This window comes from Ceratotherium simum, chromosome 9 (genome assembly GCF_057802395.1).
Source record: "Ceratotherium simum simum isolate JZ-2026a chromosome 9, ASM5780239v1, whole genome shotgun sequence".
NCBI classification, from domain to species: Eukaryota; Metazoa; Chordata; class Mammalia; order Perissodactyla; family Rhinocerotidae; genus Ceratotherium; species Ceratotherium simum.
Window position 1 is genome coordinate 38,636,328 of NC_141908.1, and position 72,089 is coordinate 38,708,416.

Below are 72,089 nucleotides of genomic sequence, written 5' to 3' on the forward strand. Positions count from 1 at the left end.
CTTACATGCTATGTGGCTGTCAGCATATTTCCTCACCTGTAAAATAGATGATCATACCTAGCTCACAGTATTCTCGGTGGTTGTTTGAGTTACCTACCCCTGCATAACAAAGCAACAATTTAAATTTCTAACTTAGTGGCTTAGAAATTTGATATTTATTTTGCCCATAATTCTGTAATTTGATCAAAGTCTGGTGGGAATATCTCATCTCTGCTCTACTCAGTGTCAGCTGGGGCAGCTTGAAAGCTGGGGGTAGAATCATGCAAGGGCTCGGTTACTCAAAAGTCTGGTAATTGATTCTGGGTGTTGACTGATACCTTAGCTGGTGCTGTCAGCCAGAACATATACATGTAGCCTCTCTCTGTAGCTTGGGCTTCCTCACAACATGGAGTTCCAAGGGTAAGCATTCCAAGAGAAAGAGCTTTTAGGTGGAAGCTCTAGGTCTTTCTGCTTTAGCCTCAGAAACCATATAGCATCATTTTTACAGCATTCTATTCTTTGCGGTAGTCACTAAGGTCTACTTAGGTTTTAGGAGATGGGACATATATTCCTTTAATGGGGGAGTGGCAACATTTTGGAAGAGCATTTGGGACCAAAAGTATTGTGGAAGTTATTCTTGGAAACTAAATCTGCCACGATCCACTTTCAGGCCACACCAATTCACATCTCTTCCACATGCAAAATACACTCACTTTCTTCCCCATGACCCCTCTCCAAGCTCATCAGGCTTAGGCTTGAGGTCCAGGATCTTGTCATCTAAATCAGATGAGGTTCTTTAGGTGAGGTTCCTTGGTTTTAGCACCTTGAATACCATTCCTTTTTATCTGCAGATCTGTGAACTAAAGAGATAATTCATCTACTCCACATACACCTGACAGACAATGATATGAAAAATGGAGGAAAACCGTTAAATGTACTAACATTCAAAAAGGGGAAAATAGATGAAACACAGCAGTCACTGGTTCACAACAATTGTGAAATACAGCCAGGTACATGTTACCAGTTCCTTGGTTAGGGTTCAGTCCTACTACCTGGGAATTCTCCATGGCTCTTTGCTCTGCGTTTTGACCTCTTTCAACCCACTAACTTATCTTTTCCATTCCATAAAATGTAAGTCATCTTTGCAGTTGAGTGGTTTTCTTAGTCTGCTTTCTGCCCATAGATTTTTGGGAGTACAAAGCCCTCTTCTAATTTTGTACTGTCTCTATCCTTTTCTGTACAAGGTAATAAAATTCCTTTAAACACTTTGTGGGTTTCTTATGAATCAATTCATAATCCACCCCATGAGACGAAAGCAACAGGTCCAAATCTCATTGAGATAAGCCTTTTTCTAACTTGGGCTCTTTTTAATGACACCTACCTTAAGATTATTAGAAATTCTACCATTTTATGGAAGGAATCTGTGAGGCACCCCTTAGTTCCTCAGAGGGCTCTTTGTCTGTTTGAGATAATCTATAAGGCACTATCTTAAAACTTTATCAGGTCTTAACAAAAGGTTTTATATTTAAACCATGTTTTCCTGACAGCGCCCTGGATTTGATCTCTGCTCAGAAGCCACATCTTAATTTTAGTGTCATTTGCCATCTGGAGAGGCTGGGAATGAGAAACAGTTTTCTTTTCCAACCCAGCAAGTCCTGGAGTCTTTATATATAACAGTTCTTTCTTTAGCTCATCTCTGTTTCTTACATTTTACTACAGGCAGCTATAAACAGACAAGAGGCAAAGCACTTTCAACCCTCTTTCTGCAAATCTCCTTAGCTAGAAAATAGGTATATTTCTTATTTTCTACCTTACCGCAGGAGACATTGTTGCTAAACTTTCTGTCACTAGGTAACAAGAGTCCCCATTCCTCTAGCTTCTAATACCATTTTCCTGTCTTTCCTTTAAGTCCCCATCAACAGTCTTTTCAAGGTCCATGAGGCTTCCTCTAAGTCTCCTTGACCCCTTTAGGATTTCACTAACACTCTCCTAAAGATGTTTTCGATTTCCGACTACCTCCTGGTCCTAAAGCTGCTACCACATATATTAGGTTTAGTTCTGGCCGCGCTTTACTTTCTGAAATCAAAATGTGTTCCAGCTATCTACTGCTGCCTATAAAACTACCGTAAAACTTAATGGTCTAAAAGAACAATATTTATTTTACTCAGAAATCTGCAATTTCAGGACGACTCTGTGGGGTTGCTCATCTGCTCAACTCAGTCTTAGCAGGGCAGCCCAAAGGCTAAGGACTAAATTCACATTTTTGTTTCTGTCCTGTGATGTGTTTTGGATCTCAGTTGATAGACTTAAAACCTATGGATGACTCTCAGGTTGGAGCCTGGAATCCCCTGAGGTCTTATTAACTCACATGTCTGATGGTTAATACTGGCTGTTGGCTGAGATCTTTACTGGGGCTGTTAGCCAGAACACCTACACGTGATCTTTCCATGTGTCCTGAGCTTCCGTCGTGTGGCTGAATTCCAAGAATAACATTTTGAGGGAAATAGTGAGCCAGGAAGAAGATGTATTGCCTTTCATGACTTAGCATAAGAAGTCACGAATGTCACTTCTGCTGCATTCTTTTCATTGAGACAGTCACACAGGTCCCATAAATTCAAGCGAGGGGGAAATAGATTCCACAGACAGGACAGCGGCAAGTTTCTGGAATAAAAAAATATATATTATTGCCACCATTTTTGAAAAATACAATCTGCCTCAAAAGAGTTAAATGAAATAATTTACATTAAAAAATAGATGTTCAACACATGTCAGTTTCCTGTCTCGAGCAAAACATACATTTCTTTCCTACCTTCATCTAAAATACTGCCTTAACATGGGGTATATTCATGGTCTTTAAAGATACCTTGGATTGAATGTAAAATCTTGCAAGTGTATATGTGTGTAAAACTATTTTTTTGATGTGGAGAAAACTCATCAGATTCTTAAAATATCAGTGACCAGGAAAAATATGATTAAGAACTCTTGCTATGCTCTGTATCATAGGGTACAATATTTTTTAAATATATTTTTGGAAAAGGGACCTATTTCCTATAAGACTAAAGGTCAGTTTTGCAGATATTTCCTTTAGAGAAAGCAGCAAAAGGAAAAAGGAATATTGATATAAAAATTAAAATTTATATCTTTTTTATAATCCAATTGATATGCATTGTATATTCTTAAGCAAACACATATTATCTCTTTGCTGCATCTTGCCCTTAAATAAGTTCTCTCAACTGAAACCGAAATCAATTTATGGTAATTCAGCATTCCTATTTCATTAGAGTGGGCATCAAAGAAGGCACATTACGATAGTACTGAAAGCCAACGGGGACTGTGTCAACCTGCCCCTAGAGTTGTTCTTTCTCAAATTTCAATAAACAAGCTCTGGTTTCATGACTCTATCCTCAAAAGACTTTAAGCTAGATTTATGTGGGTCGTGATTCAGAGGTGACCAAGCCATGTGAAAAAGGAATTAGTGAAGCAAAACTCTTTTCCCTTTCTAAACCACTGTAAACCTCACCACTGTAATTCTCATTATCTACTGCTTCCTGAGTAACAAAGAGTGAAAAATGGAAGAATACACACAATTAGAAAGGAAAAGAAGAAAAAGTGGTATAAAAAAGGGGAGCATGTGACACATTAGGAAGCACGTCAGGCACCTGCCACTCCAACCCCTACCATTCCAGAGGAGAAAAAAATTGTAACTGTCAGGAATAAGACAGAAGCATCGAAAGTATACATAATTACCTACATTCATTTAGAATAATAGTCAATGGTTTTGCCTTAGAGTTTTGTAAAAATTGGAAGTTTCACAGAGAATTAACACTAAAGATCCAAGTAATGTAGGTATCATACAAAGTATTATGTTTAAGCTATGCCTACAATGAAATTGAACATTGCAGGGACAATTTTGGAGATATTTGCACCTCTTACTAGTAGTCTGTCCCTCAAAAGTTATTATCATTTACCATCTCCCACCATCTGTCTATACCAAGCTCTCAACATGAACAAATGATTGTGAAGCTCTTGTAATATATCTCTTATTCCCTGTCCCCCAGTGACTCTTTATATTATAAATACATTTTATTGAATTGAACATGTCCAAAATTTTATTTTAGGTACTTATTCTGTTGCACTTGACTTGATTCAGTCTTAAAAGACCTAGTCCATAGAATAGACAAGCTTTTTGATAAATAACTGGAAAAACAAATACAATACATTAAAAACTTTAAAAATAAAAACAGAGACTTCTGCTTCCATCCATGATAGAGTATCTGGTACTATAATTACCCTCCCACCATAAACAGCTAAAAATATGAAATGAATGAAATATATATGCAATATAAGTGAAATATACATGAAATATTATATAGTTTATATTATATATAACATATTTTATATTATATATATATATATATATATTTCAGACATTGAAAAATAGAAAACACACGATCGTAATCCCTGAAACAAGGGAAACATGAAACAATCCCCACCATTGCTCAGGATCTTTTCCCAGAGGCACTTCCTGGAGGATTATGAGGAGAAAGGCAGAACCAGGAACCAAGCTAAGCATGGCAGCTTTGCTGAGCTGAGGAGACAGAGATTAGAGTTTGAGAAGGCTAAGATAGCTCGTATTTGCAGACCAGGAGTGAGTTTCACAGAGAAATAGCTTCAAAAGTCTGCATTGAGGTATCCTCAAGTCTTTTGCTAAATGCTAAGTAGTGCTACTTAGGTGAATCTTCTTGAAACAAGGCAAAGAACAATTACTAAGAAGCTGTAAACTGAACAATTCCCAGAGCTCACTCAGGGCTGGGAGACCTTTGAGTACTGGCCAGCCAGAGTGTAGAGAGCTTATTGCAACCTAGGGCATTCAGTTGTAATTTGGTTAAACTAGCCCTAGAGTTAGGCTACTCTAGACCTACCCTAACAAAGGTTAAAAAAAGAGACATGAAAGGATAAAACTATTCTTCAAGCCCCTTGAATGCCTTCTAAATCAAACTTCAACTCTCCAGAAAGGATGACAATAAAATCCAGACATTCAACATTGTGACCTTTACAATGTCCAGCATCTAATAAAAATTACTAGACATGAAAATAAGAAGGAAAATATGATCCATAAACAAGATAAAAAGCAATTAAAAGAAACAGACCCAGAGGACATCATAGACTTTTAAAAGGTTATTATAAATACGCTCAAGGACTAAAAGTACACATGAAAATAATGAGAAAAGAAACGATATGAAAAAGATCCAAATGATACTTCCAGAGCTGAAAAATACAACATCTGAAATGAAAATTTCACTAGAAGGGTATAGCAGGAGATTGGAAAATGCAAAAGAAAGAAGTAATGAACTTGAAGTCACAAGCAATTGAAATGAATCAAATTGAACCACAGAGAGAAAAGAAGCAGCATAAAAAATGAATAGAACCTCAGTTATCAATGGAACAATATCAAGTTGTCTAATATATATGTATTTGAAGCCCCCTATAAAAGAGAAGATAGTGCATGGGGTAGAAAAAAATCTGAAGAACTTGTAGGGGCCAGAAATTTTCCAGATTTAATGAAAACTATTTCACACACACATCCAAGAAGTTCAATCAAACAAAAATAGGATAAAAACAAAAAAAATCATACCTATGCTCATCATAATCAGATTGCTGAAAACCTGTCAAGAAAGAAAATTTTAGGACAGCAAAGAAAGGACACAACACAGAGGAGGATAAGAATTACCGCTGACCTTCTTATCAGAAACAATGCAAACTAGAAGCTAATGAAACGACAACTTGAAAGTGCTTACCAAAAAAACCACCAAACAAACACAAAACGTAACTTAGAATTCTATGTCCAGTGAAAATATTTTTCAAAAGTGAAATGTGTTTTCAGATTTTCAAAAGCTGTGTTAGGAACGTTAAAGGAAACTCTTCTGACTGAAGAAAACAATATCAGACTAAAACTCAAATCTACACCAAGAAATGCAGAGCATCAGATATAGTATACATAATGAAAAAAAATAGTCCTCATTTAAAAATTAATTTAATTTAATTATTTAAAATATAATTGACAGTTTAAAGCAAAAATTAAATCAATATATTGTGAAATTATAACATATATAGAAGTAAATTGTATGACAACAAAAGCACAAAGGACAGGAGGGAGAAAATGAAAATACATTTTGTAAAATTCTTACATTATATGTAACATATTTGTAAGTGATATGACAGTATTTGAAGATAAATTATGATAAATTAAAGATGCGTGTTGTAAACCCTACAACAACCCCTACAAAAGAGACATCACTAGCGGCTGGCCTGGTGGCATGGCAGTTAAGTGCGCGCGCTCCACTTCGGCAGCCGGGGGTTTGCAGGTTCAGATCCCAGTGTGCACTGACACACCACTTGTCAAGCCATGCTGTGGTGGTGTCCCATATAAAGTAGAGGAAGATGGGCCTGGATGTTAGCTCAGGGCCAGTCTTCCTCAGCAAAAAGAAGAGGATTGGCATTGGATGTTAGCGCAGGGCTTATCTTTCTCACACACACACACACAAAAAAAACGAGAGACATCACTAATAAGTTATAGAGGAAATAAATTAGAATACTAAAATACTGAACTAATCCAAATAAGATAAGAAGAAAAATAGGAAAAAAAAAAAAAAAGAACAGATGAGACAAATAGAAAAAAGTAGCAAGGTAATAAATTAAAAACAAACATATTGTTAATTATATTCAATATAAATGATCTATCCACTCCAATTTCTAAGTAAGAAGTTGTCAGACTGGATAAAAATGTAAGACCTAACTATATACTATCTACAAGAAATCCACTTTAAATATAAAGACACAGATGTGTTAAAGTAAAAGGATGCAAAAATATACACCATGCAAATACTAATCATAAGAAAGCTGCAGTGGCTATATTAATATCATACAAAGTGGACTTCAGATTAAGAATGTTATGAGGGCCGGCCCCGTGGCTTGGTGGTTAAGTGAGCGCGCTCCAGTGCTGGCGACCCGGGTTCGGATCCCGGGCTCGCACCGACGTGCTGCTTCTCCGGCCATGCTGAGACCGCGTCCCACATACAGCAACTAGAAGGATGTGCAGCTATGACATACAACTATCTACTGGGGCTTTGGGGGAAAAAATAAATAAATAAAATCTTTAAAAAAAAAAAAAAGAATGTTATGAGACATAAAAAGAGATATCTGATAATAATAAAGGACCCATTATCAAGAAGACATAAAATCTAAATGTGAATGCACCTAAAAACAGAGCTTCAAAACACATAAACAAAAACTGAAGCAGTGAAAGGAGAAACCAGCAAATCCACAATTATAATTGGAGTTTTCAACACCTTTCTTTCAGTGAGTGATAGAATATAGAAATCTGATAGGATAAAAAGCCTTGAAAACTCGATCAAGTAACTTGACTTTATTTACATTTATAGAACACTAGACACAGAAACTACAGAATGCATATTCTTTTCAAGTGCGCACAGACTACTCACCAAGATAAATGATATTCTGGCCATAAAACAAACCTCAATAAATTGAAGAGGATAGAAACCATTTGGAGTATGGACAATTCAGGACGAAGCTATCAGTTAAGTAGAACTAGATTTGGGCTCAGAAGACTGATTCCAGTAGCCGGAACAATGTGTTATCTGCATAGGGGAAATACTGTCAAGTTCTGGGATGACGTTTTTTTTTCCAGGGGTCTATCACTCAAAGTATATAGAACTTGCTCATTCCTATTTAAGAAGTAGAAAGAAGGAGAATAGGATTTTGCTCCCACCCCTACCCTATTTTTTTTTATGATTTAGAACTATCATACTTATTATTTAGAATAATTGCTAATGTTATCTGAAAGGGAGGAAACATATAGGAGAGGAAATGAGCTAAAACAATAGTAACATAAAGATAGAGAGGAGGGATAGACATACTAAGTAAGCAGAAACAATAGGACTTGATTGTTGGGTAGAACAAGAGGGATTCATAGACAAGAGCATAGATTTGTCATGAAGTTAATGAGTTGATTTTGACAAAACATTTGTATCTAGAATATATATAAAACACTCACAAGTCAATGATAAGAAAACAAACAACCAATAAAAAAATGCACCAACCATTTTGACATACCTCACAGTATATGAGTCAATATTCACAGGAAAAGAGGCTAAATATTATTAGCTATCACAAAAGTGTAAGTTAAAATAACAATGAGATACTACTACATTCCCACTAGAAAGGCTAAAATGAAGTCTGGAGCAACTATTACTCTCAGACATTGATAGTGAGAGTGTAAATGGTACAAATACTTTGGATAAGAGTTTCCGCTTACCATTTGACCAAGAAACTGTGCTCCTAAGTATTCACTCAAAAGAAATGAACATATATATCCACAAAAATATTTATACATGAATGTTCATAGCAGATTTGTTCATAATAGCTCTAAACCGGAAAAATCCAAATGTCCAACAGGTAAATGGATAAACGAATTGTGATATGTTACTGTGACATGCAATTGAATTGTAGCCAGCAATACAAAAGAATGAGCTGTGGATACATCTAACAACATGAATGAATCTCAAAAACATTATGCTAAGCAAAAGAAGTCAGACACAAAAAACTACATTTTGACATTTGAGTCTGAAATAACTATGGCACATCCACATGGACACATCAAGCAGCAACTGGAAATTAGGACTGGATCTTATAAAAGAAGTCTGGAACAAAGGTGTCAGTTTGCTAAAGACAAAAGAGTAAATGAGATCACCAAGAAGAAATGTTTAGGATGAAGAGAGCCAAAGCCAGAATGCTGGGTAAATATTAGCATTTTAGGGACACACAGAGACAGGTAAATGTATGCAGAACACTGAGAAAGAGAAGAAGGTAGGAGGAGGAGAACCAGAAGAAAGGGATATTTCAGAAAATAAGAAAACTAATTCCGGGACAGGACGTTCTGTGTCCAAGATCCTAGAGGGACGAAGAAAGAAAAGGGTAAAATGTTCAAGGTTGTGTAAGGTCATTTGTGCTCATGGAGGAGGCAGTTTTAGAGGAGGCAATGAGAACAAAAGGTCTATCAAGGTGGGTGGATGGGTGAACGGGCAGAGCGGAGATGCGGACAGAGAATGTACCCTACTTCTCCAAAACTTCATTTCAGAAAGGAAAGAAGAAATAAAGAAATAGCCAAGTCTAAGTATTTCTGAATGTCATCTTCCTACCTGATTGCAAATTTGAGATATTTAATAATAAGTACTTCGCAACAAATGGATTCTCAGTAAGAGGTTCATGATATCACCTAAGTATTTCTGGCAAAGGAAAAGCTGACTCAGAGGAAAAGTGCATTTCATGAACTAGTTCATGTATTATATAAAAGCAAAGATCCAGATTGTGGTATAGAATTGAAATGTGTTTTGCAGAGTCTTGCTTTTGCTCTGTGCAGAAAACTAGGCTGTATTTCCCTGTTCTGGTTCACTTAATCTCATGCGATTGTGTCACCTTGTGTTTCTCCATTTAAAAATAAAAAGCCAACTCAGCAGTTCCTTTTTCTTAAACTGCTTCAATAACCAGCAGTTGCTTACATTAAAAGCTTTAGCTGGAGGATTATAAAAATAGTCTAATGCTTCCTAGCAGGTAACTACTTTTGAACCAATTTTCCTTTCAGGGATGTAGTGAGGTCAAATCAAAAGGCCGAGGAAGACAGGCTATGAGAGAGAAGAGAAAGCTGATTGACATTCAAAGGGCAAAAGTGCAATGTGTTTGGAATGTTTTGTGTAAATGTTAAACAGCACCCACATTTAACCACCTGCTTCCTGTTAAGAAGAGTTCAAACGAACAATTTCAAGCACAATTGAGTGACACTCAAAAGAAAATCAAGTGTAATTTCCTAAGTTGCTGAAGCAAGGGTTCTTCTACAAAATCACCATTAGTATTTCTAAACCCAATTTGATTATATTTGAAATTTACTGCACACAGTTCAGTGGCACCTGGAAATTTCTCGATGTGGAGATAGAACTATGAGGTAGACCTTTTTAAATGATTGTTGCTGTGTGTGTGTGTGTGTGTGTGTTAAAATTCCCTGGGTCACATGTGTGATAAAACTAAATTATTAAATAAGATGAAATCTTTAATAATCTTTCATTTCTTTTTTCTCTTCCTCATGAATATATTTTGCTTTGCTTTTAAGACACATTAAAAACTAGAAAAAAGCACCATATATAGACACCTACATCACACCAACTGTACAGATCATCTTGAAATTCTTCACCTGTCTCCTATCTCTAAATATTTACCAATTAGGGAAGAGAGGTAATGGTGGAATCTTCAGATTTCTCTGATAAATCTCCTAAGAAGGTAACCCTTTTATTGCCTTTATTAATATCAACTTCACATTATTTTTGCTGCTTTAAAACCTTCAATCTCCCTCAAAGGCAGGATCAAGTTTAAATGCTGTAACCTGAACCTTATGCAAACCCTCCATTCTAGTTCTGTAGGTTACTCACTGTCATAAGCATTCCTGCTTTTGTTTCAGACATTTTTCCTAACCAGGGACTTCTCTGTCTATTCTACTTATACAAATCTTCCCCATTCTACAGCATCAACTCATTAATTTTCTTGAATGTTCCAACTTAACTCATATCTCATTTCTATGTCTTGTTATCGTTTAATATCTGTACCCACACTCAGCGTTAACTGTTTTCTGCCTTTGACATATCTTATATTACTACCTTTAAGGTTAGATACCTGTTCATGTGCATGCCTTGTCTTCCTAAACAGATTAACTTCTTAAATGTAGGAGCTTATTGTTTTCTTAGCACAACCTACAACAACTGCTATGATACTATGCACTTAGCAGCAATATTTGCTAAAGGTTTGTTGACTAATATTTGAAGGAAAAAGAATTTTAACCCACTCTAATTATAGAAGTGATTATAATTACAATTTTGTTAGATATGGCATTAACAAAAAAAAACTCTCTATGGAAAAATGTTTCTCATTAAATAGATTTTAAAGAAACTATTCACAGCAAAGTTGTAACAACTCTCCTTAACCACAACATATATATATTTCTTCTAAAAGTCATAGAGCATTTCTTTAAAATCTCACTTCTAGAACACCCTATAAAACAGCCTGGATTTAGTGATTCCCCCAATCTCCAGGAATCTATCCCAAGGGAAAAAAGTAACTATCCAATTTTAAGTTCACTCATTAGGTAAATTTTATCACCAGTGTGAATATTCACCAACTTTTGCAAACATTAGTGTTAAAAAATCAAAATGCTGAGGTTATTACAAAATTACAACAGAAGAAAAACACTCACTACAACTAGTGCTGCTGAAACTAAAGCATTTTTTTAAATTTCATGCATAGGTTTCACAATTTAGATTGACATAAAATAAATATTTTGCCTTTCTCTACAACTCCATGAAGACGTTAATGAAGCCAGAAGAGAACCTGACTTAATGATTATAGAGCAACAATATTTGGCTTGTGAATCTGGTTAGTACCCACCTAATGCAAGATAATCAGGGCGCATTAACAAAACTGCCCCAAAAATGGAAAAGAATGAAGGAGAACTTAAGAACCCATAACAAAAGTAAAATCAATGCAGTGTTCTGCCTCTCTTATGCTAAGTCCTAGAAAATATCAACTTTGTAGAGTTGGAAATATAAACCAAACGACCTAATTTTCTCGTAATGTCATTCTGGAACAACCACTATGAATTTTGCTAACTCTTCTTCATTGGGTTTATAACTATCCCTTAACGTTTATTACAGACATTTAGGGGGCGGAGGGAGAGGCTAATGAGTTCCATAGAGTATTTCTCACTGTGCGAAACAATATACTACTCTTAATGTTTTAAAACTACATCTTCAAAGTTAAGTGAAATGACCCCTAATTCTAGTGCTGAAGGATTTAGTCATTGTGATACTATATACTATAAGTTATGTGATATAATATAATGCCAGTTAATGCAAAGTGCTATAAAGAAAAATAAAACAGGCTAAGTGGATAGTGAATGACAAAGGATGCTACTCTAGAAAGAGTGGGAAGGAAGGCCCATTTGGTGATGGTATTTTAACAGAAACCTAAACCACAAAAATATCTGGAGGAAAAACATTCCAGGCAGAGGGAATACAGCAAACCCCCTGGGACAAGCAAGTGTATGGCAAGTTCAAGGAACAGCAAGAAGAAGGAGCCTGGAGAACAGTTGTAGCTGGAGGTAGGAGGATACCGGAAATGAAGGCAGAGAGGTTGTCAGATTCCATATCCCGAAGGCGCTTGTAGATCACGTGAGTGTTTAGGACTTTAAGTGTGAAAGAAGCTATTTTGGGCTTGAGAGCAGGCCAACTCAGTAGTCTTTCAATAAATGCTTAAATAAGTGCAAAGAATGTTTAAAAATAAAACAAAGACTATAGTCCTAAGTGTCATATAGAGAAATGGCCACTGAAGAAGCAAGTGTCTCTTCCAGGAAGGAAGGAAGCGAAATTCCAGTGCCCACTGGAGCCAGCATTGACATTTCCAAAACCCCTCCGTATACTGCACACAAATATAAATATAATTTAAAAATAATAGGACATAATTGTATAGAAACGAAAATATGACACATTTTCTTTTTATTTAAAATAGAGCTCTATATGCTTCACAGAAACAAGTGCAAGGAGTGCTTAATTTATTATATTTGCCACTTTACAAAACAATACATTTTCAGAAAATGCATACATAAAAATATAACATTTAGGCAGACAAGTATCTACATCTAGAGGCAGCTGAAAGTTATGCAATAATAGTAAAAAGCTTTAAAATAAATACTTTTATGACTTGCTGTTGGTAAAGTTAAACATTTTTGTATGAAGGCTATCACTGAGTTATTACTAAATTCTAAAATACTATTATTTCTAAATAAAATAAGTATATATGTATATATATATTACTATAAAATGCATATTTCCACAGACTAGAAATTAATGAAACATCTGAATATCATTCATTTCTCTTTGGATTTTGGAATTCTCTTCAGCTTCAACAATTAAATTGCAACTACTAAAATTGCCATCTGCATACTTTTTGATATAATTTATTGCCCAATTCTCATGTTAAAACCTGATTTATTTCTTTATATTTCTTATATACATTCATTTGGGCCTATCTGTTGAAAGGTAATACCTTTTTACATACGTAAGAATATCAGCTAGCTCACAATAAGTCTTTACAACAGTGATTCTTTCACAGTAGTTCAAGAGTTCAAGGCATGTTTTGCAACGTCAAAATGCAATGGTTTTGACATTTGTAATATGTTCTTAGGTATAAGAAAAGTCACACTACCAAAAGAAAAGTATAATTAGTATTAGTACTTTGAAAGTCAATCCAAAATTCCTTTTTTTGAGATCTGAATCTAATTTTCTGTTTTTAGGACATTTTTAAACCTGAAACACAGATTAAGTTTGAATAATTTTCTTCCGTCTAGGATCAGAAGAGTACAAAAGCTTGACAGTAGTCATTGTGAAAATGAACTAGAATTTAATATTTTGGCTCAGATACCCTTATTTTATATAAAGAGAAAAAAAGAGTTGGATTTTTAAAAATATTTAATTACTTGTATTTAGCCTATTGGAAGAAATAGAGATATTGGTAAATCTCATTCTATGCCTGCATTAGTTAGACAGAACATAGGCATGTAATTGCCTCTCTGCAGGCAAAATCAATGAATAGGTTTGCACATGAAATGAAAGCTCAATGGAGATAACAAAATTAAGGTCTGTGTATCTTGCTGTAGATTGTCTGGGTTGAAAACTTAAGTCAATTGGATAAACATACAATTTCTTTCAATACTCTGGGAATGCGAGGATGAAAAGCTAAAGTTCTCTATGCAATTTGCAGATGTCAAGAGCCATTTTGAAATTTTAATTCTCATTTTTCTGGAGATATAGAAGCTGGGCCCTTTTCTAAGATATATAAGCACATAAGGTGCGTTTTTGCAAAATATAAAAGTATTTCTGATTTGAGGAGCCAATTGCAGGTTGGATTTCAGCCCCTACCTGCCCCTCAGCTGAGAGTATTTGTGCAAAGCACGACATGCCAGCTGGATCTGGTGACACTCAGTATAAAGCTAATTTCCTAATACATTCAGAGTCTTAGTGGCTATATTAACATTGAGGTTCATGTAGCCCAGGGTAAAAATCTTGCAGTTAAAACTGTTATATCTGGAAAGAAAAACTTCTTGTAGGAAAACATGAACCAATGATAAGAAAATATAGTCCTATCTGAAAATATTAAAATCTAGGATGAGATAGAGCTCATGTTCTCTCAAATGTTGTTTTAATCTACAACTGAATTAAGAAGTATCCTGGCAGTTCTTAATAGAAGGATTTTAAAATGGGGATTATTACCTGATTTCAATATATATATTTATATTCCAAACCATATGGCATAATGGCTTAATTTAAAAAGATGGCCAAAGCACAACAAAGCAATAGGATGAAACAGCAGAAATAAATTTAGCGATCACATTATGGGACATATATTTTATATTTTTTTGTCCAAGTCACCATCTCTTAAGTGGAATTTAGCATTAAGGCAAAAGTAGAGATTTCTTACATGTTAGCTAAAAGCTAGAATATAACTAGACTGATAGTCTTTTTAAAAGTTAAGAGAAAGTCTTCTCTGCCATTAACAAATATCCTCTTCATTATGCCAAATGAGAAATTACTGGAGAAGGCATAAGATAAAATCTCTCATATGTGGGTATGGGCAATTAGAATCTTGTTAAGAAGTTCAGCGTGTAGCAAGATCGGGACGGGGCAAGAACACTACATGAACAGGAAGTATAGAGTGAGTATTGGAGTTGATGAAATCCAGCAAAGATACATTTTTAATGTACTGAAAAAAATGAATGCTGAAGATAAACTAATGAGAAACTAAGAAAAGAGAGAAGAAAGGCAATATGCTACCAGACATGGTCCCAAATTCAACTACCAAATCACCTTTCATTCCCATTCTTATGCATAAAGAGAGAGAACAATCCTTACAGCAAAGAGTGGGAAAGAGTCATGAAGAGTCTCTTACCATTACTTGCACTAAGAAATTCTATGATCTCACAATTCCTAAATTTTATTCAGCACTCCAGTGGTTGCCTACCTAGCTTGGCAACTATTTCACAACTCTTCCTTAGCCTATTTTAGTTTTTCTCACTGACCTCACCATGAGTGAGCAAATTACTTTAGCAGAAATAAAAACAGAAGTGGAATTTGATCATCACCATTAAACAGCACACTATGTTAGTGTACATTCAGGGTAGGTTAAGATGCATGCTAATTATTTTTTAATTAGTAAATGTTGGATATGGTAGGGCACTGTGGTGAGCATCACCACTGGGTTCTCATACCAGTTCTGTTAATAACTAGCAGCCATTTAATCTCTGATCCTTTATTTCTTCATCTATAAAATATGAGAATTGAATTATAAAATCTCTTACATTCTTTACAACTCCCAAATTCTGGTTTTTGTTTTTGTCTGAGACAAATCTGAAATAATCTAGACCACCAAGGCATTCTCTTTCATTAGAAGGCTAAATACTAGAATGATTAAGTTAAATAATTGCTAGTTAGTTTTTAAAATTAGAGACTAAAGATCTTTTTGAAAGACAGTTAGGAAATGTTTTAAAAGGAGGTAAGAGAAATAATGAAACATAAAAGAAAAGCTAGAGGAAAAAAAGAAAGTCAAAATCAGAAAATTTGCATTAAAACACTTTGAAAAAATGCCTATATTATAGAAATTCTATTTAATATTAACATTTTTATGAAATTTTTATATTCCAGCTGACTTTTTTTCTGTTTAGAACAAGCCCTCTGGAGCAAAGGGATTACCGTCTTCATTAAACAGTGCATAAAGTCCATGCAGGTAGAAGCTTTTGGAAGGAGCTAAATACAAAGCATTGTCAAACGTAGAAATAGTACATTTCCCAAAAGAAAAGATATTTAGAATATCTTCTAAAACCACAATGACACCATTTTAAGATACTACTTCTTAAACATTTCCAAGTAACTTGAAATGTTGTATTTGTAAATTTATTTAAAGGAATGATTATTGAAGACATCAACTGCCATCAACTTTACTCATTTGTTACTGTTACTTTAATTTCCTAATGGGAAATAAAATGTCCATACTTTCAATAAATTTATTTAAATAAAATACATTTCCATATTTATTTTAAATAATTAATCAAAAACTATTCCCTGCCAAGCAATTTTAAGTTGAATTTTGTATAACGGCAAACACGGGCTCCCTGCTTTCACGTGATTTGCTAAGTAGGTTCCTTGGTACTTTTGTGTAAACTCTTAAGATAGCCCTGAGTTTTCTCTGCCCCACGTGGTGGCAAAATTCCAGCATAGTACAAGTAGTTTTGTTTTGTTTAATAATTCTACTAAAGTAGAAGTATTAAAAATAATAAATTATTATGGAACTTCTAAACTAATGAACCTATTGTAGATTTTCATTTTAAAATAAAAGCTGATTTTGAAGTCTTCAGACACTGAACTTGGGTTACTATTTTCACACAGTCATGGAAATTTAAAATGCAAAGTTAATTGAAAGTATAAAGATGAAAAGCAAGTGCTACACCTAAAATAGCGCACGACACAGTCATGTTTCACTTAACTTTCAAGTCAGAACATAAATTAAGAATTCTAGATGTGACATGCCAAGTATTTTAGACATAGAAGAAAGCACACAACAGAATCTGTACTGATTACACCCTTAAACGCATAGCTTACAAGGCAATAGGTTCATGCTGAAATATTGACAACAAATAATGTTTCCCTTATTTTAAGGAAGTGATGCTGCATATAAACTCCATCACCATTTTTTACAGTACTGAAATTTCACAAACAGCATTTTCCCAAGCTTTATATTACACCCAAAGCCAAAATATGTGAAAGGAGCAAAGAACACTGACACTCTGAGCCTAAGAAGAATATCTTTTGCTTATAAAACAATTCAAAAGAAATAAATATTATACCATAAGACTCCATCAAAAACAAATAATATGAAGTTTGACAGCATAGGTATACATAGCAAATTTGCCTTACACTCTAAACTTTATCCTATTTTTGTAAGTGAGCCTTTTCTATTTATAATCATGTTGAGAGTCAAGGAAAAATTAGAACTTTTAAGTTTTCCTTATCATTTTTGTTAACCTACCCCCTTTCTTAAACAACACACTTGGTAATTGAAATATAAGACCATTCAGTTAGGAATTATAGTTAACCAACACAAAAACAAGAAAAAAATCTCAAAGTGTACAGATTTCTCTAGAATGAAAGTTGAACTAATAAAAATACAGAATTATATTCAGACACAAATAGATTATTAAATATAACGTCAAGGGAAATGTTAAAACATCCTCTCTTAAAAATTAAATAAGTATATTCACCCAACATAAGTGAATAAAACAGGAAATATTATTCTTGTTTATTTGAAACTATAGTACAACCATAGTAAATAAATAATTTCATTCTCATATATGCAGAAACAATCTATGAGAAATCAAAGTAACAAGCACAAGCAAGACTATCCCTTCATATAAGCTCTTTTTAAAATCCCTTCACATATGCACTTTTTAAAACTGATTATATACTTTAGATTGTCTGGAATAGCTAAATAAAGATATTTTCTAAATGTGTTGCAAACTGAAAGTTTTCAAAACCCACTAGCACATAGAACTCAAGACTAGTCATGGGGAGTGACTACCTTGTATCAAAGATACAAAGACATCCTACTTTGTATTATATCTATTTGCCAATTTACTTCCTTCCCCTACACATCCACATGCTTATTCCCATTCCCAAATTAGACTTTAAAATCCCTGAGGGCAGAACCTATCCATCTTTTAATTTCCCTATGGGAGCCAAAATTGTGGAAAGGAAGACATGGGGTGCCCATATTATTTAAAGAACGATAACTGCATGAATGGGAACAAAAGTAAATGCAAACCACAGCTGTCAGATTTTTGCCTTCAATATCTCATCCCAGTCAAGTGAAGACAGGTTCAGTGATATATTTTCATAGCAAACTGAAGTATAATCACTAGATTGTGCTCTACATGAAAATATATAGGTATACCCTTTAGAGCACTGTTACTCAAGTTGTGCTTTGTAGGACACTAAAATGTGTGACAGTAAAAGGTTTCCCTTGCTCTTAATAAAAGAGTTCTATGGTCAAATAATTTGGGAAATCCAGTTTAAAGAAATTCAAGTAAAATTTCTTTACCGCTAGACTCCTCAAAGTGTATCATACGCAAAAGTGCAGTATCACTTTCTAAGACTCTATCAAAGAATGCTTTTGGTCTTGCATCATCTCAGCAGAAGAGTGTTCTAAGGAATACAGTTTAGGAAACAATGTTTTAGAATAATAAAAGATACCATGTTAAATCTCCTTCACCAAAGCTTTGAAGGAAATATTTAATGTTCTATGTATTATTCAGAATTTATCACTGAATGTATCTGTCTCTACAGTAAGTGGAATAAAAGCAAATGATCATGAGCTTTCTTCTGCCCCCACTAGCTCATTTTGAAAGGGTAGGGGAATATCTCTTTGCAGTCAACTGATACCTCTGTAGGGTTTTGTTGTTGTGCTTCATTTAAGAGTTTTCTTAATTTTTCTCAAAATATCTCCTAGTTTCCTCTTCTTTCTGTTCTTTTCTTTCTAAAACTGGATGCGCAAAAGTAGAAGGGATCTCTGAAATGCATCTTAAAGACATCTGGCAATGGATCTTTATGCCTGATTAATCTCTGGAAGTATTCAGAAAACATGAACACTCATCTAACAAATAGGGTGACTGAAATTTCTATGAGGAAAATGTCAACGGATATTGTCTTGAGAGTTCGTGCAGGTCCATTATGATTCTACAAAAAAACTCAATTCGTCTTCTGTTTGACTAAATCACAAATATCATGATGAAAGATGTTGTTTCTGCATAAGGAGAAAAGTACTATGGAAATTTAGGAGAAAGTAGGAAGCTAGCTAACCCCACAGTGTGGATTATCACAGGACTTGGACCTACTGCCAGCTCTACCACTAGTTATGTGACTTTGGGACATTTCTCAATGTCTCAAGATGTCAGATGTCTCATTTGTAAATAACAGGAAGTAACAACTTCAGTGGCTTTCAAACTGTTTGCCTCAGGGGCTGCTGTAGTGGTGGATTATGAGAAGTAGGGGGACACAGGGAGGGGAGACCAAGTAAGTGAACCTCTGACCTCACTTCCATCTTCCAACCAAGCAGTTCCACTTTTACATGTTTTATATACTAAAGTTCAGAGCAATATTTAATTTTTTTAAAGATTCTAATCAAAAAAAAAATACAGAAAACCATAGATTGTATGATCTAAAGTTTTGTTTAGACATAACATGCTCTAGTTCACATTTTTAATGAATATGTTTTTATCTCAGGAAAAAAATGTTTTTACTTTTTTTTCCCCTATTCATTCATGTGCTCTTGATTCAAGTAAGATAGATAAAATCTTAATAACTTTTATTATTTTTATATAGCTTATTTGACACTTTTATAATATCTTTCTCATTAAATAAAAAGATGAGTTGATGTGTTACTTTTCAAAGTAAAATTAAAGACAACATGGAGAGTGGATGAAGTAAGCTTCTGCCCATGCTTTACTTGAGAGTTATTTTTTCATGCTGCCTTTGGGCACTTAAATACTATACTGCATTATCTTTGAGGTAGAACAACAACAAAAAAGGCAAAAACATTCACAGAAAGAGGGAAAATGAGAAAGAAAGCTGTGAGAGATTTCTTTTTAACATGATTATCATTATTAGGCCTTGCAATCTTCTTTGACACAAAGTTGAGAAATGGTCTTCTTAATACGAAGAGCGGTTAGGCGGGCTGCCCCATTGGCATACCAACACTCGCGCATTATTCTCCCCATGACTCGGAGTGCCTTTAAAAGAGAAAGATATCAAAGATTTTAGCTACTCACACAAAACAGAGTACAAGAGAAGCAAAACTGCAAACCCTTAAATTGATGCTAACCTGTGATGAAGAAATAGTAAACTTAAAACAATATGAGAAGGAAATTAGGGCCAAATCCCTTCAAAACTCCTGTCAAAACACATTTATTAACATTGTAGAGGCTAATTTATACTTGAAAATTCAATCCATTGATTTCTGGGAATATGGTAGAATGGCTATCTTTTAAAATCTTCTAAGAAGGGACATGAAAAGACAATAAGGGATATGAGATGGGTTGGAAATTCCCTGTATATTGCTCTTACTGCTAAGTACACATGTGTATACATTATATAAAAAATTCATCAGACTATATACTAAGATTTGTGCATTTTACCATATGAAAATTATGTCACAATAAAATAATGATCTAAGTATAAATATCAAAAATTCTGAATTAAAAAAAAAACAATGTAAGTGAACTGGTAAATAAAAAGATAAATACTCAGAGGGGAAAACTATGAGAATGCATGAGTCCAGGGAGACATGAGGAATCACTGAAGCAAGAAGCCACTTGGTGGCATCTGCTGATCTCACAGTCTAGAATTTCAGAAATGATGGACTACATGTGAAAGACAAGAAACACAGCCCAAAGCACACAGAAGGTGTTAGATCAAGATGTTCACAAAGTCCTGAGGATAAGGATGAATCAGTCTTAGAAGGAACTTTGTAAAGAAAATTGTCTAAATCTTGGCTCTTGGTAAAGAAAAAAATCAAACGTAGGCCCAAAAATGTTGCAGTATGAGCTCATAATGAAAATCCACAAGCACTTGCGGAAATAAAGTATCATAAGCAAGAGTCAACTGAAACAATAAACAGTAAAATCAGACCTATCAAAACACGATGCTAGAATTAAATGATATAAAATATAAAATCAATATATAAAATACATATTTAAAAAGCAAAGAGGAAATTCAAAATATAAGTAAAAAACAAGAGCACATTTTAAAAAAGAAAAAGGGCCAATAAAACTTCTTGACATGAAAAATAGAACCATTAAAATAAAAAACTAAATGGATGAGTTACATGGCAGATGAGACACATGTAAAGACAGAATTAATGAAATGGAAGATAAATAGGAGAGATGCTGCATAAAGACACAAATATGGAAAATATGGGAGAATAAGAGATAAGAAAAGTAAAATGAAAGGTCTAACATGCATCCAACGAGTTCTCTAAAAATGGGCAATAGAGACAACGAGAGGAAGAACTATTTGAAGAGATAATGGTTCAGAACTTTCCGATCTCAGGAAAGTAACAAATCCTCAGAATTAGGGAGTCTGACGATCCAAGCAAGATTAATCAAGAGACATCTACACCAACAATACCTCATAGAGAAACCGCAGAATACTAAAGACATAGAGAAGTTCTTAAAGTAGTCAGGAAGGAAAGATAAATTAATTAAAAAGAAACAAAAATTAGATGACTTCTCAACAGCAATAATGTAAGCCAGAAGACAGTGGAATAATATGTTTAGAGAAAATAACTGTGAACCTAAATTTGTATGCTGAGATAAACTATTTGTTCAAGACTGAGGACAAAATAGACACATTTCCAGATACCAACACACTGAAAGAACTTGATCCCCACTATAAAAAACAATTTAAATAAAATATATTTAAAGGATATACACCAGGAAGTCAGAAAATGATCTTAAAAGGAAGCTCTGAGAGCCAGGAAGGAATGCTGAACAAAGAAAATGATAAAGATTTTCATAAGTCTAAACACACAATGATGGTATAAAATCACACCAATATCTAATACACAGGACCAATATAAAACAATGAACTAAAATACTGGGCAAAAATTGCGTATATCAGCAATGTACAAAATTGACCTCATAGAATATTAGGTCTATTGTAGGAATGCATGATTCCACTGTGGTTTAACAGTAGAAAATCTATAAATGAAAGTCATCACCTTGAGAGACTACAGCAGAAATGTCACATCACCTCACAGATAGGGAAAAAGCTTTTATCAAACAGAAGTCTGCTTTTATTTAACGTAATTAAAGTTTTTACAAACAAAACCTACAGCAAACATCGTACTCAAATGTGAAACATATAAAGTTTTAAGAAGCAAAACAAAGATATCCAGTATCACCACTTTCAGGCAACCATATACTGGAAGTCCTAGAAAATAAGAAAGAAAGAAAAGGCATGAGGACTGCTCCCAGAACTCTCATTATCTGGAGATACCATCACCTGTATGGACATCCCAAAAGAATCTATAGTTTTATACCTCAAAGAAACTTTTCCATACACACACATACATAGTAGCATTGTTTAAAAAAACTAAAAATCACTCGTATGACAATCAACAGCAGAGTGGAAAAAGACATTGTGCTATATTCCTACAATGGAAGACTACACAGATATGAAAATGAACAGACTATAGCTATACATATATAAGGAAAAGTGAAAAAAATTTTAAGAATATCTACAGTAAGTTTCAATGATATAAGCTTCACAAATACATAAAAGTAAGCAATATATTTTTCAGTATACATATCTATCAGAGGGGCAAAGAATCCTCAAAGGTATTGGCTATGTTCTATTTTTTAAACTTGGTAGTGAAATCATTGGTTTTCAATTTATCATGCTTTAAACTTTACATATATGTCTCATATTTTTTCATATGCCTGAAATTATTAACATTAGAAGAAAATAATTTAATTTCAATTTGGTTGTAAATGCCTCAAATTCTGCTTCTAAAATAAGTATGTAGGTAAGATATCTACACGAAATAGAAATTCCAAGACATAAATCTTGCCTTAAATAGAAAAAGAGTTGAGTGAAACATGAAGAAGGGGAAAAGATGAGGGAAAAAAGCAACTATATAAAATAATCCCTATGACAAAGCCAAACTAAAAGATGCCACTTAAAAAAATACCTCAAGCGTTACACTTAAGTATGGCAGAAGATAAACAGTAATAACTAGGATGGGGGAGATTAAAGCATTAAAGTAGTTCTGAAATTAGACGATTTTTAGTCTTTCCTCCACCTTCCCTTCTTTCTCCTTGTGGGAGCTAGAAATGTCTCTCTCTTCATATAAGGCAGAACAAGCATTGTAATAACCATTTATAATGTGTCTACTATATGACGGTTACTACAGATGATATTGGGGATGAGGAAATAAACAACAGAACGCCCTGCCATCAGGAAACTTTTCTGATGAGGGAGAATAAGCTCAAACTTAGGCAAGTTAGAGAGTAGGACTAATTTATTGAATATAAGGATGATTGCAATTGTAATACTCTGTGTGGCATAGACATTGACTACCCACCGAATATGCCTGTGTCCCCTACAATTCTCAGCCCCCTTGCAGTTAGATGGGGTGGTGGGACTGATTCTGGTTTATGAACCATGAGTGGAAGTGACGTAAAATTGATAAGATGATAAAATTCTTCTGAAGACTCATACAAGGACATATACTACATACAGTCATGCATTGCTTAACAAGGGGATATATTCTAAGATATGTGTCATTAGGCGGTTTCATCATTGTGCAAACATCATAGAGTGTACTTACATAAATCTAGATGGTACAGCCTACTACACACCTAGGCTCAATGGTATTAATCTTACGGAACCACTGTCATATATGTGACCCATCATTGACCAAAACATCGTTATGTGGCTCATGACTGTATATGGAATGAATTGAATGCCTAGATTAAGAGAGAAGAACTAGAGGGTCTCTGAAAATTCTCCCTGATACGTACCTCAAAATCATAATAAAAAAAATATACAGAAGAATATAGCCTTACTTCACAGCTTTGCCACTGGTTTGGGATACTTGGTCGAAACTTCTGGTCACAAACAACCTTCCTCATTTCCTCTATTGAGGGATCTGAAGGCACCATGTCATAATAAGGCAACTGGTACTCCTCAACAATTCCTACAAGAAATTTGCATAATAAGTTTCCCAGTGTAAATAAAAACAAAGATGCTTATTTCAAAATAATACCAATTAAGTCTGCTAAGACACAAGTGGCACTCTGGGAAGCAGGAAAGTCAGGTTTATTAAAATTATGCATCACTATAAAACCAATGAAATAAGCTTAAAGCACTCAGTTGAATAGTTATTATATAAGTTTATGAAATTTTACATTATAAAAATTTATATAATTTTGGTAGTTGTATAAATTTTATATAAAACAAAATTATATGTAATTATTTTATATAATATATCATTTTATATAATTATTTTTATATAATTTATTTACTTATATTATTTGTACAATTATAAAAATATATTTTATATAATTATATATTACATATATATAATTTCACATATAAATATTATATTACAATTATATAATTTTTTTAAATTACACAAAATATAATTTTATACTATGAAAATTATGTAAATCTTGATTTACATCAAATGCCATTGTGTAATTCAGAAGTAATGCCTAATTATGAAATTTATAGCACAGCCTCATTGATCTGTGAATGAAGTATATTTCTCTACTAAATAACCTTTTCAAAACAAAATGGCTTTCTCTTTTTGAAAATTGTTAGGCAATCTTTTAAAAGCTGAGTTTCTTACAATTGGATTTTAGAACTACCACACCCAAGAATGTTCCAAAGAAGCAGCCAAAGGAATTTGAAGATGGACAGGTCAAAATGACGAGTAACATTTAAAGAGTCTCAAATACATAGACAAAGACTTGATCTTAATGATCGGAATACTACTTGAATTTGAGAATTTCCTTATCACATCATTTGAATTCACCACAGTCCTTTTAATTTAAAATATTTAAGATGTGCCATAACATTAAAAAATAAACTTTAAATCATGTTAACTAAATTACTATTTCAACAGTTGAAGAAAATTTAAGGACAAAAAGCTAAAAGCAAATTGAGACAAATATCAACATGAAATTTTAAAAAACAACAAACATATTTGAGTCTTATTATTTACCAATCACTATCCTAAGCCCTTTACACATTTTAACTAATTATTCCTGAAAACCACTGACTCAAGAAGGTACCGTATTACTCCTATTGTACAGAATGAGGAAACTGAGGCATAAACCGTGCTAGTAAGAGGCAGATCTGGAACTCAATCCATGTGTTACACCACATAATTCTATTGCTTCTATGAATAGTTTCATCTCCCTAATGTTTTACTATCTCACCTACGAATAAAAGGGAAAAACTATTTCTCAAATATAATTTTAACCTTGTAAGTTTTTTATTTTTTACAATAAGACTGATGTAAAGCAAAATGACATCAATACAAAATACAAAAACTGACAGTGGTTTAATAATGACAGCTCTTTTAATGAATGTTTACTATAAACATGTTCTTTACTAAAAGCATTACATAAATTAACTGAATTAATTTATTAAATCTTCAAAGCCCAAGGGGTCAGCTTTACTATTATCTTCATTTTACAGATGAGGAAAGTGAGACCAAGTATCTTGCCTGAAGTCAGACATTCAAGATGTTGCTAAACCAAGGCTTAGCCCTAAGTCTGTCTCACTTGAAAGTGAAAACTCTAAACAATTTTCTACTAGTACTTAACATTTCTCCACTGATGCAACAGTTTCAACATTTGTAGGGTTTCATCCTCTCAAATTCTTCCTCTCATTATTAATCTCTAAACTTGTGGGAGCAGTAGAGTCAGGAAGTTAGTCTTCACCTCTGCCCTCCACTTTATCCCCCACACATTCATCATCACAGGACAGAAAAGCCTGAGAACCAGCCTAAGAACCAGGACTTCAATTCAAGTCCAGTGGCCTTGGCAAGTCATTTAACTTCTTTGAGTTTCAGTTCTGGTATAAAGTAGGGATACAGCTAACTGCATTCAAACTCAAACAACAAAATTTTAAAGTGCTTCGGGAAGTATCATTATGAAAACCAGAATTATCAGGAGAACTGTCACCATACCCAAGCAGTAATCATAATATAAAATCTCCACTATGTGTAGGATGCCCCACTTTTGCCACTGGAAAGATAACACCGAAAAGTATTCTCCTACATATTAAGAAATGATTCATTATAGTGCTTAGAAGAAAAAAGATAGAAAATCTTACCTTAGATTCACAGCATCAAGGAAAGGCAGACACAAAGAATATTTCCAAATCTTACCTCCAACTGAACACCTTCGGGCTATTTCCCAGTAAACCAGACCAACAGAATAGACGTCAGCTCGTTTGAAGGATTCAAAGATATTCACATTCATCGTATCATCAAGCATTTCAGGAGCCATATACCTTCAAAAACATGCACATTTGAGATTTTGTGTATGATTAATAGCAGTCTAGTAAAACACTCAATAAATCCTGATACAAAATATAAATTAAGACAGCTTACATCAACTTTACAGGTAGATCTAAGCCACTATAATAGAATAAAATTAAATAATATAGTTATTGACTCAACAACCTTAATTTAGAAAACATTTTAAATAGAACTAGAAGTCATCCTACTTAGTGTTAAAGTACATGCGCCAGGAGCCAAATACTTGGAAAGTACAGGCTAGAGGGAAAATCCGGAAGAAAAGCACTCAATAGGAGAGATGGACCTCAATTTCCACCAGTAGTTTGTTGCCATGGAAAGCTCCTTGAGGGCAAAGAGTATGTATTATTCATCATGATGGGCCCAGTACTCCAACACAGTGCTCAGCAGCATTCCATAAATACCTTCTCTGAATGAGCAATTTTATTATACATTGGATCCAAGAAATACCTCCATATTAAATACTGGCTCCAAAAAAATGACAGCCTTGTTTGAATAGAGTAAATCAAAGAAATCTACAGTCCATGGGACCTGATTGAGTCTAGCTGTCCTAGGGAGATTTTAAGGATTTCCCAGAATATTGAGATGAGGATGCAACACTCTCCCAAAGTCTTACAAGGTTTAGATCCTCTGAAGGAATCTGGCATCCAAGGCTTCCCTGAGGGTCTCTAATGTGGGGATCATCAGATGGGCAAGTTAAGGCTTGCTTTTTATAGGGAAAAGAAGAGAGGTCCCTTACGGCCGCCCGGTTGGAACAAACCATCCTGAAGCATTCCTAGGGCCTCATTAAATCCTCCCAGGGAACCATGTGAAGGATTCAGAGGGACTGGCTTGGAATCTTAAATAGGGCTCAGAGGCCAACAATACAAGCTTAGAAATTCCCTACTCTCAAAGGCCTTTAACAACTCCAGGAAAATGTTTTGGTTGTTTCTGATTTCAAGGTCGAGAACCCTGGAATTATGCCCAAGTAGCACAGAGCTTGAAATTCAAATAAAAGGAAATGGAAGTATGCTGGCCATATGGCCACAGGCTGGCCATAACAAAAAAAACACCAGAAATCCCATTATTAATGGGTCTGTCCTGATACATGTGTGGTTTTCTCTGTTTATATCATAATTGTTCTTAACCTTCAGAGCTTCTGTTCCTTGAAAATGCGAATTGTGTCCAAACTCATATTATCTTAATACACATCAATTTGAGAAACTTAACGATACGTACAATTATACGTAAATACAAAACTTGTTACATATATTTTCAAATATTAAGGGACTAGAGTAGCACATAATATGTATTTATTTTACAAAGTCCCTCACTTATCTAGTCCAATATATTGATTCTGTATCTGTTGTTTAGAACCTGAACATATAGAACTAGCCCTGAGTTTCAGTTCATTTATGAGGTATAAAGGTTTTGGAGGAGTTACACACTGCTGACATTTTTTTCTCCTATCTGTAGGAAAATGTACTTTTAGAATGTGGCGCACTAAAAATAATATATCACCATCTCTTCCACTATTCCTTTCTGCTGGATTCTCCACCCAAATGGCTACTGTTTATATGACCAAAATGCCAACTCTCCTTGCTTTACACCCACTGTGCCACTGACTTCTCAATGACACAGAGAAGACCTCTTGCTTTCTTGGGCCTAATGATTTCCCATTCGGATCTGCCTGACTCTCCCCACATCACAGGCATTCACGTTTATGGGGCTGTCATAAGTCTTAGTATGCTACCACAGTTACTCATCTTACCTTTTAGTTCCCACTTTAGGATTCTGAGGTATGTCAATAGTGTTCAGTATTGAATCATGCTTCACAGCCAACCCTAAGTCTGCTATGGCACAAGTTTCACATTTTTTCACTAAGATATTCTTTGATTTTATATCGCGATGAGCAATAGCAGGTTTACCTATGAAGCATAAGGAAAGCATATTCATTTTTTTTGTTACTAAAGATTGAATCTCTCCAAAACAAATCATTTTGAAGACTTGGCTCAAATGTTACCTCCTAAAAAAGGTCTTCCCTCACCACCATTCCAGTCCCAAGTCACTCTCCAACAGAGTAGCCCATTTTGCCTTCCTCATAGCTCTTATTAGAATCTAAATTATCTTGTTTATTCATATGCATGTTTAATTATCTGTCTTTCCCAAATAGATTATAAGCTGCATAAGGGCAGTAACTGTGTCTTGTTCATCACCATGCGTCCAATGCTTAGAATACTAGGTAATGTTTAGTAGCCACTAATAAATATTTGTTGACTGAATAGGAAAAGAATTCAGATAGCTATGTGCACATAAGAACATGGCAAATATTCTCTTACAAAACAAGTTTCAAATTTCTACTACCCTAGACCAGCAGTTCTCAAATGTGGCCCAAAGATCTCTGGGGGTCCTTGAGACTTGTTTCCAACTACATATCTATGTGATATCACCTTTTCTTCACATACTTCAACCAAAACAACAATATTGGAACCAAGTGAATACAGAACAGATATGAAAATCCAGACAGTAAGCCAGACATTAAAGAGATTTGCAAAAATGTAAAATAAAACCATTATCTTCACTAGCTTGGTTTTTGTATTATAAAAAATAATGTAAAATTTTAAAACTATGTGATTTATGTTAATATTTACTTGGTTAATTATTGTTATTTTAAGTAAATTAATAAATATTTTTAAATTTCTCAATTTTAGTTTCTAATATAGTAAATATTAACAGATATAACCCACATACACAAAAACTTTTGAGGTCCTCAATAATTTTTAATAGTTTAAAGAGATCATGTATCCAAATTTGAGAACCACTACTCTGACTAGACTAATGACTTTCTAGAGCCAATTCTCTATTACCTCAATAAATAGAAAAGACAGTGGGTATTATTTGGCCTTCAAGTACATGCTACATAAATATTTTTTCAAGATCACACTACCTTTTCCAATTATTTTAATTATCAAAGGTAAACATTTAAATTATTCGTATTCTCTAAAGATAGAGCACTTGCTACCAAAGCAAGATCTCTCAGGTATGTGCTAAATTACAAAGATGGAGCCACTAGGAATAAAAATATTATGGATAATATACAAAATGACGAGTACGTAAATGAAAGTTGGCTGTATCATGACAAAATCTTTAACTTTATAAAGTACCTTTAGTGTTTCTTTACATTTGATAATTGTTTGTAATAAACTAAAATACAATTGAACACTAAAAAACCACCTAGTGTTTCTTTCCTCATAGTCAAGGAAACGAATATTCATTAGAAAGAAAATACATACCTTGTGTACCAACAATCTCCATATGAAGGTGGGCTAGACCACTAGCTATTGAAAGTGCCAGTTTGATCATTCCAGCCACTGTCACTATGTTTCTATTCAAATAGTCATATAAGGAGCCCTGTTCATGATATTCGGAGACAAGCCAAAGTTGAGTCCAAGTTCCATTATCTAATAGAAAAAAATTATTTTGTTACTGTAAATGTACACTGAGAAAGAAGCCAAAAGTTTTTAACAAATGTCAGTGTTTAAAATAAATATGTATTGTTAACAAGGCAAAGTTACTTCCTTCAGTGATAAAGCTTACAGTCCTAGGTAGTAAAGTAAAAGTTCTCAATGAATTCCTGAAGATAAAGACATATTAGAACCTGTTATATGCACCCACCATAGTTATAGGAAGCTGTGAGGCAGTGATTCTAACAACTGAACAACTCCTTTCTTATTCCCTCTATATCAGTACCTGCTGGTAATAGCAACCACATTGTAGGAGAAACTACTGAGAGATGCTTTTAGGTTCAGTGTTGTGTTATAAATTACTCTTGAGCTTTTAATAAAGATTGTATCAATAAAAAACAGAAATATAACAAATTTACACAAAGTATTATTAGTATCACAAAAACGCTAACGTTCTAAGAATGTTCATGTTATTCACCTTTCAAAATATGAAGTTGACAATTTTCCCCAAAAGCCTATATTAAGAGCCAAACACAATTACTAGATATTTTCAAATAATTTACCTCAGTTAACCAAATACGAATCCACCTTATAAAAGATTTTTAGCAGAAGAGAAATTAGCTTAAAATTTCTCTAGGTATTCGAGTCCCTAGAGTTAGTTTTAGCTTTTGAAATAAGGTGTCTACAATAGCCCTGGGCAGTCCTGACCAGCTCTGACACTCAGAGAAAGGAAACTATAATAAACATTAGCTAAGGACTTTTTCCACCTAGTGCTTTACGTACAAGAGCTCCTTGTTATCCAAATATTTAATTTCCAAATCCGGGTACTGATAACATTTCCTAGGAATGCAAAAATCAACATAACACGATAAAGGTCACTAACAAACTGACCATATACAAAGCTAACCCTTACTCACATCTCTCTCCCTGTTTAACACCAGTGGCTACCTTGGCCCTCTCGTATCAATGTCTTTGTCAGACAGTTGACTAAAGAGCGAAACTGCAAATGTTGCAAAAGATACAGAAATGCATGAAGATGAAAGTGATGTCAGAGACCATTTGGAATCACGCACAAAGCCACTGACAAGTAAACCATTGACAGAGGTAGACCAGTTAAACTGAAGAAGAGAAAACCAAGGATGATCTCTCTTGTGCATGTTGTTTTATAATCCAATAAATGTCATGAGTAAATTAGCCCCATCAAGATGATCCATATAACTACAGTCATTACTACTTTGACAACATTGCTAATTAGTCTAACCAGTAGGTAGTTTAGCTCAATCTTAGGAAGGAAAAGATAAAGGTCTTAACAGCTTAATTTTCATGTAAGTCTCATTTCATTAGTTCATTAATTTCCATTAGCCTCATTTTCAGTAGTCTGGATATATTTTCATAGTATATGCAGTTAAGAACTTGGAAAGAATCTTTCTCTTTTTTTAAGCTCATCTTAACTTTACCCAGTTTCTCCCTAGCAAATCAGAAAAGACAAATCATCTGCAAATATTATTATGGCCAAAATGTACAATAATGCTAAGGCTCTCTTTTGCCATCTAATTAATAATGAATACTTTCATCATCAGGCTTATATTAGACAAAAGTAATCATAGATTTTTAATTTTCATAGATAATGGTGGGTCCCTGATATCCATAGATAATTTGTGTTTTAAATAGAGGTTACAATCTCTATCTCACCGAAGTTTTTCCCGAGTATTACTGATTCGAATTAAAAAATAGACTGGATCAAGTTTTACTCACCTTTGTTCCCTGTTTCTCTCTAAGGGAACTATGTGAAAAGAATAAGGACAGCATGGGTAATCCACAAACTTTATATCCAGTCTCAGATTATTCAGGCATATATATACAATATTTTATGAATATTGATGTAAACACCATACGTGGATGCTCTGTCTTGCTCCATGAAACTCAAAACGTAATACTGCTTGGGGTTGTTAATGTTAAACCTCAAGATATAAATCATACTCAAAGTACATTAATAGAAAATTTGACTAAAATTGTCTTGCTTGCCACCATTCTGATAATGTTCATAGAAAACTTGAGTCCTGGAGTTGAAGCCCACTATGTAGTGAACAGTACAGTCATAGCAAAAGTGACTATTCAGCCAACATTCATTAGTGTGTCTGTACCAGTTATTAAAATACTGAAATATTTCCGTCTCGGTTGGTTAACTGCTGCTATACAAAACTCCCAATGACATTCCTTTGCCCTAGAAACTCAAAGTGTCCCCCCGACAAGATGCCTCTAGATTTCTTCATGACTCAGCAACTAAAGGGATAAAACCTAGCATGGTAGGATTCTCCCAGGACTCTGTTTCAGCTGAAGCTTCCATTCTGATTGGTTGGTTCCGGCGCCATACCAGTCATCAAATATTTTAAATATCAACCTGGCTATAGCGTCATCATGATTTCATACCACTCGTTTGCCCCACTTTATTGTATGTTATGCACATTTATCTGTGAAAAGGAAAGCATTTTCTTTCCTCAGTAAAAAAAATAGACTTTTATGTAGATTTTATTGAAACAAAGAGATTACTTATTCTCATCTGATAATAGACATAACATTTTATTTGCTGAACCCATGAGATTGAAAATACCTTTGTTGTCAGCAGCAATGAAACCAAGGATGTTTTCGTGTCTCAGCATAACCGTCTGATAAATTTCTGCCTCTCGAAACCAAGATCTTTCGTCTCTGGAGGAGAAGATTTTCACAGCCACATCTTCTCCACACCATCTTCCATGCCATACCTCACCAAATCTCCCTTTTCCCACGATCTCCTGAAGAACAATCGTCCTTGCAATTGTTCTTTGAACCAACAGAGGTAGACCTAACCAAAGAAAAGATGGAATTGATGATTAAAAACAAGTAAGTGCCAGAAAAGAACTGCCATGATGACAATTATTTTCACATAAAAAGCAAATATTTAAGCACTTTAATAATTTTACCAGTTTTGAAGAAATAAACATCTTTACACCAAACTTGAATGTCAAAGCATGCTCAAAAAAATACTCCAAATTCTTACTATGAATTTCTCTTCTCATGTTCATAAATAAAAATTTCTGGAACATAGCCTGCTGCTTCACATAGCTGGTTTTCCAGAATTGCTGCAAATCTCCCTGATTTTAAAGCCAGTCAGGTTATCAAATACACAAGACTTAAAAAAATATCTGTTGTTAGCCTCTAACATAAAATGTATGGCTCCTACTACAACTGGGAAAGCAGAATCCTTCATGACTTTTTTTAAAAACCAAATCAAAATTGGAAAGTGAAGAATCAAATTCAGTGTTCAAGTGAGGTGATCATGTTACATAAAAGCAAGGCACAGTCATAGAAAATACCAAATAAATATTTTCTGTGGAATTAGAGAAATTTCAAAGAAAATATATTCAGGGTGTATGTAAAATATTTAGATTCTTTGAACCAATAACTCCAGCTCTAGAATTCTATCCTAAAGATGTAATGCAAAATGCAGGAAAATTAATGTCAAAACGTTTAATATATTATTATTACTAATGAAAAAATAAAGAAAAGTGTCAGATAATAGAAAACTGCTAAATATAATGCAGAGATTAAGAGCACAGATAAGAAAGACGTGGGTTCGTGGGCCGGACCGGTAGCGCAAGTGGTCAAGTGCACACGCTCCTGCTTCGGTGGCCTGGGGTTCGCGGGTTCGGATCCTGGGCGCACACCGAGGCACTGCTTGGTAAGCCATGGTGGGGTGGCCTCCCATATGAAGTAGAGGAAGATGGGCACGGATGTTAGCCCAGGGCCACTCTTCCTCAAGAAAAAAAGGGGAAGATTGGCATCGGATGTTAACTCAGGGCTAGTCCTCCTCACAAAAAAAAAAAAAAAGAAAGAAAGACGTGGGTTCGAATTTTAGCTGTGCCACGTGGTATCCATGGGCAAGTTACGGAACTTCTCTGAGCTTCCTTGTCTGAAAAACTGGGGATAATTATATTACCTATCACATACGGATACTGTGAGAATTAATAAGCATGTTAGGCACCTAGCACAGGATCTGGCCTATTACATACTGAAAAATGGTTAGCCCTTAATATTATGTCTTAGGACAGATTACTTAGAGCCAAATATGATGCTGCTGCTTATGAAGAGGTATTTTTTAATGACCTGAGAAAATACTTTTGCTATAATGTTAAATGAAAACATAGTAAATTCTATCCATCTAAATAAGGCTATCTAGCTATTCAAAATATGCACAGGAAAAAGACTGAAAAGGAAATATGCTAAGTGCTGTAATAGTGATTTCTATTTAGTGGAACCGGGGTGAATTGTGATATGCTTCTCTCTAATTTTGTACATTTTCTTAATTCCCACAATGGGTATTTATTACTCTTATAATTAGAGGGAAAATAAATAAAGAGGTCACAGTATAAATTTATTCTGGACAGTCATGTTTAGTTATTGTCATTGTACTCAGATGGCTGGGAAACCCTCACAGCAACAAGCCTGGAAGCTTCTGCAGACTTCGGCCTCTGCTCCTGAAATGAGCCACGGTTGATGCACACGTTCTCATCTTCATGAGAACCACCCACGACGGCTAAACAAGCACAGACTGTAAGTTTGCTATTATGGGTGTCAACAATCAGTCACAAAGCCCCACAGCCAGAAAGTTCTCCTGAGATCATCTGGTTCAACTTTATCATTCTAGAGACGAGAATATTAGGGCCCCACAGTAAGCAAAGACTTGCCCAGGAATATGCTGCTACTGGGAGGCAGACCTGCAACTAAAACACTGGTCCTTAGTCCAAACCCTTGCTCTCGCATTCAATAGATATGACTGCAGTCCTCCCCTGTTGGGAAGATTTCTAGCAGCAAACAATATGGGCTAATTTTGTAGGCTATAGCCAACTTTACCACTTGACCACACAATAAAAGTTGTACTAACAATTATTAGGCTAAATCACAATATCAATCTCTCTCCTCCCTCCCTCATCTTGCACACACACACAAAAAGATCACCACCAACAACCACAACCAACAACAACTGGCTAGAGAAGTAGATAAGCCAATGTTTTCAAACTGCAAATTGATCAAGCACACGATCAACACCGCAGACCACTGACAAAGTAAGACAACACTGTCCAAGATACTCAGCACAGAAATTAAGTTGAGACAGCGAAATCCAATGAAAGGGGCTTCAGTATCTTTCAAAGCAACCGCCCGAAATAATCAAATTCTTGTGTTACACACTTAGAGACTTCATTTGAAGATACATGGACTTTCCTTCTCCCTGTAGGTTTGTTTTACTCTTTTTTACCAGGGGTTGTAGAAGTTGACACCTGTCTGACGGAAAGCACCTTTCAGTAATGTCAGAAGTGTTATATCATGAGAGGAAAGCAGCAATATACCCAGTCTCTTAGAAGCCACCTGAGACACAACCACCCTCAAAGACCATCCAGCAAAACATCAGTTCATTTTCCTCTCTTGCAGGCATTATGTTTCTGAAATTTGTCCCCGACCATGTCAGGGATAAGCTTCACAATTTTTGTTTCTCCACATCTGACAAAGCTGCCTCTCGTTTAAGGTCGCTGGCCAATGAAGAGACGCCAAGGGGAAGTAGAACGGGCCGATTTCCTCCCCACAGGTGAGCTTCTGGGACGGAAGCCTTGCGCAGAAGGACCCATTCTCTCGGGTTATCGATGGCAGCGCAGGAGTTCCTTTCAGCCAGTGGTCACTGCTAAAAATACGAAGCTGGCTTCGGAAAAAAGAGTCTAAAACTCTTTCAAATTGGTCATTAAAGAAATCTTCGTGCTTGAGTACATTTACGGCTTTCTTTTTAAGAGGCATCTTAGAATAATCTAAAGAGGACAGGGCCTAACAGTCAATAAATCCAGATTCAGGTTTAAAGATGCACCAAAAAAACTAAAAAACATTAATTTTTTATTTTATGCCTTGGCTCATGACTACTTTCTTAAATTAAATATCCAGTCTCCAGTTATAAGATCTCTATTACTTTTATTGGAAAGGGAAATCCTTGGTCATCTTAAATACATTCAAGAAGTAGCTCTAATATACACATTTCTACGTAACACCTTCAGATGAACTGAAATGTTTTGATGGGGAATAAACAGATGGTTATTTAATCACTCGAAACTTATAAAGAAATTTTATAAGGTTTCAAGAAACTTGGTACAAATCAGAGCTCTCTGTGCCCATATTCTGTGCCTAGCATGTTGCCAGTGGTCAAGAAATAGGGCACAGTGGGCCTCAAAATGTAATACTCAAGGAAGGAAAGAATATTTAATCCTAAGTTTTACTTTTAAAGAAAGAATACCAACTTTCTACCCAATAATTTAATTTTGATTTCAGTTTTATAAACTTAGCAGTTTGGAGATATTCTTTCCAATATTCCTCCTTTGACAACATGCCACCTAGTCTGTGCAATGATAGTGTAAACATTGAGACTTTGGTCAGTGAGAGTGTAGGCGACCTTGCTCCTAGAAGCAGCAAACCATCTGGGCTCCCTGGATGACATAATTAGGCCTCTCTTTTCTGATGAATAATTGTGAGTCCAAAGCTGCTTCATGTTATATTTGATGCTCATATAGATGCTACCACCCCTCTGTCATCTGTCCCTGTTAACTGTGCCTGCCTGGATGCTCCTAAAGGCCATGGGCAAGGGAGTTCCTCACAATCTGCTTCAGGTAATCATCCTTAATGATCTTTCCAAAGCAAGAGGGGATGCAGGGGCTTCTGAAGTGGCTCACCTGGGCTTACCCTAGTTCATACTTCTGCAACACGACACGCTGACAGGGTTTCTGGAAATATACATGAGACCAGGGAACCCTCTGCCATTTTAGGGATTTTGTTATTACAGAGGACACTCTGCTCTGTCACTGGAAACCCAAAAAGCCCGCAGATGCTTTGTGCTATGAGAAACGCTCATTTAGGCCATAATACAGCCCGGTACTTTGAATTGCTTCACCAGGGGTTCTGGAGTTCCATTAAAGAGGAAGAGAGTTATATGTAACCTTAGCAGCAAAAACCAGCACAGGAATGCTGTGCTGTTTTCTTTCATCTTCCGTTTCTATCCTTTAAGAACACATTCTTGATTTTAATTTCAGGTCAGCTCCCTGTTAACTTCACACACACATCCCAGGGAGTGCCTAGAGATTCTGAAGACCTTCATAACCACAAGCAAGGTGCTCTAAGAACACTACTTTGCATAACTAACATCTTTTCCCCAGAACTCAACTCCTTATATACAGTAACTCTTTTGTACCCATGAAATGTTACCAAGAGAGCAACAATGATTATTACTAACCATAATGGAGGAGGGGGGAGAGGAGAGAAACTTTTTCTTGCTCCAAAAATAAATTCTGAAGGAATGTGAAAATGGGAATCTAAATACCTAAAAGCATAAAAGGCAACTGAGAAGGCTTAATTCTTCAGGCCATGACAGTTTTTTTCTCTTCATCAAATCCTAAAAGAAGTTTCTATACCATAACTTACCATGTACATATCAAGCATTTTAAACAATGGAATTCATAATATTTGGGCCCTTTTTTGTTAAAAATTGTTTTTATTTATTTTTAAATAAGAATTTTCTTACTGCAAAATAGACAACGGGCACATACCAGAGCCAGATCCAGAGGCAGTCACATCATAAATCAGATCTTTTAGAGTTTTTCCAGCATTTACCAGATTGCACTCAGACAGGGGCTCCTCCACATTCTGTCTCTTTTTCTTTCTGTATGTGCACTGTCGGCCTTGGCATGCCCATATTGTCAGCACCGCAGCTAGGGACAGGAGGCAAACTGGCACAGTAACAACAATGGTCAGCTCCATGGGTCCGAGTTTTGGGGCATCTGGCGATGCTTTAATTAAAAAAAGAAAGAACATGACCATAAATTAACCCATTTGAAATATTTTAGAAATTGGAAATGCAATCACACAAATTTCACATCTATAATGTGCAGGTACACAGTACGCACTTATGTTAGTTGGTAAAGACTCTCTGTGGTATAAGCAAAGATGGGGAAAGGGATTGAGGTTAGGGTGCAGCTAGGAATAGTTATGCCAGGTGACAATGGGAGACAGAATTAGGATCCTGGAAAGCACTAGCACATGGGATCCTTTTTAAAACCTCCAAAGTATTTGACATTTTTCTACCATTTTCTCCCCATTTTTCAGCAGTCCATCCTTAGAGCACATTCATTCATTCATGCCACAAATAATTCCCAAGCTCTTGTAATATGTTGCCAGCACGATTCCAGGTGCTGGAGATATAGCGGTGAGTGAGAGAGCCCAAATCCTTGCTCTCATGGTGCTTATGTTCTCATACACTCGTTAAATTGATGGATGTGCAATACAAAAGCAAGAGATGGTAAGTGCTATGAACAAACATGAAGCTGAGGAAAGAGACAGAGTGACGGTGGGATGCTACCTTAGAGAGACTGGTCATGTGAGGCCGCTCTGGGGAGGTGTCAGGGAACAACAACAGAAGTATCTCAGGGAAGCGTGTTCCCAGCAAGGGAAAGCAAGGGTAAGGGGCCCCGAGGGGCAGACCTACTTAGCATGTTCAAGAACAACCTGTGCCCAGAGCACAGTAAACTCGGAGAAGACGGAAGGAAATGAGGTCAGGGAGGTAAAAAAGACAAAGATCATATGGGCTTTGGTTGGCTGAAAGAAGCACAGTGAATTTTATTCTAAGTAGACGCTGTCGCAGGGTTTTGAGCAGGCAAAGGATAGGATCTAACTTACATCCTGAGTGGCTGCTGTGTGAATAGATACGAGGAGCGCAAGCTTACAAGCGAAGAGGCCAATTAGAAACCTACTTCGATAACCCAGACGGGAGATATGGTTTGGGGTGACACTCTGTATAAAATAGCACTCTCTTCTCATTCCTCGTTCACTCTCTATACCTTTTCCCTATTTTATTTTAATTCCTGGATCTTATCACCACCTGGCACATCATATATTCATTTATTTATTATCTGATTCCCTCCAAAGAACATATGCTTTGTGAGAGGAAGAACTTGGCCTGCTTTGCTCCCAAATATATCCCCAGTGTTTACAATGGTAGTTCTTGAATGGTAGAACCACTAAAAGTTCTACTAGTTTTATTTTTAATAAGTAAGGGATAAGATTTTTAGTTTTAGAAAAATAAATATGATCATTGAAACTAAATAACATAAGGATATAATTAAACTTGTGATTCTAATTTTAAAACACATATAGGCAGATTTTTTAAAGTTGATCTTGCATGTAAGAAATCTTTTTAATTTAGAACAAAAAGCGATACAAGAAAAATCTATGATGACAGATATTTCCTGTGTTTTCCAAAGAACTTATCTTGACACTTGAAATGAGCACGTAGTTCATTTTCTTTTCCTCCACTAAAGACAGCCTCAGTGTCAATTTACTTTTATCCCCAAGTCCTATCAGGGATGTTGATTTTTATTTTTAATAAACCTTGGGGTGTATTTGATGGAATATGGGAACAGAATTCTGGAGTCTTAGGTTCTCAAACATCAAGGAGAAGTAGAAAAAAGCAGCCTCTGGAGAGAGAAACGTCTGGTTCCAATCGTGCGCTGCCACTTTCTTGATATGCGACTATTGTGCCTTGGGTAAACTGCCCCCCACCCCCGCTGACTCTGCATAGGCCAATGAGGGGGTTAGAGACAATGCATGGAAAGCAATAGGGTAACACCTGCACCTTAGAGTCTAAACAAATGACAATGACAACGGACCTTGTGAATTAGCCATTCCTCAGACTTCCTTCTTTGCAATGACAATCCTAGAGAGCTTATTATAGTAAATGTAATTACATGTTACTTACAATGTGTCAACCAGAATATATGAATATCATTTGAAAACAAATTATTTAATTCTAAAGGAAAAAGAATCAAATTCCTCAAAAATGTGTTCATAGAAGTTTCACTATAATCGTAAAAATAACAGTCTATCAACAACCAATGAGTAAAAGATTTAAAACTGTTGAGTGAACTTCGGAAACATAATCCATGCTCCTCTCCTTTGCCTGGTGAATTTTGGCAGATGACCAACCTTCCTTCTCCTGAGTGTTTCAGGATTCCTCTGAAATCAGCAGAAGTTGTACAGGTGCATCTGAGGACAGCTTGGGCTTGAGTTTTCCTAGGACAAGGTGCCAAAAGATCTAAGACTTGACCTTGTTTGAGAAATCATTAACCATGGTACTTGCAACTTCTAACGTTTGCTGTTATAGAAGAGTGTTATTATCCATTTTACTCTCAAATAACTCTTGAAAGGAGCTTTCAAATCTACATTTCAAGTTGTATCCCTATTTTTATTGCCTCACAAAGTTATTCTAGGAATTCGAAGAAAGCCACAGAATGCACTTAATCACCTGCAACTTACATAAACATCTATTTAAACATGTTTTAGGTTTAAATGGAAAAATAAAATTCCACTGTTGGATACATTTAAATGGCTAAATTTTATTTTGATATGTGATCAGGAACTATCAATATAAACATTACAGTTTAAAAGCCTATTGATTGTCTTCCTTTTAGTAAAGCTCTATTAGACAGAGCTCAGATCATCACTATGGCAACCAATAAAGAGGAAAAAGGTCAGCAACCCTGAAAATAGAATAATATCTTAAAAGTAAACTGCCTTAGTGACGGCTACTGCACTCAGGGGTGTTTATTACAGATGGGCAATGTTTCTACTTTTGTGAACAAATTTACTGATACGAGTTAGTAAGAAAAAAAGATTACTCAGCTAGAAAAAGGCTAGCAACACCATCCAGAAAGAACTCCTTAAACACTGAGCCATTTTTAAAGCAAACATTTGTAACACTATCTTCTAAACCAAATGTTGATTGTAATTTCTACAGGAGATAAATGAAGAAAAACTAGTCTACACCCAATGAGTCATGGTAGAAGAAGACAGTAGTGCAGTTAAGAGTACATTTAATAAGTCACCTTTGATGACGTATTAATTTTTCTAGCAGGTTTTACATTCTTGATCATAGGAGAACTCTTATTATTGGATAATTTCTAGCTTTTGAGATTGTCTATGTCAACTGAGATGCATTCTCCACGGAATAAGCAGCTCCATGGGGGGATATGCTAATCCCAAGTGAGGTCTGGGGAGTACTGCACTGCTAATTCAAGTTATTTCACTCCCTCGTGAATTATATAGAAGAGAAAGGGAAAAAAGAGAGAAAAGCACTAGCCCAGATGGGTGAGAGCCTAGCTCACAAATGTCTCCCCTGTGGAAGTTCTACAATACATTAAACCAAGACAACACAGGAGAAGGGAGTATTTACAAGGCAAGGAGAAGGGAATGTTGACCTTAACGAGGTGTAAAATTTTGTACTGCTGAAGAGAGTCATGTGAAAGGCAAAAGAATGTAAGAAGGAAGATAAGACAACAAAAAAAAAACAGAAAAGAAAAAAGGAAGGAAGGAAGAAAGGAGGAAAAAAATTAGTTATAAAAATAACAAATAAATTGGCATCAATATATGCTTGCCTATAATTTCTTCTTGGCCCTAAAGCATGTCCGTTTATATCTCCAAATTTTTTTTTATTGAAGTATAGTTAACATGCAATATCCTATTAGTTTCACGTGTACATCATAGTGATTCCACATTTATACACATTATGAAATGGTCACCACGATAAGCCTAGTAACCATCTATCACCATACAAAGTTATTACAATATTATTGACTATATTCCCTATGCTGTCCATTACATCCCTGTAACTTATTTATTTTATAACTGGAAGTTTGTACCTCTTAATCCCCTTCACCTATTTCACCTGTCCCCAATCCCCTCCCTCTCTGGTAACCACCAGCTTGTTCTCTGTATCTATGAGTCTGTTTCTGTTTTGCTTCGTTTGTTCACTTGTTTTGTTTTTTAGATTCTGCATATAAGTGAAATTATAAGGTATTTATCTTTCTCTGTTTGACTTATTTCACTTAGCTTAACACCTTCCAGGTCTATCCACGTTGTCGCAAATGACAGGATTCATTTTTGTGAGTTTTGCAACTTTCCCTAGAGACCTGAAGGGAACTGGTGATGGGGAAAGTCAATGGTGGTTGCCACCGCCCAAATAAAGTTCAGAACCAGTTTAGATGCCTCTGCTTCTCGCAGGACAGTTCACTACTCCCATTATCTCCTTGCCACTTCCTATTCCTCGCTTTAGAGAGGGAAACTCCTCAAGATGAAAAGAAAAAGACGAGAAAATGTGGGCATGATCCCCATGTTTCCTCCCCTGCTATCTCTTCTCTTTCTTTATTAAAAGTTTGAAAAATTATTATGTTTATGACATTTATATGACCTTTGAATTAGTTAATTTACATTTCCTTAATATATGCTATTAGGAGGAGAGGCCTTAGAACTAAGTGGAGATACGGACTTCATCAACTGCTTCAAATAACTCATATGGACCATTGACACAAAAATCTTGTAGTATAATATCTATATTCAACTTAAAGGCACTTTTCTTTACTATATTTGAATCACACTCAACTGACTAGAAACTAAGATATTACAATGGAATGATGTATAGAAACTCTTTGAGGATAGAGTGACTGAAGAGATAAGTATTGGCTGGCCAGCTGTTTAAAAACAAATTCAGGCAAAGATAACAGAGGTCTTCAACCAGACAAAGTGCATTTTTATGAAATATTTCAAGTTCAAGGTTAGTGCTTCCTTCTCAAAAGTTACTGCAGCAAGTAGCTAGGGAAATTTAAAAGGATCCAAAATACCCCTAAAGAAAGCACAGACTAATTCAGCATTAAAACCACCCCTCTTCTCTCATGAAAGACTTTCCCCAAGTGAAAAGACACCATTTTGCAAGGTTGAATCCATGAATGTATAAATATCAAGGCTTCAACTACTTCCCAACTCCCTACCCCCCATAAAAGGAAGTATTTCTTTCTCCAGCTTGTGGCTTTGAAATGTTCTCAGATAACAAACCAGCCAAAAAGACAATGTTGCTTGAGATGCTTTCTGATGGGTCTATTTCTATCCTGGAACCTGGAAGAAATGCCACCAGGGTCAACTGAATGATGTGGTGATGTACTGTTCATCCACCTACCATATAAATCTCTCATGACACAGGCCTGTGACTTCAATTAAAGTTTTTGTTTAGTTCACAAATTTGTGTGGAAAAGAATGTGGAAATAACACGTGCAGCTGAAAGAAGAAAGAACACATTCCCTCTAAGACATTCAAAGCTACCTCATTAATTAGCTCAACGAGAATAATCTTTTTTTTTTTTTTGGTCAAAAACAAGAATGACATTGTAAGCAATGAGAAACCTCCCAAATCTTCATGATGAACCTCCTTTAACCTGCCATATTAAAGCATCCTTAAATGTGGGTACCATCATTTCAAACATTTGCTTCACGGTAATGAAAATACCTTTTTAATTGGTTCCTTCTTGCTTTACTAAATTGGTTCAAAGACTGGAACCAAACGGATTGGTTTGTATAACGTTGCACTGAGAACAGCTCTCTAGGGGGGATGTCAGAGAAGTAGAGCACAGTCCACATCCTTGTGGAATTTATAATCTGCTAAGGAATACATGCCCCATCTAGGGAACAATTTCAAAGCAACTTCGCAAGTCAAAATATGGAGAAAACTTTATGTATGTAAGAGCAAAGGAGGTGGGAGATAAGAAAAAGATCACCATGGATAGTTCCATTCATGATGAATCAGTCCACTAGAAAAGAATATGTAACTGTGCTCACATGTGTGACATTCACACATATGTGAGGTAGAATGGGTCTAAGGAGCTAAGTCACAAATAATGGTTTTATTTGTCTAACACTCCCATGTAACTCTGTACTCACTGATTGCAGGCAGCCACCCCAACCCCCACCCAGCCGGAGCTTGTCCTAGCCTCCTACTTCCTCAGGGTGACCCTTATAAATGTCATGGGGAATAATCCAGTTAGAAGTTAATTCGGTTAGATCCCTCCAACATGCTCCACTATCACAAGCAAATGGTCTCCCTTCTTCACAGAGTGAGAATAAGCATGTCAAACAGGTTGTTTCTGATCAACATGAACTCAAGTACTGAACAGCAGCAGAATATTTTCCAACCTAGAGATTCTACTGAGCCGTGACAGTGACAAAAATAACATGAGAATTATCTCTGCCTTTTAACTGAATCAGATGAGCTATTGATGGGCCATTCCATTGTTCAGTGCTCAATCTAGAAGTGGCTATTTGCATACATTGTCTTCGTCTGCCTGATTTCAGGAGCCACAGCAGGCAGAGGGCATCACACATACCAGTATTTCCTGGACAGTTTTCCTCATGCAGTTGGTTTTTTGGGACTATGTGAGAAACATCGAGAAGCTTCAAATCTTCTTTTGTCCTCTAGCATCTGAACTTAATAATAATACTTTTTTTTATTTTAAGGAAATAGGAATGTTAGATTGAAGAATATAGTCTTTGGCATAAGGGGTCTGAAGAACTTTGACTTGAGTAGAGATGAGATTAATAAATGTAGGAAGGAAAATTTAAATCAGCTCCCCAGTTTTTCTTAATTTCAGGGCATGTACCCAGATATTAGTTTCTTAATCTGTCATCAAAACACATATTCTCAAATGATACATATCTGTAAAAAACTAGATAGTAATTACTCAAGGAATATTTTAGGTTTTTTTCTCAAGCCAAACTTTCACATGGGAAAAAGGAAAGTTCCTTGGAAGCAGCACCCATATCTCATCTCTGTTTCCCCAGCTCATAGCAGAGAGCCTTGTTCAGAGAAGGCGCTTAAAAATCTTGATGACAATGGAAAAGGTACACTTCTCTGTCCTGAAGTTCATGCTAGAATAAATTCTCCCACAGCTAACACATTCACACAAAGCAGCTTGTTCACTTGGAAAAGACTGATGTGAGATGATCACATTTTGACCAGGCTTAATGTCCTGAACATGATAGTCACCAGAAAAATATTTGAGTAAACAGGTGATAGTATTTACATAACTGAAAGAGTAGGGGCTTACATAAGGTAAAATCCTTAATTTAGAATTGGTTATAAATTTTACTTTCAATTTCGCATTACATTGCTATGGACAAAATTTCATAATTGAAATCAGTGTACTTGTTTCTTGAGACAAGCAATGCTTCCTATATTAAACTTTTAAAGCACAGTTTGACTTCTTTGTATGCTTATATTTCATAGCACTTTCCAAAATATAGAAATCATAGCATCTTTCAGTTTACGGGGGGAAAAAAACCCCTGTCTGGCACACCTGTCAGGTGTGCCCTGAATCCTCAGAGAATGAGCTATAAATGGATTTGTTCATGTGATGGCAGAACAATTCCACAAGGGGTCCCATGAGTATTTCTCTGCATGTAGATGTCACCTTACACCAACTAGAGCAATGAATTTACGTTTAAAATAGAAAACCATAAAAGTTAAGAAACAACAATGGATTTTTTTAAATGAATGAAGATAACAAGACTTTTAAACTCCCAAAAGAATAATACTCATTATCTGAGTCTGCAATTTTTATAATTATTGCATGCTTTAAAATAATTAATTTTTGATAAATTTGATTCTAATGTTTTGGCAGTTTATCTTCCTTCAGATATAATCCTTCAGTTTGATTTAAATTAAAGTCTAATCTAGACATGCGCCTAATCAATATGCATTGTTCACCTACCCTAACTGATATAAATAATCAATTTTTCTTTTTCTCTTTACACAACTGAGAACAGAACAGGAAGGTGGAAATGGTACTGAGGTGAAGAAAGAATCTGCATTTAATGCTGTGCACATATTTTCTTTATTGAAACTAATTATTTGAATTAGTCAAAAATATAATAGCATTAAAAATAGTGTATTGAAATCAGAAAAGAAAAATCAGAAATTATTACTACACATACCCTTTCAAGCACTATATGTTTTGGCAGCACAATGGGAACAAACATACCCGAAACTTGAATGTTTTTACTGAACAGTCTATTTCCATAAGAACGGTGGTAATTAGGCACGCATGAACTAAATGGCAATTGCTATCAAAACTAACCCTATAAATAACCAGCTTTTCCAGCCCAGGTTTCCTGACTCTAACCTGCATGAATTTTCATAGACAATTTTAGAGTGCTGTTGATGCTATTTGACATCACTGCTATTTCTTTTACGTCACCTAGAGTCACCAGAAATCACTTCTGTTACAAACTGAAATGCAATCCAGCCATGAAAGAATCAAGCAACAAAATGTGATTCCTTCACATAGGAAAGGCATATGTTTTAATAATAAGAGAGAAAAGTAAGATATAAAATTGTATTAAATAGAATAACTCAACTATACTAAAATAGGAAATATACTAAATTATTGATAGTGGGAACTCTAGGCCAGTGGATATAAGCTCAATACATACTCAATACATACATGAATGAATGAACAGGGAAAGCCCACTCCCAACAAGGAAGTCCATCACTTCTGCTTCAGCCAACTGATAACAAGAGGGAGACGTTAAGGATGTCAAATCATCTCATTTTTCAAGACAAGCTAGATATCTGGATTTTTATATTAAGACTCTTACTTTTTAACATTGTAAATAAATTCACTTTTCTTTCCTAGAAAGTGTAAATCAAACAAAACCTGTCTGTGGTCCAGATACAACCCATAAGCAGGTAGAACTCTAGATAACTTGTTTTGCTGTTTCTATGTTCATTAGAATTGGGTTTAGCTATAAGTAACAGAAGAAACCAAATACAAGTTTCCTTTTCTCTTTCATGTAAAAGAAACTTGAAGATGGGTAGTCCAATGATAGCAGGGTAGCTCCATGAAATTATCAGTCAGACTCCTTTCATCTCTCTTGTTGTCATCCCTATAGTGTAGCCATCATCGTCACAGTCCAAGGCAGCTCCTAAAACTCCATTCTTTTCATCCAGGCAGCATGATGGAGGATGGCACAATAATGTTTCAGTTGTTTCAATCAGTCTTCTCAGAAGTTCCCCAAGACACTGCCACTCATCTCATTAGCCAGAACTTAGTCACATGGCCACACTTACCTGTCACAGCAGCTGAAAATATTGTTCGTTGGGTGGACAGCCATACAACCAGCTAAAAGTCTAGGTTCTGTTACTAAATCGGTATTGGAGGAAACCAGATGTCTTTGAAACACTTATTTATAGTTATAGTAAACTTTCATTGATTAGATTTTTTTCATTAGAAAAAGAACATATGCACAATAAAACAGGTCAAACAGTACGAGAATTTATAAGGAAAGAGTTAAATAATGTCCTTAGCCTGCTAGCTCTCCAATACCAACTTGAGATGTTAATAGAATGTGTAACTTCCATAAATTTACCTACACTCAAACATTACTTTGAAACTTGATGTTTTGTTCTTCTTTTGTTGTGAAATATAATGAATATACAGAAAAGTGCATACAATATATAGGTTGAGTATACAAATAATTATAAACTCCCATGTATCACCATCCCCACCCCCCTTTAGCCCCACTCTGAGATACCCCCACATAATCACCACCTTATCCCTTTCCCCAGGGTAACCATTACCCTGATTTGAAGAATAATCATTTCCTCACCCTTGTACTGTGGTTCCCAGAATCCCTTTTCCTATATGGTTCCAGGTTAAAGTTGGGATATTTGCATAAACATTTATGAATGATAATGGCTTGTAATTTCTTTTTTCATACTGTCTTTGTTGGGTTTTGATATCAAGGTTATCCATAAAATGAGTTAAGGAGTGTTTCCTCTTTGTCTATGTTTTGGAAGAATTTATGCAAGAATTTTCTTTTCCTAGAAGTTCAGCAGAATTTGCTGGTAGATCCTCTTGGGCACTGAAATTTTCTTTACAGGAATATTTTTTTACTACCTTTTTGTAAATTACTAATTCAAGTTCTTCAATGTCATAAAACTACTCAGGTTTGGTAAATTATAACTTTCTAAAAATTAGGTTGTTCATAAATCGTGTTGTTTCAACCTTATATAGTCTCACTAATTTTTTTTTATCTACTTGTTCTATCAATTACCAAGACAGTGGCATATTAAAATTTCCCTCTGATATTGTGAACTTCTCTATTTTCCTTATGGATCAGGAAATATTTTCTTTATTTTTGAGACCATGTTCTTAAGTACACAGAAGTTTAAATTTATTAAGAATCTCTGATAAATTGAAACTTTAATCATTGTAAAATGATTCTTTTAACTCCAGTAATTGTTTCACATTAAAGTTTATTTTGTCTGCTATTAATATAAATAAATAAACGTTTTTGTTTATTGAATATATGCATAGTATATCTTTTTCATCACAATAACTTCGACATTTATATAAACTTTCATTTTAGATACACTTTTTAAACAACATTTAATTGGATTTGTTTTCTCCAATCTGATAATCTTTGTTTTTTAACTGGAATCTTTAGTCTATTTACATTAGAATTATTTACATTTAATTATTACTGACATATTTAGATGCTTTCTTTATGATACATCTGTTGTGTGTTTTCTTTTCTCTCTCTTTTTTTTTTAACTTCTTTTGGATTGTTTTTGTTATTCCATTTTTACCTATTGTAGATTAGAGGGAACACAGTCACATTCTATTCTTTTAGAACTAACTTAGAAATGGCAACAGGCACATTTAAAAGTATAAAGCTAAACAATATCTTTCTTCTCCTCCTAGACAAAAAGCCCTTAGAAAACTTTTACCCCTCTCCTGATATATATAATACGCTATTTTTATATTTATATAATCATTTTACCTTGTTTCTTAAAACTTCATGAGACATTGTTGCTGTTGTAGATTAATGTTCTTCAGAATTAGTCACATATTTATCACTTTCTTTGCTTTTCATTCCTCTTTGCACGTCAGAACTTTGGTATTAGTTTCTTTCTGCCTGAAGTACATCCTTTGGAATTTCCTTTGTCAAGGAGTCTGAAAGCAAACTCACCTATTTCTGTTACTCTGAAAACGTCTTTTCTTTAACCTCATTCTTTAAAGATATTTTTGCTGGGTAAAGAATTCTGGGTTACCAGTTATTTTCTTTTAGAATATTGAAGATATAATTCCACTTTTTCTCTTTTTACATTTTGCTATTGAAAAGACAATGTCAGTTCTTCTGTAACTTCTTTGAATTTTATTTACCTTTCTGTCTGTCAACTATTAGGATTTCCCTTTGTCTTTGGTGTTCTGTAGTTTTACTATACTATGTCAAAGTTTGGATTGCTTTTTATTTCTCCTCTTGATATTCATTGAGTTTCTTGGATTTATTGATTGGTGTTCATCAATTCTGGAAAATTCTGAGCTGTTATCTCTGCAGATACAGCTTTTGCCCAGTTCTCTCTCTCCTTACCTTATGGACTACTATGCAGAAGTCATGTTAAACCTTCTTATGCTTTCCTCTATTTGTCATCCTCTCTTCCATATTTTCCATTATGTATTCTCTACATACTTCATACAAAATAATTTCTTCTGATTTGTATTTCAGAACCCTAATTCTCTCTTTAGTTGTTATACCAATTGTTGTTAAACCTATCCATTAAGTTTTTAATTTTTGTTATTGTGTTTCTAATTTTAAAACATTTTTCTCTCTTATTGTTCAAATATGTCATGTCACTTTTTTACAATTTCCTCTTCTCTAAAAATATTTCCAAATTTGCCTTTTGTTTTCTTAAACTTGGAAGAATATTTGGTCTATAGTTATTGTCTGATAATTCCAATATATGAAGCCTTTGTGATCTATTTCTGCTGTGTGCTCTTTTCTGCTGGTTCCTGGTCATGCTGTCTTGCATCTCTGTGTGCGTGGGGTGTGTATTCTTTACGATGTACTGTTCACGTCCTTGCAAAAGTGTTTGTTGTGTCTCTTTTGAGGCCTAATATTAAAGTGCTTTCCTCTAGAGAGTTTGTACTTCTTTCTGGCAGGTAGTCTGGGACTACCTTAAAGAAGTTTTTTCCTCTGGAGACTCAGGCAATGGGAACTCAGGCATAAAATCCATGTGATGGCCAGGCTATGTTCACGGCTTCTCAGGAACAAGGTTTTTTGTTTGTTTTTAGGTTATTGTTATTTTTATTTCTTTCTTTTGTTTTTCCTGCTCTTCTTAGTAATAAGGCCAAGACTCCTCCCTGGGGTTAGAAGGAGACGGGTTTATTTCTGGTTTAAACTTGCAATAAGGAAAGACACCTTTGATATCTCTGGGAAACATGAGAGTTTCTATTAGATGACCCAATTTGAGCAAACCATTTCTTGACTTTGGTCTTCCTTGAAACTTGAGATCCCTAATAACAAAACCCAATATTTTCCTTATCAGAAAAAGAAGACACACATGAGAAAAAAGGTATCAAATAAAAGTTTAAGAAAGTTAGATAATAATGTTTTAAACAATAAGGGTATTTACTGATTCACATAACAAGAAATCTGAAAGTAGCCTGGTGACATTGTTGAGTCTCTTTGTTAACAAATCATAGAATCAACCTTTTAAATAGTTACCATTTTTCCAATTATACATGCTACAAATATCTCTATTCCATATTTAATTTACCTTTGGTTTTATTTATGTTATCTTTTATTATTCATTTTTATTTTAGTTCGCCTGTAGTCAGTTATATCTGTCTTTTCCTTTTATAGCAGTTGGATTTCCTGTCTTATTTAAGAACAGCTTCCATACTATGAAGTCATAAAAATCTTTTTTTCTAAATTTTCCTCTGACATTTACATTGTTTTCTATTTCACAATTAGATATTTAATCAAGCTGTAACTTATTTTTGTATGTGGTATGACACTGCGGTACAGCCTTGTTTTCTTCCAGATGGATAGATCATTATGCCAGTATCATTTCAAAAATAAACTATCCTGGAATTTCCACTTCTGCCAAGTTACACTTTAGATGTCCACAGAAGCCCTTCTTGGTATAGTACAAACAAAAATGCTAAATAAAATATAAATGAAAAACTTTTTTTCTACTCCGTGATTAAGCTGGTGGGAAAATAAATGAATTGCTCAGCAGCCAAAAATAAGGTGCAAACCCAGAAAGGTGCTTGAGCACTAGGGCTGCCATTTACCCTGGAAGCATCTGCCAGTTCTTGGTGGTTAAGAGCTTAGTTTACCAGACTATATCACAAGATCAGGAGATAAAACATGGTTCCCGAAATAGTGAAAGATCAGATCAGAGATCCTTGTATAAATCAAGCAACTATGCAAGCATTACATCAAAAACAAAACAAAACAGAAAGTGTTCTACAGAGAGAGACAAGGTGTATACTTGTCTATTTGTCTCTCAAACTTGACTTTGAGTAGGGCAGAAAAAAGAAAAACAAAATGTCTTCAAGAGTTCCTCATCACAAGTGTGTACCCATATAGGCAGGCTTAGGGCCAGAATTCATGCTATATGTTGGCCAAAAAAACCCTAATCAAACACTGAATGAATTTTGGTTGGTAGCACCCCCAGATACCTGGCAGATGCTAATGTAAATCTTCTGTGGAGGAACATGTTTTAAATACAGGCTTCCAAAGTTTCCTCTAGGTATGGTTTCCAAAAACATGAGCTCACAATCAAAAATCACAAAACACACAAGGAAAGTAGCCACCAAGAATGTGAGTCAGCAGAATCAAAAACAGACGATTCAAACTCACAGAAGCTGTAGATATTGAAATTATCAGAGATTCAAATATTAGAAAATACAGGCAAAAAAGATTAAGAGGCATGGAGAATAGATATAGACGGCTCAACTTACACAAAGTCAGCAAAGAAATTGTGAGAAGAATTGAGAATTTATTAGAGGGCTCACAGATGGAACCCATCATAGGGACTCACACCCAAAATATCTTCTAATGTGAATGGAACTTTTTCACTTACGATTTATTTGTTTACCTGAATCTCACTCCCCAGCCCCCATGCACAATAATTTGTAAATAAGTCTTTTATTTTTGAAATAGAAATATTCTTAAAGAGTTACGAATATATCATTTATTTTTGAAGGTGAATTTTCCCACCAAAGTGGCTTCTCTCCTAATTTCAGAGGAAGCTGTGAGTGGACAATCTGCATGAGTCACTGTGAAGGAAATTTAGTGAAGCCTGGGAGTACTAGATCACAGGTCACTGGAGTCAGAGCAACAAAAGTAGCACTCAGAAAGGTGCACAGATATTTTTGGAATTGAAGATAGCTATTCTTATTTGGTCTACAAATAAACAGGAATAAGAAATTAGACAGGGTACACTGCATAAAGTAGACATATTTTTCTTATTTAACTGATTTGCATAGTCTATATTTAGTTTTTAAATATTCAGTACTACAATTGTTTTGTGAAAATAACATATTTGCTGTTATTAGGGACATGAACTCAGAGCACTAGTCAAATAAATGGCTGTTTTTGGAAATGGTTGTTGCCTTTCAAGTTTTACACAGGGAAAAAAACCCTAAATATTTGTGACAGTTGCATTCCAGTGACATCAAGATATCTATTTCAATAAGCTTCAGGGAAGGTTGCAAGTTTTCTAATGTTTTATTTCTACCAAACTATAAAATTACTTCTATCAAAAAAATTATTAGGGGCCGCCCCGTGGCTTAGCGGTTAAGTGCGCGTGCTCCCCTACTGGCGGCCGGTTTCGGATCCTGGGCGCGCATCGCCGCACCGCTTCTCCGGCCATGCTGAGGCCGCGTCCCACATACAGCAACTAGAAGGATGTGCAAATATGACATACAACTATCTACTGGGGCTTTGGGGATAAAAAAAAAAGGAGGAGGATTGGCAATAGATGTTAGCTCAGAGCCAGTTTTCCTCAGCAAAAAGAGGAGGATTAGCATGGATATTAGCTCAGGGCTGATCTTCCTCACAAAAAAAAAAATTATTAACTTCTAAAAATTAAACCCACATGTAATGCCAAGGAAGAAAGCATTTTTTTGAAGGGCAAGTGACGGAATTTAATGTGACCTAAATCTAATCTTGCTTACGATGATCTGAATTAATTAGATTTATAGCTAATCCAATTTAGTATTACAAATGAATGAGTAAGGAGGTTTTTAAAGGCCATTTAAAAGGAAAACATTTTAAATTAAAATAATAAGTAGATTCTTAATAGATTTTTGTACTAGTAAAGGAAAATAATAAATGTCTTTGCTCCATTTTTACCACATTTTAAATACCAACTAAAGTGGTGTTTCTTAAACAGTAAACAAACTATTAGTGGGGCCTGATCAGCATTTTTACTTAGTGAAAGAGCATGGAGTACCTCACACATTTTAAAAGTAAAAGTAAGAATACTTTGTAAAATTCTTGTTTCAGTGGTGTGTGCATGCAGGTTGGGGGAAATTATATAAAAAGTATTTCTTTCTGTGTGACACAGTGGAGACCTATAGGAAAGCCACTAGTCTAAGGTTTTCGAAACTAAAGTCAAACACTTAAAAGGATTTTTAGGAGGGCAAGAGTGAGTGCCCACAGTTCTCCAATTGCTGAGTTACTAGGGCACCAGCAGAGAGGAGGGGGAAGAAAAAAGTCACGAGCTGTATTCAAGATAGGAATTTTGTCACAAAGAAGCAAAGGAAGAGCCCGATCTAAGGACAGAAGAGGGCCAGCTGAAACACGACAAGACGAGGTTACTGCACTCACATCAAGTCGACTATCCAGAAATGGCCCCACAGTCTGCAGTGATGGATGAAAGAGCCAAAGAGGAAAGGATCCACTTGGCTTCCAGCTGAAACTGAAAAAGGAAGTCCCAGATTTTCTCCAACCCCTTCTGGTCACCTCCCAACCTTTTCTTCTACTGTTTTGCTCATGAACATGAATGCAGAGTATTAAGTACTGTAGAAATGTCACACTGTCTACTTTTCAGAGTGCTTTTATATATTTCAGATATATTTGATCACATTTGAAATAGATAAATCCCTACAAGTAGAGCAAGGGATATCAATCACTCCCCCTGACAAGGAAACAGCAGAGCTCTTGGCACTGGCTGTGTCAGCACTCAGCCTGGAGGTTCCCAACTCCTCTCCAAACAGCTGCTGTTCCAAATACAGCTAATAACCATTTAGTGTTGCCTCACAGAGAGAACAACCCGACACAGGATGACTGCACATACAATCCTATTCAACTTAATGTCAATTCACCATACAATGTCATTAAAAGAAACAAATTCTTAGTTTAAGTAAACAAATTTGAATTCAGTTAAATACCATATAGCATTTTTTGTAAAAATATTAATCACTGGCTAGACAACACATATCTTCTCTCTTATAAGTAATATTTGAAAACCAATTAATGTAATCCATCATATCAGTAGACTAAAGAAGAAAAATCATGTGATAATCTCAATAAGTTCATGAAAATACTTGCAAAAATTCAATATTTATCCATGATAAAAACATTCCCCTATTCTTCAACTGATAATGGACATCTTCAAATAACCTACAGTTATTATACTTAATGGTAAAAGAGTGAGTGCATTCCTCCTGGGACCAGAAAACAGGCAAGGATCTTCACTCTCACCACCCATATGCATCATCATATTGGCAGTCCTAGCCAGCATAAAAAGGCAAGAAAAAGAAATAAAACACATACAGATCAGAATGGAAGATGTAAAGTTGTCCGTATTCACAGATAAGATGATTATACATGCAGAAAATGGCAAGGAATACAAAAAAAAAAAGCTACTAGAAGCAACATATTTTGGTAAGCTTGCAGGATGTAAGGTCAATATACAAAATTAATTTTGTTTTCATATACCAAAAATTAACATTTAGAAAGTGAGATTAAAAATACCATTCACAATAGCACCCCAAAACATGCAAATACTTAGAGATAAATCCAATGAAATATGTATAAGACCTGTTCTCCAACAACTACAAAACACCACTAAGAGTAATCAAAGAAAAACTAAATAAATGGAAGAATACACTACATTCTTAGATCAAAAGATCTAATATTGTTAACATGCCTATTCTCTCCAAATTTATATATTCAATTCAATGTAATAAAATCTCAGCATGTGTTTTTGTAAATATTGTCAAGTTGATTCTAAAATTTAAATGGAAATGCAAAGGACTTAGAATAGCTAATTTTCAAAAATTGTTCAATTTTCAAAAAAAACAAAGTTGGAGGGGTCACGTGATGTGATTTTAATACTTATCATAAAGGTATAATAATCAAGGAAGATTGATAGTGGTATAAGTATAGACATAGAGAACACTCAAACAGAATAAAGAGGCCAGAAATATACCCATATATATATGGTACTTTATTTTCAATCAAAGTACCAAGGGAATTGAAAGGATAGATTTTTTAGCAAATGATGCTGGAACCACTTCATATCCATATGTAAAAAATAAAACTCCACCTTGACCTCACATAATAGCAAAAATTAAGTTTAAACTGAACGTACACCTAAATGTAAAAGCTAAAATGTTAAAATTTCTGGAAGAAAACATAAAAGAAAATATTTATGACTTTTGGATAAAGACTTCTCAGGACACGAAACTTGTGAACCATAACAATAATCAAAAAAAGTTAAAATAGACTCCATCAAATTTTAATCTTCTACTCTGAAAAAGAAACCTTCAAGAAAACAAAACGACAATCCACAGAATAGGAGAAAATAGTCATAATACACATATCTGATAAGGATTTGTATTCAGAATATATAAAGAAGTCTTAAATTCAATCATAAGAAGATAACCTAGTTTTTTTAAATGTGCAAAAGATTTGACACTTTATAAAGGAAGATACACCAACGCTCAATGTGCACATGAAAAATAACTGAACATCATCAGTTATCAGGGAAACATAAATTAAAACCACAATGAAATACTACTACACAATCACTTGAATGGCTAAAATTAAAAAGACTGATTATACCAAGTGTTGGCAAAAATATGGACCAAGTGAAACTGTCATACATTTCTGTTGGGGATGTAAAATGTTACAAGCAGTTTGAAAACTATTCAGGAGATTATATTTATAAAACAAACACATACTTACTATATGACCCTGCAATTCCACTCTTAGAATGTTCTCAAGGGGAAGGGAAGGGAAGGGAAGGGAAGGGAAGGGAAGGGAAAGAAAACATGTGCAAAGACTTGTACAAGAATGTTCATAGCAGCTTTGTTAATAACATCCCCAACATGGAAAAACTTGAATACTCATCAAGGGTGAATGGGTTAAAAATATCCATACAATGTATATCCACACAATGGGATATTACTCAGAGGTAAAAAAGAAACAAGCTACAGATAAACTCAACAACATGAATAAATCTCAAAAACATGCTGAGTGAAAGAAGCCAAATGCAAAATAATACGTCCCATAAGACTCCTTTTATGTGAAACTCTAGGAAAAATAAATCTAATCTACAGTGATAGAAAACAGATCAGTTGTCCAGCCCCGACAAAAGTGGAGATTGACTGAGAACATTCTGAGGTCATGGAAATGCGGTGGTGGTTACATGGGTCTATGCATGTGTCAAGATTCATCCAACTCTACACTTAAAATGTGTGCATTTCATTATATCTAAATTATACTTCAATAAAACTGATTTTTAAAAAAGAAAGACTGGTACTTGACTGGACTTGAGGGTAGAACATAGGCTTCTCAGGAGTTAGAGTTTATAGTTGGGCTGAGAAGGACCTACATTCTAGCTGCACTGAGTACCTTTAATTTGCCCAACTGCATATGAACCATTTTGTCCTCCAAGACCTCTTGTTGCAGTCAAAGTACTGTCTTGTACCCGTACTGACTGGCAGAATGTGGTCTTGTGAATTATTCATTATTGAGAAGACACATTAGAGGCCACTGCCACAGACTAATGTGGGGACTTCCCTCCCCCTCCTTAATCTTTTGGATCTTGGTCACGGGTAAGACCAGTATCTAACATAGGGAGCCTTCACCTTATGGTGTCTCAGGTCCACAGATAACCAGGGGAGAAAATATAAGGAAAGAAAAGTGTCCAAAATAGATGTTGGATCACTACCAAACCAAGGAATCCACAGAATCTGAGACAGAGAGAATAGGTGTGATCTAAAAACCAAGACTGCAAGTAGCTTCGGGGGATGAAATATGCCAAGTATGACTTCTGATGTTGCAATATATAGGATAATGCCTTAGAACAGTGTTCTCAAAGAATGGGACATGTACCAGTGGTGGTATATGAAATGATCTTTAGGGTTCTTGAGATAAATTGGAGTGGTAAACATGATATTAAATAACATTAAATCACATGATGATATCTTCTCTAGTTCTCTTAGTTTTTCTGATTATATATCAAAAAGCCTCATTCCATGCTCATACGTCTTTAATACTTCTTTCTTTTCTCTTTTAAACAAAAAAAAAATACAAAATACCTAACTGGAATGCAATAGGTATGTTTGTTTATTTACGTACCCATCTCCTATTTATGGCAAATAAACTGGTTTTTCATTTGTGGTAGTGATGCCAAGTTTCTGCATAAAATAAATGTTCTCCAGTATAAAAGGGGGGCAGCTAATTTATTTTTAAAAATAGGTTAAAAATACTGTAGTGGAATATTGATATGGCAATATATGAACACCTGAGATTGGATAACAGTACCTTAATATGTTAATTTGTAAGGAAGACTATGTATCTGTGTATAGATATTAACATATTGAAAAGCACTGAATTATTACTGTATTAATATCAATGAAGATTCACTAGCAGGACATTTTCATGTCATAAATTAGTTTTTATTTGAATTACTTGCCCTTTAACATCCCCTAAAGTTTCAGATTCCAGATTACTGATAAAAGGCAAGATTAAGATTTTCAGTATCTTGTAAATTAAGATAAAAGATCATAAAATTAAGGGAAAGGCAGGACTATATCTGAACAGTAATGAAGGGTCAAATTCCATTCTACCTCTATCTTTCTGCTAATGAGTGCTCTCACTTGAGTGTGGGCAGATGAAGAAGTTATGCAGAAGGAACCCATGAAAAAAAGATCCTGTCTTCATAAAAGCTGGCAATCTACTATTTTTAGTTTCGCTCTTTTTTTTCTTGGTGCACATTTCAATTTCTTTCCTTTACAAGAATCCATAAGAATTTACATTTTACTTTAGGTCCATTATTCACTTCAAAAAATACAATTCATGTGGACAAATTTCTTCAAAATTGTTATGCTATTGTCAGTGTTTTGACAGTCTTGTGCAATGAAAAAAAAAATAAACCTCAGCTAGGCTCTAGAGAATTTTATTGGTCAAAACAAAGAGAACTTTAGAACAGATTTTCTTATTTAAAGAAACATACAACAGTTTGATTTCTACCATGATTATAATTTCCCAAGAGTAAAACTGAATTTGCAATGAACAAAGATAGACCCCTTACCTGTTGGAAGGTGCAGTGTTATGTTGTTGCAAAAATCTGTGAAGCAGCATTCAGTTTTGGTAACATTGTTGGAACTATGACAGAAGACTTGAGCATTTAATTCTGGGAGAGAGACACAGGACTTGATCACCTGTTCTTTTCCATTGGTTAGCATGACTGAAGCCCAACACGCTCCTTCTGTTTGGCAGGTAAAGTTTGAAGAATCACACAAAAGACATACACACTTCAATCCTGGAAAGTGTAAGGCAAAAAGCTTTAAGATACAAAAGACATCATGAACATTTACTTCATAACGCTTGAATATAGAAATTCAATCTTAACGAAAATTGAGAGAGGGTTTAAATAAACAGCACTGGATAAACACAGGCGAATGCTGTCACTCCCTCAGTCATGTGTTTTATTTAACAAGTTGCCTCATCATTATTTACCATTGCTTGTATTTTTGTGAATTTATTCAGTTGCTACTATATTTAAAGCAATTTTCTCATCCATGGTCTAATCTCTCCTTCTTAAACTCAATCAGCTTATTCCTAAAGCAATAGCTCCTATGAAACGCTAGGATACAGTAACACAGCAACCCAGGGGCGCTGGACAGCATCACTTGTAGAACATTCAAGTGTTATTCCAGCAGCTGTGTAACCAAACAATCCAGGGTATTCTGTCCATTTACCCTTTCTCCTTTACACTTTTAAGTGAATGTGCTAAACACAAACCTAACCATAGATATTTACAGCTCTAAAAAAATACTGTGATTCTTTACATTTACATTCTGTGGTAGTTTAACATTATTGTTATTGTCATAGTACCTTTAAAGCACTGATGAGCCATTATATTTCCCCTTTTCCACTAAAGAATGCATCTTAGAATGTGAATCATTTGAACATAGACCATGACCTTCCGGCAATTTTCTTTAATGAACACATCGATTCCATAAAGCAAAACACATCAATCATAGAATTTAATATATCTACATCAATAAAACGTTAAAAATTAGACTTTGCTAAATTAATCTGTTCACTTCACAAGCTTCCTCAACATTCCCCACTTACTACACACACATACACACTCACCCACCCCACATTAACTCACATGTTCAAAGTGGGGCAGTATTTCTGTTCTGATGTAAAATATCTGCCAGCATAAAGAGTCCAGTGGTTGTGAGCAATTTATTCAAATTTTATTTAATCATATTGTTTTTAAATAGTACAATACTGAATAAGCCTTTTGTATCATTACTTTAATGAAATTTTTGTTAAATCAAAAGTTCCCCCCACAATTATCTAAATGTCCAAAGTTTTACCATACAATCATTTTTACTCAAATTAAAGTCTTTGCTAATTACTCAAATTGGAGCTGATTTTATACCTGTAAAACATTTGCTACATAAGTGGCAATTTTTATACTTAACTTCAAATGCCAATATATGGATAATATTTCTGTATAACTGGGTATATAAGAAAGAACAAATTACACATTGTCAATACAAATTATCTCTTCTTTTGATAATTTTTCCTGACCAGTAAAATACCATCCCTATAAACACTTTCATTATTTTGTGCTAAGGGAAATACAATCATAAAATAAAATACTATTTTGTTATCAACATTGGACCAAGCATAATAGCTCACTCTTCTGTTTATTTCAGTGGTGATCAATATAAACAAACATACTCTTTTGTTGATATATTTATGCTTCCATACAACCTTATAAACTAGATTTACTGGGATTCAGTAGAGCCAGATATATAAAATCTAGGTGATTTGAAAAATGTTTAAAGTCACTTTCCTTGCATAAAATAGAGCTCATATAATGAGGATCCATCCACCCGGGTGTCTTCTGGCAGTAGACTCTCCCACTCTAGCATCTTCCAATTCCAATTTAACAAAGGCCTTCAAGTCCTGGTTATACTAGCTTTGCAACCTTGGGCATTATTTGGCCCCTTGTGCCTCCATTTCCTTATTTGAAAGATAAGAAGAAGAATATACCTCCTCATAGTGCTCTTGTGGAAAATAAATTAGTTAATCCCTTAGAATTGGTTAAAGCCCTTAAAACAATGCCTGGCACCATAGGAAATACTATGTAAATATTAGTGACTGTGTTTTCTCCTACTGGAGGAGGTAAAGCTCGTCCTATGCAAACAAAAATCGAAATACGTTTGTAATCCATAAAGGAATGGCTGAATGAACGAGGGTGCACAGACCATTTAAAATGCATAACAAAGAAATACATCTTTCTGCTCTGCCTGGTGAGTTGAATGTTCTCATTCTTTTAATGGTCCAGCCTAGACACTAGACAGTCACACAGCAAGGTGGTGTCTGGTGACGGTCCGGATAAAGAATTCAGGAAAAGACGAAGGTCCCAATCCTCACTCTCTCACTACCTTGCTGATATTTATCCTTACAGGGCCCCAGTGCCTTCCTCTGAAAATGGGAAATAAACCGGGGTAGGGGCAGTGGGTCCAGAAATCTTGAAGTGTCATATAGTGCCAATATTTTATGACTCCATGAATTTACAATTTATGGAAATTTACAATTACAAAATACAGAAAACTCTTTTTTGACAATTAAGAAACTTACGCCACTGTGGTTACTCTTCAATCTCATATTTTAAGGGGCTGAAGTTGGGAAGAAGAACTCTCCTGACACACAATCTCAAAACATTTGTTACTAGATTCTTCATCAGAGTCCCCTTGAATTTTCTATTTCCAAGAGAAGCCTAGCCTGGAAATCAAGGCAACTTAGAATATGGCTCCACTGAGTGAAAACAACCGTAAAATATTCAAACAACTAAACATATGTTAGTTTCATGTGTGTTTATCATTGCATATAATTCTCAGTGCAACTGTGGGAGTTAGTTGTCACGATCTCCATTTTATAGATAGTGAAATGAGGCTCAAAAAGATCAAGTGACTAAATTGATGCAGCAGTCATTAGACTACCCAAGCAATGTTGTTTCTATCCTACTAAAGCTGATATTTAAAAAAAAAAAAAAAGACAGGTACAGAAACCGTTCTCCCACCTCACCAGTTCCTATCAATTGTGCATGAAATATAACTCTAAGATGGTGGAAAGAAATTAATAATTAACAATTGACATTTGAGATTCTGATCTGTATTGTCCTAATTACCTTTTAAAACACAGATATTTTTTAAACAAATTCTACCTACCTATTTTCTGAGGAGACAGGCGGTCAAACAAAAGTCCATATCATGTGCCTTGCATCTAGCATAAATAACCTCACCTTTCAGGTAGTCTAAGTTTTGTATTAAATATAAGCCTCTAAGTATCTAATCTGATATCTTCTCTTTGAAGCACTACTAGCTCCTTACAAAATTGATTACATAATGGTTCTTATCAAGGAATAATGTGGATACTTACTGAATATTTAATAAGCTATGCAAATTTCCTTCAGTTTAAAGTAAAAGGTACCAATCATAAGAATAATATAGACTTAGGTGATATAGTTAAGACATAGTAAATGACACCTTACTTTAAATGTTGCACGATGGAAAACACTGACAAAATTGAGAATTTGTTGATGATGATGGCTTCAAACATCTGCTAAATGTTCTCATTTATTCCAGATCAATTGGCAGTATTACAGCACTGACAGAGAACAAACAGCTAACTAAAAGGAACCTTAGATGTATATTTAATTTACAACATAATCAGTCTTGCATTTTTTCATTTCCCACCAATCCATTATATGGTCACATTTGGTATATAATTAAACTATATCTATGTCAACCATCCTCAACATAGAACTCTTGTGCTACCAGTTAAAACATGTTGCCATTAATGATTAGACTTCTGCTTTCAGATTTTGTTTTTTAAAAAACTGATGTTGAGTCAATTATTCTAGAATATTCCATGACAGGATAAATCTGGTTGTTAGCAGACAGTAGTCCAGCCTTATGTTTCTTTATTTTATACTTTCCCGTTATAATATACTTGAGTCACAAGAAAAAGAGATGGCAAATGAAGTTGAAGAAGACAGTAATTACCCATAATAAGGAGGTCTATTAGATTTTTCCCCACAAGGAAGATTGCATTTTCCTTGTGTCTCCTCCCACCCCTTTAATTATCCTCTCTTTCCCCTTTTCTGCCAATTAGTCTGTAAAAGCCAAGACATCTGTTACCCATATGAAACCAAAGGAGGCGCACATTCCTAATCAAGCAGAAAATAAATTTTCATCCACATTTACACGTGACGGCAAGCACACCCTGGTGTCCAGAAATGTAAAAACCAACAGACTACAGAAAAAGAACCAAATTTACCCATTTGCATTTATGTGCTATTCTTACTAAAAAGTCAAATAGTTGCTTAGGAAATACTAGTTGTTTTGAATTAGATATGGTTTTCAGTAAGTTGGTTTCATATTTCCTAGGTTTCCTACATTTTGGATCTATATGTTAAAATGTCTATTGACCAGTGCCTTATGTAAATTTCTGACGCATACTCTTTCCTCTTCTTTAGACATTAGTTGATTCAACTTCCCTAATTTTAGAGCAGGCTATTAAACACAAAATATTTTTTTTTTTTTTTTAATTTTTCCCCCAAAGCCCCAGTAGATAGTTGTATGTCATAGTTGCACATCCTTCTAGTTTCTGTATGTGGGATGTGGCCTCAGCATGGCCGGAGAAGCGGTGCGTCGGTGCGAGCCCGGGATCCGAGCCCGGGCCGCCAGCATCGGAGCGCACGCACTTAACCACTAAGCCACAGGGCCGGCCCAAAATATTTTTTAAATTCAGAAAACTGTCTCAAATTTGACCAGCTGAAGGTGTAATCTTTTCATCATTTGCAGGCTCCTGAGTTAACAAAGGGAATAATTCAAGCTTATCAGTGTGCTGAATATGAAAAGTATGACAACAGGAAAGAAGCCACTACCACTAGCACTAGGGCTTGTGAAGGAAAGCCAGACAGGGTCAAAGGAAGCCAGGTGAAGAGGTCTTCCCTTTCTGTTCCTTTTCAAAATTTTCTTTTCTTTTCATGTGGTCATTTCAAAGCATTTGCCTTTCTTAATAGTAAGGGAAAAATAGAATAGAGGAAGAAAGTAGCGTTAATAAAATATGGGCAATATAAATGCAAACTTTTGGGCCAAATAAGCTTTCAATAGAGTTTCAACTTTTAGAAATTCTATTTGCCAAGCTGTATCCAAGAAAATTCAGAACTCCAAAAATATGGGAATATACCCAGCACAAAGGAAAATTGTTCCTTTGTGCAAAGTGGCAATTATGTTCCCCGTTCAGGAAGGCCTCATTCTTACAGCTGAGAAGGAACGGAACCACCTTAATAGGAGTGACTCTATCCAGGAGAACTGTTTTCACTTCCAGGGGCAGGGCTCAATTTTCGAAGAGTCCAGCACATTTTGTATTATACTGCTAGCCATTCTGAATGTCCTCAGTCCAAAGGCAGCACTAAGTGAAACCTGAGGTTTCAGCTTACCTCTAACATAAACCTAAGACTTCAGACAACTTTCTCAATCTCTCCACATCTTAGATTCCTCACCCGAAATATGATAAGGTCAGGAAGTAGATTAGAAGATTTCTAAAGATCCTTCCAGTTTTATGGTCCTCCGCTGCTCTGAGCTGGTGTCACAATTCTCAATATAAGTAACTTCAGGATTATCTTATCTATGTAGATAAAAAGAGAGAGCTAGGGTCAGAATTATGAGCATTCAGAGAAGGACAGGTTTGCACCCCACTGATGTTTCAGTAGGTGAGAGGATCCTACTGGTTTATAATCCAACAAAACTTCTCCAGTTAATATTAAAGACAATTTATCTTGTCCTGTATTTATCATATAAGAATCTAATATTCTTTCCAATATCTGCATGATAATTTTGGGAAATGGAGGGAAACTGATGGCCTGAAAATGTTCACATCCTTTCTGAGTTAAGCTAGACATCCAGAGACTCTGGCCTAATCCCTCAATCACCGTATAGACACCATCACAGAAACCACACCTTAGCAATCTGAGTCTACTAAGTAGAAGTGAAAACGTTTCCCAATGATGTTTAAATGGCTGACAAAAAAGTAGAGCTTAAAATCAGCTAGAATTATGTTATTTATTTACTTACAGCCTCAAAATTGTGACTAAATACAGAAAGGATATGTAAGATGGCATAAGATCATGAAGCTTTTAGTGCAATTTAAAAACTTATTAACAGAGAAAAATGATCAGTTTAACGTTTTTTCTTATCAGCATAGTTATTAACTGAAAGCTTCACTTTTCAAAGAAAGGCTTTTCCAAAAATACTATTAATAACATTAGCCTCTAAGCTCCTACAGTCTGGTACAAATATAAATCAACCATAAACGGATATAATCTAATCTAAAATGGTTGATGACAAAATTAGTTGTGTGGATTCTCTTAAATTATCCCTATGAAATGCGATAATTTGAATTCTGAGATGGGGAGAGGACAGCCTTTTCCTTCCTGCCTTTGGAAGTCAAGGCATCAGGGAGCAGCGGCTGGCAGCGGTAGCAGTTGTGTGATGACTGCTTTCGGGAACAACACAGCATGTCCTAGTCTAAATTCTCGTTTCCTTAGGGAGGACACACTGCCTGCAGTCCTCCAGCCAACTTGAGACTTTAACTGTAGCCATGTAAGGAAGAAAAGGACCCTATTTGGGGTCTCCTATCTCAAACCATCATGTCAAAGAAAAGTGTTCGTAATCACAGGACACACTTCCTCTGCTGCCCTCCCATATAATTCTTACTTAATTTGAGAAGTTATTTTCTTACATTGGCAGCCTAAATGGTTCCCCATCAAACTGTTCCCTCAGTCTTGGGATTTTTTTAATTTATGGTCTTCTGCTTAGGAGAAGAGTGATGCTCAATGGATTCCAATGACATTTAGAATAAATCAAAATCCACAATCGTTATTAGGACCTAATAGGCTAGTAGGTCTGGGTTCTTTCCACTTCTCGAAACTCATTTCTTATAACTCCGCTCTCCAGACACACTGGTCTCCTTGTTATAGGTCTAATATAACAAGTTCTTTTCCACCTCACAGCCTTTGCTCTTGCTTTCCTTCTAAGGCTTCAGGTCTCACCACCTCAGAGAAATCTTCACAGGCTCCTCTTGACAAATGATCTGCTCTCCATCCTTTCTGGTACTTATTGCAATCTGTAATTAGCTTATTTATTGTATCAGCACCCCCTAACAAAAACCCCATAAGGCAGGGATCTTTTCCTGTCTTATCTACCATCATTTCCCCAACACCTAGAATAAGGTATGGCATATGATAAAAACCCAATAAACACGGACTAAATTAAAAAGTACAGAAAACTGCAAAGTACAGAAGAACGTCAATAGCCAAATACATAAAAAGACTCACAACCCTATAACTATTCTCATTGGGGTATACTTTCTTCCAGTCTTTTCTTCTATATGGGTTTTCTTAGTTAAATTCTACCTATAAACACAATTTCAAGTGCCGCTTTTTTATTGTCAACATTATATCATGAGCTTTATAATCTCTTCTTTATAGTCATTTAATAGCATTTATAGACCTACCATTAATGTAAATGGACAGCACATAGCATTTCCTTACTTTTAGGCATTCCAGCTGTTTCCAGTTTTTGCAATTAAGTAACACTCTGTTGAATATCTTTGTGGATTAATCTTTAACCAAATTGAATTTCCTAGGCTAGAGTCCCAGAAGTGGAATTACAACATCAGATATTCTTGACAGACATTGTCAAATAGCTTTCCAGAAAAGTTGTACCAATTAAGATTTCCATTGGCCCTGTATGAAAGTACTCACTTCACAACACACTCGTCAGCATTAGCTATTCTCGCTAAAATCTTAATGATATGATAGATGGAAGTTGTACCTTATTTTAATTTGCATTTCCCTACTAATTGGGTTGAACTTTTTTTTCAAATACTTCCTCTGGATTTCCTTTTGGGTGAAATTTTTGCCCATGCCATTTATCTCTTGGATGAATCTTAAAATTTCTTCTCAGTTTGAAAGAGTTCTTTATAAAGATAGAAATCCTTTGTCATATGTGTTACATATAACTTTTCCCACTTTCATGTTTGCTTTTTCCCAGTGCACCATCTGCATTGTTTTTGAAAAAATGATAATTGCCCCTTATCAAAAAGAAGTGATACACATAATATAAAGAAGAAAGTGAAAGAAAATAAATCACCCTAATCCCACATCCCCAAAATAACTGCTGTTAATAGCCTCTCCAAATATCTCTCTATGGAGTTTTACATATCCCTACTCATCGTGATGTTCCCATTAAAATCCTAACATGACAGATGGAAATTGTATCAAACAATCTTTTACTTAGCACTTTCTTCATTTGCCTCCAAGCGTAGCAAATCCCCCATCCAGATATTTTCTAATTGTTCAGTATTTTCTTCTAGTTTATCATTTGGTAGTTTTTATACACTTAACCCCTAAATTCACATACAATTTGCTTGTAGTGAGATAATACATAAATCTCTTTGACAGGTGATAAGTGAATTACTTTATGGCAAAGTCCTAGATGTTAACAAATTTTGTAAATAATTATTTAAAGAATATTTTATTAGTCAGGGTTCTCTAGAGAAACAGTAGGGTGTACATGTGTGCATGGGGAGAAAGGGAGAGAAAGAGAGAGAGATTACTTGGTTTTAAGGAATTGGTTCACTCCATTATAAAGGCTGACAGTTCAATTCCAAAATCTGTAGGGAAGGCCAGAAAGCTATAGACCCAGAGAAGAACTGCCATTGCAGCTCAAGTCTGAAGACAGTTTGGAGGCAGAATTCCCTCTTCTTTGGGGGATCTCAGTTTGTTTTCTCTTAGGGCCTTCAACAGATTTGATGATGCCCAACCAACTATGAAGGGTAATCTACTTTACTCAAAGTCTAATATTTATATGTTAATCTCATGTAAAGAAATCCCTTCACGGCAACACCCAGACTGATGTTTGACTGAATATCTGGGTAGTATGGCCTAGTCAAGCTGACATATGAAATTAACCATCCACAAGTATTTACTCTATGTCAAATACTATGGTAAGAGCTAAGGAAAGGAGGAAGAGAAGAAAGAGAAAAGACCATTCCCCAAAGGAATTGTAGAGTTAAAGGACATTATGATAGTGTGGTACACTGAGTCAGAGATGTGTACAGGGTGTGTCAGGACAAAGAGGCTGAGCACTACTTCATCCAGCTGGGGCTGGGGGTGGGGGCAGGTAGGGAAGGCTTCTTTGAGGTGAGTCTTGAGAAGCACAACTGTTTTTCACCATCCCCAGCCCTCTCCCCTCCCTTCCCCCACCTCAAGACTCCCCCATTCAAAGTACCAGTCCCACCTCACCCTCTCAGCAGTCTTCAAAGACCCTCCAACCAGCCCTCACCAGCCTGGGGAAACCGTGGCCGTCCTCACCCACCAGGCAGTGGGGAAAGGTCTCTTGTTGTGGGGCTGAAATGTCTGGGCACTAACCTGCCCCGACTTTGCCAACGGGTTCTCGTCACATCCATTCCGCAGATGGAAACTCATTCCCGGTCCAATCTCGGAGCCCGGGCCCCGCCCTCGCGGGGTCCCTGGACTCTGGACTGTGCCACGGGCTGGGAAGGTTCAGCCACCATCCCTGGAGTTGAGGTTGGGGCCCAGAGCCCTGCCCCCGTGCAGGGCCCAACAGCTTCTGCCTCCTCTTCGCTTGATCGGTTTGCAAGCCCTCTCTGGGTTCGCCGGGACCCCCAGGCTTTCAGCCGGGCTTCGGCGTGAGTGAATTCGGGATCCGTCAGCTCCTGACTCGCTTTGCCCCGGGGACGCTTTCCCGGTGCACCCGGGTACCATCTAGCGGCGGCAGAGAGAGGACGCGGGCTGCTTCTTACAGAATGACCTCAACTCCGGAGCAGCGTTTCTCAAGCATTTTCAAAACCCGTGTCTCCTTAAAATAAACATAAAAATCTCACAGCCTTAGTTTTCTGTTATTTGGGATTTTGAAATAAAATGTATAGCTTGTCTAGGAACAAATCAACGCAGTGGTGACTTGAATGTGCTTTTCCACTAGAAAAGTGGCCCTCCCTCTCCAACTCCCTTGAATATCATCACTCTAGCCTAGGGGAACGGCTTTGAAAGCCGCTACTTGATAGACTGGAATTTATTAAGAGAAATCTCTTGCACCAAAAGATTCTAGCTATCCAATTATTGCTAATGAAGTCCTAACAAATTATAAGAAAAGAAAAATTGATAATTAAGCCTTTAAAATTTATTACAATTTGCATATTCATTTAGATCCTATTGGCTGTATAGCTGTTATGTTGATGTTCACATAAAATCAAACTTGATAGAAGTGGTTACAAGATTTGGGAATTTCATGGGGCAGTAAAATTTCAAAAATAATTTTGGGACTCAACCAAAGCTTGAACTAAATTTTTGCTTTCCCAAGGAAGGGTTGGGGAGGCACCATCTATTACCACCATTTTGAAAAGAAAGGGTATTATAATACCAACAAAGTAAGGAAGGACATAAATCTCAGAATTAAGGACTGACTTGACCAAGATCAAAGATATCTTTTAAAAATTTCAAATGTTGAAAAACATAATTGTATTTTATAATATTATGTTTCTTTTGTCTTTTTTTGATACAATTGTTAATCTGGGGGTTGACTGTGCATCAGAAAGCGGAGCTTGAGTGTCTGACCTGTTCCTATAATTTGTTTTGTTCACAATCAATGGCCACAATACACATGGGAATGTTCTCTAAAATGGAAGAGGCAATCTTCCATATTGCTATTTTTACTCAATATGGAATGTTCTGGAAAACTGAAAAAAGCTGAATAACAATAGCCACCCACCCCAAGCTACAAAGAAAGTTAGTAGTGGGAGACCAGTGTCTGGCTAACAAGGGGCTTCTTTGCTCAAGGAATGGGGTGCTGGGCCTTCTGAACTCAACTCAATGAGTTCACACTAGGCAAATGTTCACCTGCCAGAAATTCACCTTGCAATGCCTCCTCCAGGGCAGGGGGCACAGATCTTAACATTGTATTTGATCAACGTGCAATTCAGTTCTATTTTACAGGACTTGGAGTATGGTATATGTTTATTTTAATTACTACAGGCCTGTGTTCACTATATTGCTTGTCAAATCTATGATTTACTTGATGATAAATTCTTGATCAGGAATACATCATATAATTTTAATATGGTTTCCATGGGAAATTATCACCAACTCCTGAAGGATACAATTTCCACCAACATCTTGTAGTGATAAGTAGGGATTACTACTCATTATGTGGAGAAATGAACCTGTGTAAAGAAAAGAACAGTGCAGGAGTTCCAATCCAGTCTAGTGCATTTAGGGTCCAAGTTAGGAGACCAGGGGTTCTAATCCTAGTTCTATTAATGTGGCCTTTGAGCTCTCTATCTCCTCAGCTGACCTGTCCAAGAAAGAATTCAATTAGATGATCTCTAACGTCCCTTCCAGTTCTAAAGTTCTGTGACCCTAAGAGATGAATGCATCCATGGCCACCATGCAGTATCAGAAAGAGCAATATGAGGAACTGCATACCCAGGGAACAAAGAAGTTGTTGTCCTAGAGTCACAGTTCACAAAGAAAACTGTTCAGGAGAATCTTATATCAGTCTAATAAAGAGTGAAGTGAATGATCTAAATTCATACTTTGGAGGTACATTAAGTCATAGAAATCTAGCTTTGTGTCTTCAATCTCCATGAAATAGAAAAGATTGAAAACAAATGAGAGAGGATCACAGAGAATTTGGTAATGAAAAGAGAAGAAAAGGAGCACATGACAGGGCCGGCCCCGTGGCTTAGCGGTTAAGAGTGCGCGCTCCGCTGCTGGCAGCCCGGGCCCGGATCCCGGGAGTGCACTGACGCACCGCTTCTCCGGCCATGCTGAGGCCGCGTCCCACATACAGCAACTAGAAGGATGTGCAGTTATGACATACAACTATCTACTGGGGCTTTGGGGGGGGGAATAAATAAATAAATAAAATCTTTAAAAAAAAAGGAGCACATGACATATTCAATCTATTTGGGAAAGACGGAATAAAATACAAAAAGTTAATAATAAAAACATAAGGTTTTAAAAGTTAAGGAAGTTTTGACTTATTAACGGATGCAATTAAAAATAATCAGCAAAGAAAAAAGTAAGCAATCAATAATTAATAGTAAAACTACAGAGCTAAAAGAATATGCAGATAGAAAAAGAGAACTGTCTCAGTTTAGAATGAAAGTAGCAAAGAAAACTGAAAAGTTGAGGTCCTCAAGAGTTCTCAAGGGCTCACTTGTCAGAAATTTTTATCACAATCCACAGTTATTCATTTATATGATCAGATATGGTAAGGAATAGACAATTCTCAATCTAGAAATAAAAGGAAATTTTCCAAAGTAAGAAGCTGATGTAACTAAAAATAGAGTGACAAGTGAAGAGTTGAAAGGGGAAGAGAAGGGCAAGTGATTTAGAAGGAAAGTCTTTTTTAAGGCTGATCCCAACTTGGTCTCTTTCCAACACTGACCCCAATACTCAAAGTTTTAGCTTGTATACTATGAAGAACTCACATTGTGCAGGCATAAAAAGGGCAGCATTGCCTGTACCTCCATTCCAAGAAGATGGGTGGGAGTGGGAGCTGAGGAGAGGGAGATGAAATTTTTAAATGCATAATTTATAATACATATATAATTCTCAGACTTCTAGGGATTATCGTAGCTGCTTTAGAAGGTGGATACATGGCTTTCCCTAGGATTATATTTTTCTTTTGTTTGTCAAAGCATTATTAAACAAAAAACTGGTTTTTTTTTTTTGCAGCTACAAAATATATTTCAAAACATAAAAGTGAAGAAATATAAAAAGAAACTAGAGGACCTCAGAGAGGTCTCCAAGAATTCATATTAGCCAGAACAAAAGGAAAGTCTAAGGCAGGTTGTCCTGTGTGAGTTTTGCTGCTTCTCTTGTGATAAGCCAGTATAAAACAATACAATTTTGAAAACTAGAGCAAACAAAAACCATATCTCTGTAGCTCTGTTCATTTGAGTTTAATATTGTCGGAATTCAGCAAGGTGTAGTGCAAGGATCCTGTGCTATGGAGACTCCACACCTGTAGCTGAAATCCTGAGCCCCTGCTAGACCCGCCTGGCGCCCCGGGAAGTTACTCCACCTCTGGACATGTGACGGCGCGCTGGTGAAGCGGGGATAATAATTCCTATCTCACGGGGTTTTTACGTGGTTAAGAGATGTTTTAAATAAAACATTTGACACCCTCAGATGTTAAAAAGAAAACTAACTAAAAATTAAGCTCCTGCTATTACAGGTTATGAGCTGTCCAGAGCTCCATATTCAAGGCCCAAACTACACTTTCAGATGGATCTAGAGGGTATTACGCCAAGCGAAATAAGTCAGACAGAACAAGAAGAATACAGTATGATTTCACTTAAGTGAAATCTAAAAAAAAAAACAAAACAAACGAACAAACAACGCAAAACAGAAACAGACCCAGTAGACACAGAGAACAAATTGGTGGTTGCCAGACGGGAGGGAGCCGGGGGGGAGAGGCAAAATAGGTGAAGGGGATTAAGAGGTACAAACTTCCAGTTAAATAACTTGGCATAGTGACAGATGGTTGCTAGTCTTACCAGGGTGATCATTTCTAAATGTAAATAAATGTCGAATCACTATGTTGTACACCTGAAATCAATACAATATTGTGTGTTAACTTCAACTAAAAAAAACCTTTTAGTGTTTCTGACAACCCTTTCTGGCTTGATGTAACTTTTTCTTTGGTAGTGACACTGCCACCCTAAGGTGATAAAATCAGCAGCTCTGAAGCAAAATAGACATTTCTGTTAAAAACAAACAAAAAACTTTGGCATCGGAGCATGATCAAAGAGTAGAAGTATCTAGAATGTTAACTCTCACGTTGGTTACCACATTAATTATTTTCCCTTCTCAATTATTTCTTCCATCTGACAAATAAATTTGGGAAAGACAAACACGTCAATAGAAAAATGAACAAAACAGATAAACAGAGAAAGAAAAACTGTCAATAAACATGAAAAAGTTTAATCTCATTAAATTCAAAATGGAAAATTAATACAAAGACATTATTTCCATTTGCCAAATTGGAATTTATTTTATAAAACACCCAGAAACGGTAAG

General features: G+C 35.5%; 1 protein-coding gene across 2 annotated transcripts; it reads right to left on the bottom strand.

Moving 5' to 3' along the window:
- Positions 1–2,557: 2,557 nt before the first annotated feature.
- Positions 2,558–58,200, bottom strand: ACVR1C (activin A receptor type 1C). 2 transcript variants are annotated; one of them, XM_087435232.1, is made up of 8 exons: positions 57,975–58,197; positions 37,307–37,546; positions 32,305–32,535; positions 29,523–29,690; positions 28,001–28,157; positions 26,101–26,225; positions 23,768–23,898; positions 2,558–2,640 (listed from the first exon to the last, which is right to left on the bottom strand). In XM_087435232.1, exons 1-8 carry the CDS (start codon positions 58,126–58,128, stop codon positions 2,575–2,577), a joined length of 1,272 nt encoding a protein of 423 aa, XP_087291358.1. In that variant the 5' UTR covers positions 58,129–58,197; the 3' UTR covers positions 2,558–2,574. The 2 variants fall into 2 exon arrangements, with proteins under 2 accessions (XP_087291358.1, XP_014641441.1); XM_014785955.2 differs by lacking the exon at positions 2,558–2,640 and adding an exon at positions 19,454–19,930 and having other exon boundaries at positions 57,975–58,200.
- Positions 58,201–72,089: the final 13,889 nt, after the last annotated feature.

Excerpts from the sequence above, each read along its gene's own strand:
- ACVR1C (XM_014785955.2), bottom strand. The coding sequence starts at position 58,128 with ATGCTAACCAATGGAAAAGAACAGGTGATCAAGTCCTGTGTCTCTCTC. Across the intron at positions 29,691-32,304 it reads CATTGCTGCTGACAACAAAG|ATAATGGAACTTGGACTCAA; the intron begins GTATTTTCAATC and ends TTTTTCTATTAG. Across the intron at positions 26,226-28,000 it reads CCTAAAGTGGGAACTAAAAG|GTATATGGCTCCTGAAATGC; the intron begins GTAAGATGAGTA and ends ATGTTTTTGAAG.